This window comes from Dasypus novemcinctus, chromosome 15, assembly GCF_030445035.2.
Source record: "Dasypus novemcinctus isolate mDasNov1 chromosome 15, mDasNov1.1.hap2, whole genome shotgun sequence".
Lineage (NCBI taxonomy): Eukaryota > Metazoa > Chordata > Mammalia > Cingulata > Dasypodidae > Dasypus > Dasypus novemcinctus.
Genome location: NC_080687.1, coordinates 27669816 through 27730763, shown reverse-complemented (window position 1 = coordinate 27730763; position 60948 = coordinate 27669816). Strand labels below are relative to the sequence as shown.

Below are 60948 nucleotides of genomic sequence, written 5' to 3'. Positions count from 1 at the left end.
AATATAGTACAAAGTGCCATTCATGTCACATTTAATGGCCTGGGGCCCGGATTCTACTCTGTCTGATTTTAATATCAGGACCACAGCTTTCTTTCTGTCTGCATTTACCTAGTGTACTTTGCCCATCTTTTAATTTTCATCTGAACAGAATCACTTTTATGGGTTATGTCTCTTGTGTATAGCTTAGAGTTGTATTTTGCTTTATGAGGAAAGCCGGTAATCTTTTTTTAAAAAAAATAGGTGAAATAGTCCTATTTTCACTTAATAATCAACAAATATGTTTAGTATTGGCTCTGTTACATTATCTTAGTTACATTTCTGTTTTTAGGGTTTTTTAAAAAACTCTTTCACTAACTGGTTGATTTCCTTTGCTTATTTTTACAGAGTATATTTGGGAAGGTATATATTTTTGTTTTATTACCTACTTTTATAATTATAATAGCACATGTGCTCTTAATTCTTTAGATTTTAGATAGCAATGATGGCATTAAAATTTTCTCCTTTCTTTCTTCTATCACTTGATTTTAATAATGATATAGTTCTCTAAATTTATATATGAGCAGTTTAATATGCTTATACTTCTATTACTTAATGTGTCAGCTTTATTTTATTTATTTAATTATTTTGGTACCCAAATAGTTTAATATACTTATATATACATTTTACACCGGAACTTAAGTCCCAGTTATTCCATCTAAGTGTCTTGCTGAAACAAAACTAAAATGGTTTTTCAGGAATTTTTAAATATATAGATATATATCAATGGAAGAATTCCATTCACTTTATTTCAAATATTTTTTGGAGATTTATTCTGGGCCAGGCATTTGGGAAAACAAAGGTACCCTGCTTTCATGGAACTTACAATCTAGGAGGGAATCTAAGAAAGACAGAAGAAAAAGTATTTTACTTTCCTTTGCTGACTCTTACATTTTTACAAGTTGATTCTAGAAGACCACTTCTAGTGAGAAAAGTCAGTTTCCAACTTTAATTTGAAGAATTATCTACTTTCATGCATAAATGAAAAATGTAGTCATCCTGAGTTATATATCCAAGACTTATAGAAACCAAGATTTCCAGCCTGAGAAAGATGACTTAAATTCAGTTTCAGTCTCTTGAAATTTAATTTCTCTGGTATCAAATGACCAGCTTCTATTTAGGAGTCATGTTGAGCTATATCATGTGATTTTTAGAGGGGGTCGTAGCAGATGTTATGGAGGTTTTTACAGTGCCACTTCTGGTCTGGCCCATAGGCTTTCCCTCCTCAGTGGATTTCATCTTCAACCAGCCCACCAAAACGGAGAGAGAAAGTCTATTATTAAAAATATTGTATTTTCGTTTATCCACCTCCCCTGCCCCCCTTTGCTTGGGCTCACTGTCTGCTCTCTGTGTCTTCTCGCCTTTTCTTTAGGAGGCATCGGGAACCAAATTCAGAACCTCCCTGGTGTGTGGGAACCAAATCGCAGATCTCTCATGTGGAAGAGAGTTGCTCAGTCACCTAAGCCATCTTAACTCCCTGGTTTGTTGTGTCTCTCATTGCCCTTCCTCTTTGTGTCTCTTCTGTTATGTCATCTTCTTAAGTCAGCTCACCTTACCTGCCCGCTGTGCCAGCTCGCCTTCTCCAGGAGGCACCGGGAGCTGAACCCAGTACCTTCCGTGTGGTAGGCAGAAGCTCAATTTCTTGAGTCACATTCCTTCCTGATGTGTCAGCTTTAAACCATACCTTCTATTTCAAGCAATCAGTGGATTTACTCTATGTTCCATCATCTTCTCTTCCCAGTGTTTGTTAGCTGTATCATTTCTACATCATCAGGGCATATAACATTTACGTTCTTTCTTAACTTTAATCACCACACTTATAGGTTCAGTACTTTTGTTGTGATTTCCTCAGTTAGCTCTTGGTTGACTGAAGCCTCAAGAACAACTCATGGGAATAGTATAATTTCAAAACTTTCTATTTGTAGTCTTTATATTTTGAAGGATAGTATGATTGGATATAAAACCCTTGGGTCTCAGGGCTTTTTGTTGTTGTTGTTGTTGTTTAATCTTAGAATTACTGTTTCATTGTCTTCTGCTGTTGAATATTTCTGTTGAAAAAACAGAAGTCAGGCTGATCTTTTTGCCTACTTGTCAAACGAGTTTTTCTTCATCTTGAAGGAATCTTTAAGGTGTTTTAGGGCTTTCTCCTCCTTAGATTTTTTTGTGTGTGTGTGTAGGCAAGGGAGTAAAGAGTTGATTAAGAAACAAAAAGAGATAGTACACAACCCCAGACACAGGTGTGGGTGTGCTCCAGTGTGAGACGCACACGTGGGACTCCAGGGTAAGCCTTTTAAAGACCTTTCCTTTTGCCCTTTCCTAATGTTGGGGAGGGGCTTTTTATGTGCTGATACCAAATAATCTCTAAGATACAAACTTAAGTAAAAACGCAAGGGGAAAAAGAAGGGAGAAATAGAAATATTTTTCTTTTTTGTATAAAACATTTGAGGGAGAAATTTCAAGAAATGGTAACATTGTCTCTAGGTGGAGGAATTAAGTCTTTGGGAGACACTAGTAAAAGGGAGACTTTTCATTGTATTTTCATCACATGCTTTTGGTAACTTTCGAATTTCGAATGATATGAATATATTACTCTTTAAATGAATTAAATTAAGACACTAAAACTTAGGTTCAGCTGGAAAAATATACATGCCAAAATACTCACGGCAAATTTATTTATTTGTTTTTTTATTGAAGAAGTTGCGAGCATACAAAACAATCGTGTATAATGTGCAGAATTCCCATACATCACCCCTCCACCAACACCTTACATTGTTGTGGAACATTTGCTACAGATTATGAAAAAACATGATCAGATTATTACCATTAACTATGGTCCATAGCATACACTTGGTATATTTTTTTCCATATACTTCCTATTATTAACACCATATATTAGCAATTGGACATTTCTTATAGTTCATGAGAGAAGACTCCCATATTTGTATTGTTAATCACAGTCCATCTTGCCCACATGGTTCACTGTGTTGTACAGTCCCATGCCTTGTACAATTCATCCAAAGTGAACACTTAGTTGTTCTCACTTTCATCAGAGTTGTATAGTCATAGCCAGAGTAAACCTCTGAACATTTTCCTTAGTCAAAAAGAAAAAATCCCTTTTCCCCTATTATTGACACTTAGAATTGTTATAGTACTTTCTTTGACATTGATGCAAGAATATTACAACATTGTTGTTAACTGTAGTCCAAAAGTTACATTATATATCACCATATGCTTATCACGTTGTAATAGTGACATACATTTGTTCTGGTTCATAGAAGAACATTCTTGTATTTGTATTATTAACCACAATCCTCATCCATTTCCGGGTTCACTACGTTATTCAGTCCCTAGAATATTCTCTAGCTTTCTTTCAATTGACATTTACATCCCTAGACTACCCCTTTCAGCCACAGTCCCATTTATAAACCAGTGTGTTAGCTATTCTCACTATGATGTGTTACCATCAACTCTATTCATTTCCACACTCATGACAAGTTTTTAAAGTATGGAATAAAAATAATGTTAGCAAGATGTCCCTTGTTTTATCAGATGTTATGTTGCTGCATTCATTTCTAGGATTAGAATAGCGTGGATTTAGCCCAAGGTGAGAGAGTAGATGAATGCATCTGAATTGACATGGATGAACTGCCTTTGCTTCAAACAAAGCTCAACACCACAGGTGGTCCCAACAACGCCCCACCCCCACCCCCGGCCCTGTTTGGACAACTGCTGGGAGTTTTCGCTCTGTTCTCTCTCAAAGTACTCTACTCAGCGGAGAGACAGCCATGAGACTTGCTGCCCTTTGGCAACAGTTCTTGTCAATGTTGCCAGAGACCTTCAACTCAGAAAATCCAGTGACCAAATTCTGGTGCTGATCATACCCCACCCTTCAGCAGCGTTGATAGACTATGTCTTTCCTTTCTTCTTAAAACTCTTCTCTGTTTCAGGGCACCACACCCTCTCCCACCTTACTGGTCCTTCCTCTACTCTCAGGCTCCTCCTTCCCTCCCTCTCAGCCTCCCCATCTGCACTCCCTTCTAGGGGATCCTCCAGGCCCCTGGCTCTCTATACCACCCAAATGCCAGAAGTCAGTAAGTGAGGTGGGAAACACTGGGATTGCTGGATGTTCCAGTATCATGTTTAGGTTGAAATTCTCACTATATATCCAAGTGGAGATGATGGATATACAAGGAAGGATCTTAGGGGAAAGATCAGAACTGGAAGAATCATTGGCATTTGCGTGGAATTGAACGTACATATTCAAAAATAAGAAAATTATGGAATAATAACAGTCATTCAAAGGAATAGAATGCAGTCAATATGAATATCTATACAGATACACATTACTTCTACGGAAAGATCTGCTTGGTTCAATTTTTTAAAAAAGCATGTGTGTCTGCTTATGTCTGAGTATTCGTAAGAGTGTATCTATGGTTTAAAAATACATGGTTTTCCGTCTCCGGCCGCCGCAGGGAGAGGAGCTGCCGCTGTGTCCTCGCACCTGCAATGCATGGTGGTGTGAAACTGCTGCAGTTTCCTATCAAGAGGAACAAGAGGCGTACAGCAGCGAGCGCGATAACCTCAAGGCCCGCAACCCTTTCCATTACAACCGGCTGATTCACCCAAGACCAAGAGCGTGGAGCCGGCGGCCCACCGCAAAGGGGTCGTGGTGGTCCTAAAGCACCTCTTACCTGCAGACCACCACCAGCAAGAACGTCAGGGCCACCCTCAGCGGCGACCGGAACATCAATCGCAAGAACAAGTACCCGCGGCCCGGCGCCACCGGCCCCGAGATCGCGAAGAGGAAGAGGGCCCGCCCCCATAAAGGTGTCGCCGCCTCTTCTGGGGGGGAGGGAAAGTATGTATATATATATGGAGAGCGGATATGACTCAAGTTGTTGAGTGCCTGCATCCCACACGGGAGGGTCCAGATTGAATCCCTGGCCTCTGGGACCTAAAAAAATATATATATGGAATTTTGTATACCAACACTTTTAGTAGTGATTATAAGAAATAACTTAAAAAATAGACATGTTACTTCTCAGCAAAAAATAATGTTATTAATAGTGATAATATAGAAAAATAGGAATGACTAAAAATTAATTTAAAAAATGTTAAGGCAAAAAAGGTGAATAGGATATTTAAAGGATGAATAAAAATATGAAAGTTTACTGTAAGTGCATAAAACACAAAAGCATCAATTGAGAATTGGAAGCATTCGTTTGCTTTTTATCTACCAAAGTAAGACATGAATACATTCTTGGTGGAAATACTCAAACAATATGGGTAAAGTATAGTCCCCTTAATCCTATTCTTTCCCAGAAATAACATCTATTATGTTTATTGTATATTCTTCTAGACTTTTCCCCTAATTTATCAAATATGTGTATTGTTTAATTTTTAAAAATACTTTTTAAAAAATGTAACCATATGTTTTGGACTTTTTGTCTGTCAATACATATAGATTAACTCATTTTTGAAAAATGATATATAATCCAGAATATATGTACAGGGCTTTCATTCAACTGTTTTCCTTTTATAACTTATTTATTCACCCAACTAATTTTTATGAGCCAGGCACTGTGAGAGATCCTTGAGATAGAACAACAGCAAGATAGACAAGGTCCCTGCCCTTGGCAGTTTTTCTTCTTGTGGAGTTTTCATTTTGGGACTAAGGTTGGAGGATCTCAAAATCTTGTTTTGAGTTCAATATCTTTCAAAGAAATTAGTTTTTTTTCTCTTCAGCCTCCTATAGGCTATCTCTGCCACACCCCTTTTCACAGCAATCCTGCCTTTTTAAAAAAGCCTTTGAATTTCCTAACAGCAGCACCAGTAAAACCCATGCCATTGACTCATCAAGGCATTCTTTCTAACAGTGCGGAATGGACTCGGGCCACAAGCGTGTCTAAGGAGGGAATAGAGGAGGTGGTGGTGATCAGGGAGAAAAAGGCACAAAGTATTAGAATAAGAGTGGTAACATCAGCAGCCTTAGCAAGTTGAAAAGTCTTCTTTTGTAAGCCTGGTGCATGATAGGTAACATTGCTTTAAAGATTTACCTGTGTGATGCCTGAGGCCTGGTGCAAAACCAGGTGCTATGCAGTAATTTAAGCCCATGGTCTTATTTGTTTTGATGAGTAGAGACTCCAGTGTATTTTGAAATAGACGACTTTTCCATTGCTTAATTTGTTTCATAAACGTTGGTTCCACTTAACAACCAACAGGACTGAAATGCAAAGTAGTCAGTGCTTACAGTCAATTTATGTCTGTGGGGAAAGTTGTTATTATTTTTATCTAAACAGGGTTTATATCATGCTAGGCTCGTCTACTGCTGAAAATCCAAGATAATTTGCTTTTAAATGTAATGCTTCTTGGTCTCAGAAGCTTGGTGTTATGTGGGCTGGTGTGGGTATGGAAGTGCCCATGTGCACTTATCTTTTGTTTTTGTTAACATGTCTCTAGAACCTTAAAAAAATTTTTTTTTTATTGGCGCAGTTGTAGGTTTACAGAAAAATCATGTAGGAAGTACAGGGCTCCTATATGCCTCTCCTCCACTCTCACACTCGGTTTCCCTAGTATTACCATTTTGCATTAGTGAAATACTTTTTTACAATTGATTATCCAATATTATTATAATTATATAATTAACTATAGCCCATAGGTTATATTAGGGGTCACTTGTGTTGTACAGTTCTATGGTTTTGTTTTTTTATTTTTTATTTTGTTAGCAAAATACAACATAAAATTTTCCATTTTAACCATTTTCAAGTGTGCAATACAATGGTGCTAACTACCTTCACAGTGTTGTTCTACCATCACCACCATTCATTAGCAACACTTTTCCACCAACCCAAACAGAAACTCTGTACCAACTAAGCATTAATTGCCCATTCCCCACCCAGGCCCAGCCCCTAGTCACCTGTATTCTAATTTCTGAGTTTATAAATTTGCATATTCTAATTATTTCATATCCATGAGTTCATACAATATTTGTCCATTTGTGCCTGGCTTATTTCACTTAACATGATATCATCAACTGCACATATCAAACTTCATTCTTTTTTGTGACTAAATAGTATTCCATTGTTGTATATATCTCATTTTGTTTATCCATTGATCTACTGATGGACACCTGGGTTGCTAACAGCCTTTAACTATTTTGAACAATGCCACTATGAACAAAGGTGTGCAAATATATGTTTAAGTGCCTGCTTTCAGTTCATTGGGTATATAGCCAAGAAGTAGATTTGCTGGGTCATATGGAGATTCTATACTTAACTATCTGAGGAACTGCCCAAATTTTTCTACAGCAGCTACACCATTTTACATTCCCCCAACAATCCATAATCGTTTCTGTTTCTCTACATCCTTGCCAACACTTATTTATTTTCTGTTGTTTTTTTTAGTTTAATTTAATTTTTAAAAAAATAATTGGCATTTAGTGGATATGAAGTAGAATTTCACTGTGATTTTGATTTGCATTTCCCTAATGGCTCAGCGATATGAATATCCTTTCATGTGCATGGTAGCCATTTATATATCTTCTTTTGAAAAATACCTATTCAGATCCTTTGTCCATTTTTTAAACTGGGCCATTAAACTTTTTATTGTTGAGTTGTAGGAGAAATTTATATATTCTGGACATTAAACCCACATCAGATATATGGATTCTAAATAGATTCTCCCATTCTGTAGGTTGCCATTTAACTATCTTGATAATGCCCTTGGAGGCATCAGTGTTTTTAATTTTGATGTAGTCCAATTTATTTGTTTTCCCTTTAGCTGCTTGTGTTTTTGGGGTAAAGTCTAAGAATTCATTGCCTAGTAAAAGGTCCTGAAGATGTGTCCCTATGTTTTCTTCTAGGGGATTTATAGTTTTGGTTCTAATATTTATGTCTTTGATCTAGTTTGAATTCATCTTTGTATGTGGTGTAAAGTAGGGCTTTGGTATTACAGTGATATTGGTCCCATCAAACCAGTTTTGTAGTGTTCCCCTCTGTTCAATTTCTGGAAGAGTTTGAGCAGAATTGGTATTAATTCTTCTCAAAATGTTTGGTAGAATTTACCTGTGAAACCATCTGGTCCTGAGCTTTTCTTCTTTGGGGGATTTTTTTTTTTTTTTAAGAGGAACAGGTGAACAATTTTGATTATGAGAAGAAGAAATAGGGGTTAGAAGATAATAGCTTTTCAGACACAAAGTACTGTCATGTATTAGAATTAGAGTTGTTACAAAAGGAAGAAGGAAGGATGTTTTGCTTGTCCAAATAAAAACCTAAGACCTCTTCATAAAGCAGTTTTGAGTCATGTCAGCTGATAACAACATATTCAAAATGCGTGAAAACACACATCATGTAATTACGACTACATAGGTCATTTTTATTTAATTGAAATATTCATATTTTCAGAGAGATAATGAAAATTAGAATTTGCCCACAGGAAAAAGACCAGGACAATGAAATTCTTGCAGACTACCTCAGATGAAAGAGTTGAAGAATTCAGTTAAATATTTACTGAACAAACACGAATGAAAACGGGGTATTTTAACCTGAAGATAAAATAAACAAGTCCAAATGTTCAGAGGGCTGTCATACACACAGAAGGAAAGATTGGTTGTTCAATGTTTCTCTAAAAGGCAGAACTTGAACTGAGGGATAAATACAAACAACCAACAGACTGCAGTGAGAGTTGTACCAAGTGTATCACTTATGTTAATAGCTGCTCTTCCAATATCATGCATTCCATATTTTTCCTTTCTTCTGAAAAGAGATATTATAACTTAACCTTCTCCAAGAATGTAGCTGAGCATGAGGGTTTCGTCCTCGCTCAGGCCCAAGAGTCGGGGGGGCTTGCTCCTGCCAGGCAGCCGGCGGGGGGTGCTCCAAGATGGAGCACCGGTTCTCCAGGCGTGGGGGACGCGCGGTTGAGGAAAAACCACGGAGACCGCTTGAGCGCAAGAACAGGTCTGCTTTATTGCGGAAGTACACTTGGTTATATAGGCAGGGAAGGGGGTGGAGTATGAAGGGGAGAGCAGGGCGGAGGGGTGGCTGCGGATTGGCTAAAACTGGGGGGGCAGACCTCTGGTAATACGCTGTAAGCAGTTACTGGGGAAGAGGGCAGATTGTAGGTTGGTAATATGGGCGGGACTGGCGGGAAGGGTGGCGGGGGCTGGAAGGGGAGGAGGGGCGGAGAAAGGCGGCAACAATTGTTCCTTTTGTTTTAAAAAGAAATTGAAGCAACAAGTTTTGGTGCGCACGGTGGGTGTGAATGGCTCGGCGTGCGCAGCAACAAAAGACAAGGATTAGGAGGAAGAGTAGGAGGAAAAGGAGGTTATAGGGACGGGCACGGGGATAAGATGAGGGGTGGGGGGAGACCAGGAGGACCTGCCGGTCGTGAGCGGACAACATAGCATCTGGCCAGGATGCATGTGCCTGCCATTAGGGTCGGCGCACGCCGACGCCTGGCGCGCGCCGAGCCTTGCCAGTGAAACGGGCCTGTGATGCCCCTGTACCCCTCGCCCGAGGGGGAGGAGTAGTTGGGGACAAGTAAGGAGAGGAAGACAAGAAGCTATAGGCGTGCAGTCTGGAGTAGGTGGCTTTTGGTGAGGTTGGGGTGAGAGGAGTTTAGAGAAGCGTACGAAGCTCTGATCAGATTAATGAGGGGGCTGGGGTACAGAGTAGGGGGTAAGCGAGGCTTGGGGTTGTGGGAGCTGAGGGAGGCAGTGGCGAGGGGGGTGCCGGGCGAAGGAGCGGGCGAGGTGGAGCGGGGCAGGGAAGGGGGCTGTGCCTTCGGAGGATTGAAAATCTGATTTGGGCCCACTGGGGTGGAACGTGTGGGAATTGGCTCCTTTTTTATAGTGATAATGGCACCGTAATCGTAGCCTACTGCATACAGGCGGGCTCCCCACATGCGGCCTCGTAACCAGAGGTCGGAGTTGGGGTCTTTGACTGTGAGTGTGATGGTGTTCCATCGAGTAGCATTACGCTGGAGAGTGAGGTATGGGTCTTTGTTAGGGGCGCTGGACCATCCGTGGGCGATGGTTTTGCACCCCCAGGAAGGACAGTAATAGTGCGCTGGGTCATGGCATCCTCTGGCGGAGGATGGGCACATGTAGAAACCTGTGGCAGTGGGGTTGTGTCCCCCCCCACTCATAAGACGGAAGGTTCGTGCGTCCAGTGAGGTTGGCGACATCAGTAGTGAAAGAGGGGGCGGAGGCGGTTACGTTCGAGGCGAGGAGCCTTTTTTGTTGCCAGAGGGAGAGGGTCCAATTGAAGGGCTGATGACTCGGGTTGGCAGCAGCTGGGAGAGCGAGGGAAGCCAGGACGAAGAGAACGGCTGCGAGGCTGTGTAGAGGCATCATCTGACGGTGCGGCATCTTGATGATGGCTGGTGCTGGTTCCAGGTGAACGGGGCGACCTCTGGGCCGTATCCATTGTCAATGTTATCTCTCACCGAAGGCATAGGGTGCTGATCATTCGGTGGAACTAGTGGGTCAGTGGCGGGCCGAATGCAACGCCCAGGAACCCAGAGCGGCTGCGGCTCAGACTCTGGAAAGACGCAAGCAAAGCCCCTCCCCTGTGCTAGGAGGGGAGCTGGATCTTGCCAACGATTTGTGGCAGGGTCTTTCCAATGGACGAGGGGAACTTGCGAGGGCTGCCACATGGGTCCCCAGTGTTTATGGGTGGGGGAGAGTCCATGGTTATCGAAGGTTAGGAGATTGTGATGAATGAGGCAGGCAGTCACGACGTCGGTGGGGGCCTTGTGGGGAGAGGAGGCCCTTTCTTTTTGAATGAGTAGCTTGAGCTGTTGGTGAGTACGCTCGATGATTCCTTGCCCCCGTGGATTGTATGGAATGCCAAAATGATGCGTGATGTGATACATTTGCACAAAGCTGGCAAAAGAGGCACTGCGATACGCTGGTCCGTTGTCTGTTTTGAGATCCCATGGAATTCCCATGAACAAAATAGCTTGGCGAAGCGCCTGGATGCAGTGTTTAGCACTTTCTCCCGCAAGAGGGACTGCATAGCACAGATGCGAAAAGGTGTCAATTGCCACATGAAGATATTTGAGGCGGCCGAATGCACTGACATGAGTGACATCTAATTGCCACCTTGAGTTCGGGCGGAGGCCGCGGGGGTTAACACCTTGAGGCTGCAAAGGTCCAAGTGGCAGCAAGGGCGCGCAAGTTCGGCACGCGCGCACAAGGTGCTTGCAAGTCTCAATGGGTATGTCTGGAAAGAGCTTTCGGATGGACCGCGCAGAGAAATGAAATTGGGAATGTAAGAGCTTAGCTTGATTGACAAAGTCCCCAAGCCGCAGCCCGTGGGCAGGGCTTTCATGGAGGAGGACTGGGTTTACCTGGCGGCTTGACACAGAAGCATCAGCAAGGTCATTCCCTAGAGCCAGCGGTCCTGGTAGGCCAGAATGGCTTCTGATATGAGCAATGAACCAGGGCTGCTGCCTCACCTCAAGCAGTCGCTGTACGAAGGCGAGCACCTGATCGATGTTTGAGTCACCTGGTAGGAAAGTAGCAAGCGGGAGGCTGCGACACACCTGAAGAGTGTATAGGCTGTCAGTAAAGATGTTGAGAGGCTGGTCTGGGTGGAGATTGAGGACTGCAGCGACAGCTAGAAGCTCGCCCACTTGAACAGAAAGGTCATTTGCGAACAGCAGTTGCCGTGGCTCAGGATTCCCAGGAGTGTATATGATGGCAGCAAACGCCGTTTTTGAGGCATCTGTGAAGGCAGTGATGGCTGAAGGGATCGGGTTCCGTGCGGGCAATGGACGGAACGGGTTGGAAAAGGCCAATTGAGACATTCCCTGCAGCAATCGGTGATGAGGATAGTGGTTGTCAAAGGAGCCGCGAAAGAGCTCTACCAGGCTCTGCATTTGGGCATTGTTCATGATGAGGGAGGTAACTTCTTTGGCATCTAAAGGCCAGACAATGGTGTGTGGCGGGATACCATACGTCTGTATGGAGAGAAGTACTAAGTCAGTGGCCAGCGCGATCCAGGCCCTTATGAAAGGGCAGGTTTTTGGGAGCTTGCTTTTTGACGTATGAAGAAAGAGGAGGGGGCCATCTTGCCATAAGAGACCTGTGGGAGTGACCGGCGTTGGCAGAACTAAAGCCAAAATTGGAAGGTCAGGGGAGAACCGCTCCAGGCAGCACTGCTGCAGAGCGGCGCTGACCTGTTGGACGGCTTCTCGGCAGCGGGGGTGATGGTGATGCTGCGAGTGGCTGCAGTTGGTGGGCTATCCTTGGTCTGCAAGAGCTCGAAGAGGGGCTGCATTTGCGCTGTTGTGATGGGAAGCGCCGAGCGAAGCCAGTTGATTTGCCCGCAAAGTTGCTGGAGCTCGGTTAGCGTCATCCTATCAGAAAGGTGGATTTTTGGGCTTGCGGGTTGGATGAACCGATGAAAATGAAAGCCTAGGAATTGAAAAGGAGGCTGGAGGTTTATTTTGTCAGGCTGCACGGTAAGCCCGAGGCTGGAGAAGTTTGTTATTATCGCCGAGAGCAGATCATTGAGGAGCGCACTGGAGCTCGCTGCTAAAAGGAGATCGTCCATGTAGTGGAGAATGTATGTGTGCCCCGGATTGAACTTGGAGCGCAGCGGCTCAACAGCATGGTTGACATACAGTTGGCACATAGTCGGGCTGTTGCGCATGCCTTGAGGCAATACTCGCCACTGAAATCGCTGAGCTGCGCCTTGGTTGTTGATGCGCGGAACTGTGAACGCGAATCGTGGACAGTCCCAGGGGTGAAGAGGAATAGAGAAAAAGCAGTCCTTGATGTCAATGGTTGCCGCATGAAAATGCTGGGGGACTGCGGTGGGATGCGGGCATCCTGGCTGAGGTGATCCCATAGGCTTAATATGTTTGTTGATCTCACGGAGGTCGTGGAGAAGGTGGTATTTGCTGGTGTTCTTTTTGCTAATGACAAAGACTGGTGAATTGTAGGGACTAGTGGATGACTCTATATGCCCTGCTTGTAGCTGCTCTTCAACGAGGGCAGAGAGAGCTTGCAGCTTGTGAGCTGGCAAGGGCCACTGCTCGACCCAGATGGGCTCCTCTGTGTCCCATTCCAGAGGGATAGGGTCAGGTTTTGAGATGGGAGCAGTGGCCCCTAGAAGGGGGGGGGGGGCAGTGCAGCTGAGAAGGCTTCTGTGGTGATTCGGGCCTTTAGCTGGCTGAGGACATCTCTCCCCCATAAGATGGTTTGGACAGACGAAAGGACGAGTGGGCGAATTTGGCCTTCGTGGCCTTCTCGGTCGCTCCAATGCAGAGGTTGGGATGTTTTCCAGGAGGTAGCAGCTCCCGTGGCGCCGATGACTTGAGGGCCGGTCTCTAGGGGCCAGTGATTGAACGCAGCGACTTCGAAGGGAACACAGGAGACTTCAGCGCCAGAATCTAGAAGTCCATCGAGCCATTGCCCATTGATTTTGAGCTCCAGTGAAGGTTTCTGGCGGCGTGTGATGGGCATTGTCCACATTATGGCTTGGGAATTTTCCTGAGGGCCTCTTGGGGGTGGGGCTGAGGCCTGCCCCGCTGGGAGTTTAAAGGCTGCTGGGAACTTTGGGTGGAGCGGCAGTCGTGGGCCCAGTGATATCCTTTCCCACAACGCGGACATGGTGTAGAAGGGCCCCTTGGCCGTCACATCGACGGGTCTGAGCGAGACGCTGGGCCTGGTTGGGAGCACTCGCGGACGAAGTGGCTGGGCTGGCCGCACCGAAAGCAGACAGAAGTGGGGCTGGATGAAACAGCCATGGCAGAGGCAAAGGCAGCAGTGAGTGTTTTGACTTGTGGGTCGACGTCACGGCAAGCAAGGACCCATTCGTGCAGAGCTTTGTCGCGTATGGGAAGGACTACGGCCCGGAACGGCACAAGGCACCCATCAATGACTAACTCTTTGGCTAACGCAAATTGGGCATCCTCGCTGGAAATTTTCCGTTGACAAGCTTCCAGGATGCGGGCGACAAATGCTGGGAAGGTCTCATTGGAGTCCTGAAGCAGCTGCGCGAGCTTGGTGGGCTGCTTGGTGGAAACTAGAGAGAATGACCACTGGACGAGGACTTTTACCCGGTGCCAAAACCCTGGGTCAATTTCGAGATAAGAACGAGGGTTTGCATAATTGTTGGTGCCCGTGTATGCATCGGAGTGATCGAGGACGCCGGCTTGGGCATTCTCCACGATTTGCCCGTCAACAGCCGCTTGGTAATGAGCGCGCCATTCAATAAATTGACCCGGCGTCAGGATGGCACGGGCTAGTGCAATCCAGTCATATGGGAGAATGAGTTGGGTCCCCAACTCGTAGTAGTTGCTACGAGTAGTTGCTGCGCATAAGGGCTGCCAATTCCGTCTTCCTTTACAGCTTTGCGGAGGGTCCTGACCTCTTCCGCTGTAAAGGGTAGCCAAGTTTGGGGTCGCTGCGGCGTGGGCTGCAGATTTAGTGGATATAGCTAGGGGGTTTGAGAAGACGTGGCACCGGGGACTGATGGAGCAGCCAAGGCAGGTGAAGGGCTATTGCCGTATGGCGGCGGCAAGGGATAAGCGGAACACGGGTGAGAAAATGGCGGCCTAGCGGCTTCCGGCCGACAACAAAATGGCGGCGGGACCCTTTCGGGCACCGGCCAAGATGGCGGAGCAGCCACATCCGGCAGCTGACAAAATGGCACGAGGGGCGCTTCCGGTTTAGCGGAAGATGGCGACCATGCAGTTTCCGTGCCCGAACCGGATGCTGACTGGGCAGGAAGAGGCAGGTAGAGGCGGGAGGAGGAGGACACCGGCGGAGAAGAAGCCAGATGGGCGCCATCTTGGGCAGAAGACAAAGGCGCTGGCGGAGAAGAAGGCGGAAGTCCGCCATCTTGGGGAGCGGCAGGAGTGGTTTCTGTCTGCTGCGGGGAGCTCGGGCGGGGAGGTTCGCGCTCGAGAGCAGCAGCAAGTTGGTCAGACAGAGAGTCAGTGTCGGCGGGCTCATCGGGATCACAGTCTAGAGGCCGTTTGGGAGAAGCTTCATAAACGGCCTCGGTCGGAGCGCCGAGGAGACAAGCGCGAATGGCAACGAGAACGGGTAAGAGGCCTGCTGGGAAGGTGCGTTTCTTGTGCTCCATGGCAGAGGTGACTCGATCTATGAGTCGCGAGTATGTGTCCGGGCTCCAGAGTTGGCAGGTGGCGAGCCACGGATTAAAAGGGAGCAAGAGATCCCAGTACTTTTGGAGCTGCCGCAAGGTATCATGGACTCCACTGGCATCGAGCAGGGCAGCGAGGGCTCTGACTTGCGGCGCCTGACGCAATGACAAAGAGGCGCCCATGACGGGATAGGGATGGGACGACGGCGAGGGGTCCCTTGGGGCTCGTCCGGGCGAGGGGTCCCTACCTGGAGAGGAGGACGATCACAGCAGCAGCAGCAGCAGAGAGGGGCCGGGGGAGGAGCTGCCACTTTGGGCGCCAGTTGTAGCTGAGCGTGAGGGTTTCGTCCTCGCTCAGGCCCAAGAGTTGGGGGGGCTTGCTCCTGCCAGGCAGCCGGCGGGGGGTGCTCCAAGATGGAGCACCGGTTCTCCAGGCGTGGGGGACGCGCGGTTGAGGAAAAACCACGGAGACCGCTTGAGCGCAAGAACAGGTCTGCTTTATTGCGGAAGTACACTTGGTTATATAGGCAGGGAAGGGGGTGGAGTATGAAGGGGAGAGCAGGGCGGAGGGGTGGCTGCGGATTGGCTAAAACTGGGGGGGCAGACCTCTGGTAATACGCCGTAAGCAGTTACTGGGGAAGAGGGCAGATTGTAGGTTGGTAATATGGGCGGGACTGGCGGGAAGGGTGGCGGGGGCTGGAAGGGGAGGAGGGGCGGAGAAAGGCGGCAACAATGAACATCTTAAATAAGTTGCATTTTCATGGCAAGCCCTCCACTGCCAGCAATGGATGCATGCATAGCATCAGAAAATGTCTAAAGTTAACAAACTGGTTTTTAAAGAAACGGTCTTTTGTTCTTCAGCTGTATTTTAGTATTCCACATTGGTAAGTCTCAGGAGATGGGAAGAAAAAGAGAGCATATTCTCCAAAGAGGGTGAGTCTGACTCCCCAGCAACTGTGATATTGCCTTCTGGGAAGAGCCCTCCTCAAACCCCAAATGAATCACATGACTATCAACCAACGGTACCGATGGGAGTGTGTTCTCTATGGCGGGCAAGGAGAGCAGGGAAAACAGCTGATAACCACTGCTCCATGGTAAACAGGAGAGCTATGTTTATGAGTCACTAGGAAAAGCAACCTCGCCATGTAATACTGATAGGCTCCATCCAAACTGGTGAATATCACAAAATGTGAACTGTTTCAACTTCTATTCAGCACAACGTTTAAGGACAAAATATATATAATATACTCTATATTATATATGTATTTTATCACATACTCCATAAGGAATGCCGAGGTACTTAATCCATTCAATAAATTGAAAATAAAAATTTTACATTTCTCTCTTTGTTGGTATACAGGATTCGGAAGGTGGATCTTGAACTCTGAATGACAAATCAGTTTTTGAGGAAAGCCACATAATCGGTCAATCTGGCTAACTGCTGTTCATTAGGGATTGGTGGGACTTCGGCAGGCTCTAATAAGGGAATAAACCTATTAAAAGAAACATCCAAGGCTCCTGCAACCGGCTTTTTGGACATAACCACTCTCGTGGTGGAGTCAGTTTGCCATCCTTGTTCTAAAATTCCTTTCACAGCCTCTTCTACAGGAAGCCCAACAAAGGCTGCAAAGTCGTCCGCGATTATGAAGGTATATGCTTGAGAAACCAGGGTGAAGGCTCGTCTCCTTGTTGCATCTCTTAGTGCTTCCATGATTGGCTGAACCGTCTTGGACCACTGGTGGGCGTTGATAGTCGTGTAGATCCAGGGAAATCTCTGCCAGATTCTCTGTCCTACTGACCAAATTCCCCCAAGTTCAGAATTGGCAGATTTTATAGCAGGTGGTATTCTTTTCCAAAGATATCTTGCATTATTCATGTCATAATGAAGCAAATATAGAGCTAAAAGCTGACCATACACAGGGAGTGTGGCAATTCCTCCAGGAGCCTCAAGCTCCTGATTCTCGCACGGATCCAGCAACTTTTTGAAACTGAAGGCACTTTCCACCACTACCGCCACTGGCATCTTCCCTGCCGGTCCAGCCGCTGAACCTTCCCGAGAGCCAGACCCCAGACTGTCCCTAAGGGCGTCGCGCCCGCGATGTTTGGGAGATTTTTGATGACTGATTCCATCTCTTTACTTGTAATTACTCTATTGAGATCTATTTCTTCTAAAGTTGGTGTGGATTGTTCATGTATTTCTGAAAAATTCATCTTTTTTATCTAGGTTGTGTAATTTGTTGGCATACAGATGTTCATAGTACCTGTTTACTCTTATGATCCTTTTTTTTTAAGGCACCAGGGACCTGGGGATTGAACCTGGGATCTTGTATGTGGGAAAAGCCAACGCTCAACCACTGTGCTATATCTGCTTTCCTGAGTTGGTTTTTTTGTTTGTTTTGCTTGTTGTTTGTTTTAGCTTTTTCCATGTGGAAGGTGGGTGCTCAACCGCTCGAGCCACATTGGTCAAGGTCTCCTGATCTTTTTCTGTTTTTGTGGGGTCAGTAATAATGTCTTGCCTCTTATTTCTGATTTTATTTATTTGCATCTTCTTTCCTTTTTTCCTTTGTCAGTCTAGCTAAGGGTTTGTCAATTTTATTGATATTTTCAAAGAATCAAATTTTTGTTTAGTTAATTCTATTGTTTTTTATTCTCAATTTCTTTTATTCTCTAATCTTTATTTCTTTTCTTCTCTTGCTTTGAGATTAGTTTGCTGTTCTTATTCTACTTCCTCCAGTTTCTTCTTTTTTAATGTAAGCATTTATGGCTATACATTTCCCTCTCAGCACTGCTTTCACTGCAAGTCATAAATTTGATATGTTTTGTTTTTGTTTTCATTTGTCTCAAGATATTTACTGGTTTCCTTTGCAATTTCTTCTTTGACCACTGATTGTTTAAGTGTGTGTTATTTAACTTCCATATATATGTGGATTTTCCAGTTCTCTACCTGTTTTGATTTCCAGTTTCGTTCCATTATGATTAGAGAAGATACCTTGTATAACTGCATTCTTTTTAAATTTCTTGAGACTTGGTTTATGACCCAGCATGTGTTCTATCCTGGAGAATGATCCATGTGCACTTGAGAAGAATGTCTATCCTGCTGTTTTGAGGTTCAATGTTCTTTATATATCTATTAGTTTTGTTTATTTATCATATCATCCAAGTTGTCTGCTTTCTTATTGATCTTCTGTTTAGATATTCTATCTTTTGATTAGTATGCTGTATTGAAGTCTCAACTTATTATTGTGGAGTCTCAAATTATTATTGTCAGTTTTGCCAGTGTTTGCCTCATGCATTTGAGGCACCCTGGTTAGATGATTAATACTTATGACTGTTATTTTTTCTTGGTGGATTGCCCCTTTTACTAATACATAGTATCCTTCCTTGCCTCTTATAACAGTTTTGGTTTGAAGTCTATTTTCTCGGATATTAGTATAGCTACTCCAGCTTTTTTTGGTTTACTATTTGCATGAAATATCTTTTTCCAACCTTTTACTTTCAACCTATATGTGTCTTTGTGTCTAAGGTGAGTCTCTTGTAAACAATATATAGTTAGGTCATACCTTTTAATCCATGTTGTTGGTTTTGTTGTTTCTTTTCTCTTTTTGCTTGATGGGTCTATCTGAAGTTTACCACTTCTATTGGTCTTTTTAAAGAAACATGTTTGATGTCATTGATTTTTTAAAAATGTTTTCTGCTTTATAATTTTTTAGTTTTCCTTCATTATTTCATTTCTCCCAATTTTCTTGCACTTATTTTGTTATTACTTTTCTATGTTTTTAAGATGGCTGCTAAACTTATTAATTTTCATTCTTCATTCCTTTTTAATGTGAGCATTCAAGGATATACATTTCCCTCCATGTGAAAGCTGTGCCTCACATGTTTAAATATAATGTGTTTAATTTTAAAATATTTTCTAGTTTTCCTTCATATTACATGTTATTTAGAAGTATTTCTAATGTCCAAAACACAGTTATTGTAGATATCCAATTATATAGGGTTTTATTGTTATATTTTTGCATTTGATTTCTAGCATATTTTCAAAATGATCAGAGGATATTATCTGTGTGATTTCAGACCTTTGAAATTTGAGGAGACTTTCTTTATGGCAAGTACACATCATTGGTATAGATGTTCCATGATTACTTGAAAAGACAGTTTATTGTATAGTTGTTGGCTGCAGTGTTCTATAGGTTTGCTTTGTATATTGTGTTGTATATTGGTTAAGTTTGTATATTGTGTTGTTTAAATCTTCTATATTTTACCTACTTTTATTTTTGGCCTGCATTTTCTATCAATTAGTCAGTGTGATGTGTCAAAAAAGTTCCTAGTATTATCATAAAATTATGTTTCTTTTGCATATATGCTTTATATATTGGAGTTATGTAATTAGCTCTATGCAAATATATAATTATCTTTTTGTTTTGAATGGAAACTTTTGAATTCTTTAATTCTTATTCTTTTTCTTTTTTTTTGAAAGTGCGTGTCACATAACAGTTACAGCTGCATGTTCATTGGAAGGTGTTAGCAGTTTGATATTATTAATGAATTCCAAAAAGAAATATTGGATTAAATTTGTAAATGGGTCTTTTCCTCTGGGCATATGAGATTATATTGAATTCAGAGATTTACTTGATTAAATAGAGGAGTAGTGCATTGAGTACCCACCCCTTGGTGGGTGGAGACAGAGCCATTCGCCTAATAGTCTACAGCTGATTTTATGGTGAGAGGCAAAGCCTAGAGAGCCTCATAGTCTACAACTGACCTTGTGGTGAAAGCCCAGAGGAATCCAGGAAACCTGACCGCTCGCAGACGTCAGCAGACATCTTTTTCCAACACGTGAAAACAGACTTTGGTGAGGGAAGTAACTTATGCTTTATGGCCTGGTATCTGTAAGTTCTTATCCCAAAAAGATACCTTTTATAAAAACCAACCAATTTCTGGTATTTTTCATCAGAAGGCTGACTAATACAGAAGGAAAGTTTAACGAATGCTTATGTGTTTTAATTTCTGCAGTGTTCAGGAGAAGGATAAAAGTATTAATTTTAAACTTTACTGATTTAAATGTGCGTATTATCATTTTTTGGATAATTACCAAGATAATTCAGAGTATGTAGCTTACAAATTATTAGTGGAAGGGTATGGGATAAAAATCAGCCAATCATACACTTTTGATGATGTATGCTTTATTAATAATAATCAATAAAAATGATAAAACATTTTAGAAATCCAATTATATGCTTAAATTAGAAAAGTCTAAAATTAATCAATACCTTTATCCTATACCTGGAAAATATACAATCATTCTTTAAACTCTCAACTCCAACTGTTACTACTATTATTGTCTACATAGTGCATTGTCAGTATTTCTATCCACTATATTACCACTGTTTTTCTCTTCATTTTTTCTTTCATCTCAGACTTTCCATCTGGGATCACTTTTTCTGTCTTTAGACTTTCCTACACTGAGTGTCTGACAGTGGCAAATTCACAGTTTTTGTCTGAAAACGTTTTTATTTTGCTTTTTCTCTTGAAAGATATTTTCACTGGTCTACAAATTTAGACTTACTTTTCGACAGTATTATTTTTCTGTCTTCTGTCCCCCATTTTTGCTATTGAGAAATCATCTGAAAATCTAAATTCCACTCCAAAAAAGGTATTCTGATTTTATTTCTGGTTCTTCTTTTTTTAAATCTAGCTTCTCTTTGTCGGTGTTATTATTCTGTTTTGCTATGCGTCTAGGTATAAAAAAATCCAGGTTTTTATTTATCCTGGATTGCACGTATTGAGTACAGAGATATACAAATTGCTCTTGCTAGGAATTATCAATATCTCTTCAAATATTGCTCATTCTTCACTTTTTCTCTCGTCACTACTTCTGAAACCAAGTAAAAATACATTGTTTCGCCTCACCCGCCCGCGCCGCCCCTGCTCGCAGACTGGCCGCCGAGGCTGCAGCTGCGCATCGCGGCGTGGCGCCCGGGGCAGCCATTGCGTGGCTGACGCACTGACGGCGGGACGCGGAGCCGACGCCCTGGAGTGAAGGCTGCTGAGAAACGGGTCAGGGGCAGGGTCCCACGCTCTGGCGGCGACGCTGGAGAGGATGAAGGCGTGGCGAAGAGCGGGCCTTTCCAAGCTGGTTTGGCTGCGTTGGAGATGTGGCGCTCTGACGCCACGATGAGAACTCACGGTGTTTCTCCTACGGCTGGTTTGCTTTGCGTCAGCTACGTCTTCGACGAGAACCCGGAAGTCATGATTCCTGTCACCAATACCAACTTCTGCAGGGCGGAGGTGGTGGAGCTGCAGTCCATCCCCGCCAGCACGCAGGAGCGCATCGCTGCCTCGCTGCCTTGCTCCCCGAGGCCATGCACACCTCGCTGTCCAGCCCCTTACAGTAACTCCCTCCTTGAGATCCCAAGGAGTACAGTGCCCTCTGGAATGAAGTCTATGGAAACAACTTGGGTGCGTTGGTAATATTCTGTGTGCTGTATCCTAAGAGTATTGAAGCCCGAGACATGGCCAATGACATGGAAAGGATGCAGCGCTAAAGATGCTCCTTGGGATGAAGTCCCGATTGCTCGCTGCCTGGTTGGTTTTGCCACTCTCTTTGACTTTTTATACAACTACTTGGGCATGATGCAACAAGAGAAGTTTCTTGAAGTGATTGCCCATACCTTGGGTTATTTGTATGAAACATCATAGAGGCGAGATTGGGGTTTCAGTATACCAGCCCAATCATTAGCCCACCAACTGCATGGCTTTGCTCACAAGAAGCCAAGTTCTGATGAATCACGGGTATCTTTGAGAGGCCTACTTGTGGACAAAACAAATTCTGAGTTTGGCTTAGGGAGTGCCACATTTGAGCAACATGGAGGCTCTCAGGAGGTAACTCTTAGGCACCCTGCAGCTCTAGGCCTAGTTGAAATTTCAAGCATACAGGCTCATAAGCATAATTATCAGTATCAGGGGCCCATCACTGGACCCCTGAGCCTCAGCAGAATTGCAACAATTACTCTCCGGTTTGTTGGACTTAACCAGGTCAGCTAACAGGAAGGTGAAGATGGTCAACCACCATATCAGGGAGCCGACAGAGTCTATAGCTGCAAGTGGGACTATTCCATCCATCAGCCATGTGGGATATCAGCCCACTCTAGATTTAGAGGTGGAGTGGACATCACCACCCCAGGGTCCTCAGGGTGTAGGAATAAAATATGGATTAAAGTGGACTTATTGGTATTCTACTGTAGAATTATTGTGACTCTAACAATGGAAGAAATTACATCATTGATCTGGAGACTGGCTGTGGGGGTTGCTGAAGGCAGGGAGAGGGAAAAAGAGGTGTGATACTGGGGCATTTTTGGGACTTGGAGTTGTTCTCAGTGATATTGCAGGGACAGATGCAGGACATTATATATCCTGCCATAACCCACTGAATGGACTGGGAGAGTGTCAACTACAACGTAAACTAGAATCCATGCTGTGTAGCAATTCTCCAAAATTCTCATCAAATGCAATGAATGTACCACACTAATGAAAGAAGTTGTTGATTTGGGAGGAGTGGGGTGTGTGGGGAATGGGGCATATGGGGACCTCTTATATTTTTTAATGTAACATTGTGTGATTTTTGTATCTTTAAAAAAGTTCTGAGCATCATGGTCTTGCTCTGAGGTAACAGAGCTCGGCTTCCTTAGTGAAGGAGTTGCGTATGGCAGCTACACCACCAGATCACTCTTGATGTATATGTTTCTTGTTCACAGGTGCTTTGACATCAACCACTTTGGCCATCTGTGGCTTAAACAACACTTTGTATTTATGAGAACCATCCTGCCAGGATTTCTGTGGCTATTGCCAACTCAAATTACAACTGTTTTTTATCATCCAGAAAGCCAATTAGTGTTCCTGGATAAATTTGTCATGTAAAATGGCAGCGGTAGCTGGCTGGTTGACAAAATCAGAAGAAACAACATGACAGAAGGTCCAGGGACATCATCCAAAGGGCAGTGCTGCTAAACTCTTCACATGGATTTTCTCTGATTTTGGCACCCCTCTATTGCATTATTTTCAAGACTGAGGTGTCATGACTTATGGAAGTGCACTACCTGCAGAAATCAACAGATATTACGTTTGCTTCAAGTGAGGAAAACTTGGCAGGCTTGCAATATATCCACAGAACAAAATATAGAGACTAGATCAAAGGCTGGAGAAGTTTTAATGCAGGGCATGAACATCCCAATCAAAACTCATTTACTTTTTTTTTGGTTGTTTGTTTTTTGCGGTACTGGGATCAGAGATTGAACCTGTATTCTACCACTGAGCCATATCAGCTCCCATGAGTTGTTATTTTCACCTGTTTAATTGTTGTTTGTTTAGTTGTTGTTAGGAGGCACCGGGAACCAAACCCAGGTCCTCCCAGGTGGGAAATGGGCACTCAACTGCCTGAGTCACATGTACCCCCTACTTTTGCTCCCAGTGGTGTGCCTTTCATTACTGAGGCTCTCTACAAGCATACCTTCTTCAACAATATTTTGATGTTTACCCCACCTGTGTCAAAGAGCTGCTTTTCTCCCCAGGAGGGTCAGGTCACAGAGGAGTGCTCATCAAAATGGTCTAAATTCAAGCATGACTGGGCAGCTAGCTGTCAAGGGAGAGTGGTTGCAGCATTGGAGAAGAATGGGGTGTTGTTGTTTTTTTTTTAATCAGAGGAGAAGGTGTGGGAGCTTATAATCCTCAACTCTATCTCAGGAACTTCAGAGGAATCTGATCCTCCTGTATCCACAGCTTCTCCTCTTTGAGAACCAAGTACGCCTGGAAAAAAAGAGCCCCCTAGAGGTATCAACAAGCTTCCTTTACAATGAGATGTTCCTTTTGAGGAGACGATGGTAGATGGGGTCCATGGAACTTTCATCAGGCAGTGAGATGTTCTCTATAAAATGTACTGGATGGATAATACTGGCTACAGTGAGAAGGCAACCTTTGCTTCAGTGACGTAACCTCGGTGCTATCCCTACAAAGGAACAGACTATGTGAATGTCACAACGCACTTCCGAAGTCCCATCACCAGAGCAGCTTACCTGTTCAAAGGGCCATCTGTGAATGTTCAGGGCTTCAGTATCCACAGAGATTCTTAGTAACTGAATGTGTTCATAGCCACCAGCGAACATGCCTATATAACCTACCTTAGGACAGGTGAGACCATGGGACCATCTGCCTTTGCACAGGTCATTGCAGATCATCAGAAAATTCTATTTGACCAGAGTTCAGCTCTCAGGAGTACCACTGTCCCTGAGGTGAAGGATTATACTGCAATATGGAACAGAACTTGCAGCATTTTAAACCAGTGTTCCAGCTGCTTGAGAAGCAGATCCTGTCCTGAGTCCAGAACACAGCTTTAGGGAGACTGCTGAGTGCCTGCTGAGATATTCAGGTAAGAGACAGACTGAGGAGTCCATTGACTGGGTTTTTGCCATATCACAGCAGCAGCAGCAGCACCAAAGCAATTCAAAGAAGAACCAGAGGGCAGGCAAATGGTATAAATTTGTAGATGCCGTCCCAGATATTTTTGCACAGATCGAAGTCAAAAAGAAAAAGATTTAACAGACAGCTCAGATATTGGCAGAGAAAGAACTGCCCATAGATGAAGATGAAGAAATGGAAGACCTTTTAGATTTTGGAGACACAACATATGAGGAATACAAAAATGGTGACTGGATGAAAGGACAGTTTGGACAGGCACAGATGATAACTACTGGCAGCAGAGCCCTGTCCCTGTCTGCTTCGTACACCAGTCTGTTCCTGATTCTGAACATTGCTATTTTCTTTGTCATGTTGGCGATGCAATTGGCTTATTTCCAGAGGGCTATGAGCCTACACAGCCCTTATGCAGTCCTTCTAATAGATAAATATCTATTGTGGTTGTACTCTTCATTCTCCCAGTCATAGTGTTAGCACTGATGTTCTAAGTTTCTTATCATTTGTGATCACAAGAGTCTTTGCAAAAATTGTTTTTTTCATTGCCTTAGTTTGTTATTGGATTTTCTCCCTTAGATTCATTTCAACAAATTGAGGGGAAGAGATTTTCAGATAAGGAAGCGGGGTTATGGTGAAGTCAGATTTGAAGCAGGCAAGGAATTAAAGAATTAAAGAGTAACTAGATTGTTCCATGAACACTTCTGTTTCTGGAAGTGTTTTGCTTTGCTAATTTAACATTCCATGTAATAGAAGAAACAAAAAGTCTGGTGTTAAATAATATTTTTTTCTAAAGAGAAAAAATATTTACATGGAATTGGGTTTGATTAATATTAATTGAATGTTATTTAGCAATTCCCAGATACTATTTTATAGAAAAGACTGAAACACACAGTCTGAGAGATACAATTATTTTTAATGGCATATTCATGTTGAAAAATCAGTGTTGCTAAGTGCTGGTTATAGTGTAATCAGCTTCCTTGGAGAAGTAGTGCTTTAGTTAAAGTGAATAGCAGAATCGGCTTATTGGCTTGCTATTCAGATAACATAGTAAAAATGATGACAGAAGAGCACTGAAAACTTAAAATGCATTTTCAATAGAAAACATTTATCTAGGAATGAATATTTCCTTGATGACAATGGTCTCAGCACACCTATTGTTGATCGCTTTTATCCATTCATTAGTTGTTCAGTAAGTAAAACTACTAAAGAGAACTTAATTTTGTACTTTCTTTACATAGAAAACTGTTGTAGACCCATTGACTAAACCATTCACAATAAGGTGGATTTCAATACCAAAGAAGATGACAAAACTAAAATTTGGGTATGATTTTTATGTTTTTCAATTAAAAAACTTTCTTCAAGTTTATTTTGCTTCATAAACTGATCCTAATTGTGAGGAAGAAATGATCTTCCAACAAACAGTGTGGGAAAATTTGATTTTCACATGCAGAAGAATGACATTGGACCCCTACCTCACACCATAGCAGAAATTAACTCAAAATGGATTAATAACCTAAACATAGAAGCTAAAACTGTAAACCTCTTAAGAGAAAAAAGGGTAAAACCCTCATAATCTTGGATTTGGCAATTGATTCTTAGATATGATAACAAAAGCAAAAGCAACAACAGAAAAAATAGATAAGTTGGACTTCATTAAAATTAAAAACTTTTGTGAATCAAGAGACATTATCAAGAAAATGAAAAGACAATCTACAGAGTGGGAGGAAGTAGTTGCAAATCATCTGTCTAATAAGGGTTTAATATCCAGAACATATAAAAAATGTTTACAACTCAATAGCAAAAGACAAAAAACAAAAAATGGACAAAGAACTTAAATAGACATTTCTCAAAAGAAGATATTCAAATGGTCAATAAACACATGAAAAGATGCTTAACACCATTAGCATCAGGGAAATGCAAATCAAAACCACAATGAGATACCATTTCATACCCATTAGAGTGGCTGCTATTAAAAAAAAAAGAAAAAAACTAAAACAGAAAATTTCAAGTGTTGAAGAGGATGTGGAGAAATAGGAACAATCATTCATTGTTGGTGGGAATGTGAAATGGTGCAGCCACTATGGAAGACAGTTTTGACTGTTCCTCAGAAAGTTAAGTGTAGAATTACCAAATGACTTAGCAATCTCACTCCTAGGTATACACCCAAAAGAATCGAAAGCAGGAGCTTGAACAGATATTTACACACTGATATTCATAGCATCATTATTCACAAATTGCCAAGGATGGAAGCAACCCAAATGTCCATCAACCAGTAAATGGATAAACAAAATGTGATATCTACATACAATGGAATATTATTTAGCTATAAAAAGGAGTGTGATTCTGATACATGCGACAGCTAGGATGAACCTTGAAGACATCATGTTGAATGAAATAAGCCAGACTCAAAAGGAAAACTATTGTATGGTTCCACTGATATGAAATAATCAGGATACACAAACTCACAGAACCCAAATCTAGAATATAGTTTACTGGGGACTGGATTGGTTGTAGGAAATTGTGAGTTATTGCTTTAATTGTACATGATTTCTATTTGGGTTGATCGTAAAGTTTTGGTAATGGATGGTGGTGATGGTGGCACAACATTATGAACATAATAGACTGAAATGTATACCTGAATGTGGTTAAAAGGGGAAATGTTAAGTTGTATGTATGGTAACAATAAATATTTTTAAAAATTCTGTTAAACTGCAATGCATAGTGATCCCTAAATTAAGTCACAGATTATAGTTAAGAGTATAATTTTTAAAATGCACTTTCATTAATTGCAGCAAGTGTTTCATACCAATGCAAGTTGTTAATAGTAGGGTGGTATATGGGAATCCTGTATTTTATGCATGATTATTTTGCAAAACCACAACTTCTCTAATAATGAAAAAAAGGCAAATTTTCTGTTATATATATGTTACCAGAATAAAATTTCAAAACCAGAACAAACCCAAATGACCATATATTAATCTTCTCAATGTATTCTCCATTTCTATTCTCTTCTCTTTCATATTTTATAACTTTGTGTTTCTCTGTACTGCATTCTGGACAATTTTAACCTATTTCCCATCTTATTCATTCAGTTTCCAGTTCTGTCTAACCTTATTAAATTATCCTTTTGATTTTTTTATATTATTCATTTGTTTGATTTTTGGACTATAGGACAACTTTATTTAAAACTATAATTACAGGGGAAGTGGACTTGGCCCAATGGATAGGGTGCCTGCCTACCACATAGGAGGTCCGCAGTTCAAACCCCGGGCCTCCTTGAGCCGTGTGGAGCTGGCCCATGCGCAGTGCTGATGCGCGCAAGGAGTGCTGTGCCATGCAGGGGTGTCCCCCGCGTAGGGGAACCCCACGTGCAAGAAAGCGCCCCGTAAGGAGAGCCAGTCAGTGCAAAAGAAAGTGCAGCCTGCCCAAGAATGGCACCGCACACATGGAGACCTGACACAGCAAGATGACTCAAAGAGAAACACAGATTCCCGGTGCTGCTGATAAGGATAGATGCAGTCACAGAAGAACACACAGCGAATGGACACAGAGAGCAGACAACTGGGGGGGAGAGGGGAAATGGAGAGAAATAAAAAATAAATAAATAAATAAACTATAATTATGAAGGTAAAACTTGCTTTTAAATATATATAATTTAGGAGATTCAATTGATTTTTAAAATTTACATTTTTTCCAACTTGAAAGTATTTTCCAGTGAACAAATACATGCTCATTACCTAAAATCTACCACTGAAATTTTAAAAGCTTGTTTTAGCACCTCTTTCTCTTTCCTATCTATCTATCTATCTAGTTGTAATTTGGAAATCTGTGTACCCCAGGAAATCATATTCTTAAAGCTAATCCATTCCTGTGGATGTAAACCTGTTGTAAGTAGGACATTTTGATGACATTACTTCAGTTAAGACATGGTCCAGGTGTGACTTAATCTTCTTACTGGAGCCTTTTATAAATAAGAGAGAGAGAGCAAGAACAAATGAACAATTTTCTCAGCCTCAAAACTGTAATCAAATAAATTCCCATTGTTAAGACAACCCATTTCATGGTATTTGCTTTCAGCAGCCTAGAAAATTAAAACTCTATCCTAAAAGTTAAAAAAAATTCAGGTGTTATGTTGATCTTTCTATATATTTTCTATTTGGTTATTTTTCAAATCTGCTTGGTTATCCTTTGTAGTTTCCAGTTCCCTGTGGACATTTTCAGTCTTGCCTTTTTATTTCTTTAATGGAAATGTATTTATTTTATAATCCAGTTTCTGAATTCTTGTGGTTTGTTAAATGCTAATAAAATCACTGGTACTGTGTTTTTCAATTATGTGACTTGCTTCTTGGTACGCTTAATGGTGCTTGACCAGGAGCTACTCATTTTCATTAAAATATTATTTTTGAGAATTAGTTGGAGCCTACCAGAGATGAGGTGTATTTGTTTCTGTCTGGTGCCTGGGTGCACCACTGGATACAGAGGGTTCCTATATATTTAGGGACTTTATCCCCCTTGATCTGCTCAAAACTAAAGCAATGTTTGCTGTGCTTTCTGATAGGCATTTAGATTTTGGACTTATCAATTCTGAAATGCTTTGGGGAGGTTGTTTTTCTTCCATTTTAGCCATATTTCTCTCTCAGTTATTTTCATAGGAAGTTGGTCCCAGAAACCTATCTTGCTCACCCCCACCAATCCTGAACTTTGTCATTTTCTTGGACTCCTGTTTCCTCCTTATATTTTTCAGGGACTCTTTTACTTTAAGTATGCTGAAATTGCTATTTCATATTGTGTCCAATAATAACCATATCTGAAGTCTTCTATTATTTTCTACTCTTTCTTCTTTTTGTTGAATGCTTCTCACTTATGCTATTTTGTTTCATTGTGTGTTTTGTTGTTTTTAACTGTTAGCTGCTCATAATTTTGAACTTAATTTGTGGTAACTTTATGTAAGTCCTGTAGGTAAACTTATCAAATTTGATGAGTCTCACTTTCCTCAGTGTAAAATGAAGACTGTAATAAATAAATAATATTAATACTAACCCATAGAGTTCTTGAAAGGAATAAATGAACAAAATGCATGAAAGCCCTAATATAATGCCCGTTACATGGTAGGCTTTTGAAAGTTAACTTTATTGTTAGGACTATCTCTAGCAAGTCAATAACTATCACCATATTTTTAGGGTAAAATCCTACTAGAAGCTCCCTTATAATTAGGGAAGGATTTTAAAGAACTTAAATTTTATTCTAAGTGCAAGTGAATACCATAAAACAGATATGAGCAGAGAAGTGATACAATGTTTTAAACGTTTACCCTGATTGACAAAAATGGGAGGGAAGGATGGAAATGTGAAGAACATTTAGTAGCTTATGTGTTCTCCAGGTCAGTGATGATGTTGGTTAATCCTAGACTGCTAGGCATCGGAAAAGCCAAGAAGTTCATGGATTTGCCAACTTTTGCTTACCATTTTTCACAGTGCTTAGCATGTAATAAACCACCAAAAAAATTTGTTCCAAGGTTGAAAATCAGGATTCATTTGACTGTATATTTTATTTTTTAAAAATTATTGAGCTCCAGAAAATACAAAGCTGTGAATGTGTCTTTATATGTAGGCTGGGGTGGGGTAGGGGTGTTAGGGTGGGGGCTCAGATTTTCCAGGGTCTGTATTGGTTACTAGAAACACCAGTGTACAAATCCACATACTGTGGATTAACAAATAGACTTGCTAGTGTGAAAGGAATTAGAAAATTATTAGGCATATTAGGAAAATTATGTCCAATTTCAAACAGGTTTGTTTTCTAAAATAAATATTCTAGTCCTGTCAGAATTTAACAGAGAAACCTAGCAGAGACTATGGGTTCAGGGAAGGCATGTGATATTCTGAGCTGAGAAATAAAAGATGTATAGACATTAATTGAGCCTAGGGAAAGAGTAAGAGTATTTCAGAGGGAAGAGCATGTGCATATCTGGGAAAGGTGAGCGAGAAGACCTGTGTGGCTGATATGCAGTGAGTGAGAGGGGAGAGAAGAGAGGTGGGCAGGGAGCAAATTGCTCGAGGTCTTAACCTAAAAGCAGTGGGATTTAGGATAATGGCAACGTGATCAGATTTGTGTGTTGAAATAAACCTCTCTGGTTTTGACAGAGAAATAATTGGAAGAGGGACAGACAAGATGCAAGGAGACTAATTAAAGAGATATTATAGTGTCCAGGCAAGAAATGTTACCTTGGGCTAAGATGGTAGTAGTTGAGGTGAAGAGAAAGGAATAAAATGAAAAATGATTTAGGAGATGGGGAGAGGATATGGTTCAAGTGGTTGAGCACCTGCTTCCCAACTGGGAGATCCTGGGTGCCTCCTCCAAAACAGCAACAACAAAAATTAGCAAACAACAAGCAAACAAATGAAAAAACCAACCCAGGGGAGCTGATGTGGCTCAGGGGTTGAGTGCTGGTTTTCCACATACAAGGTCCGGGGTTCAGTCTTCTACCCTGTACCTCAAAGAGAAAAAAATTAAGAGACAAAAATTCATCAGAAATTTGTGCTTTGGAATTTCTAGCTACTCCAAGAATGAAAAAGAAATATATGATATACTGTGGGAAAGAAAGAATAAAATAAGATTTTATTTGCAGATTGTATAGCTAGGAAATCTCAAATCATCAACTAAAAACAATTTAAATGAACACAATCACTCCGGAATCCTACATATCCCTACTCCATTCACTTTTTCACTGCCTTGATGACCACTGCTCCTCTTCTTCTCTCTTCCAACCTCCAATGGCTCTTCCATCTTCCTACTCTCCTGCCACTCTCAGCTCAAGAAAGGAGCATAAACCCTAGTGGTAAGCCAGTCAGTTCATTGTATTAACCTGATGACAACAGTTGGTTTAGGGATGGTTACATGACCCAGTCAGAGGAAATGACATATCATGGAGTTTTGCTTGATATCTTGGAAGACACTCTGGGCCCCAGAGCCAACTTGAATGACAAGTGATGTAAATTTTGGTCCTTTGGCTGTTTTGCAACTTGTAGAGCCTGAAGTTGAGTGGAATGCATAGTTGACTTTGAGTTCCCTTTAAGTGATACTCTCCATGCAATAAATCCTGCTAGATTTGAACTTTATACTCAGGTCCAGGTGAACCTAGCAACATGGTGCAGGAAGAACTTGTATTTGGAATCTGTGATCCTAATAGTTTCATATAATATTTTCATTGCACTTGCTTGATCCCTGAACCAGTGTGTGTTCCAAAGACTATATCCTATACTCCCAAGGGAAGGAAGAAAAAAGCTGGATCAACACAGGTATGCAAAATTACTTTATATGTCCTAATTATTTTGCTTATTGTCAGTCTTCTCCCAATGTGATCTTCAGAAGGACAAAAAGTTTTTGTTTTGCTTACTCTTGCATTCCCATTGCCAAGAACAGTGCCACTGAGAAAGGAGATAAAGGTGAGTCTTGGCTACTTGAGTTTTCTATTATTTGCCTCCTAAATGGTACTAATATATGTCTACTTCCTTTTTGGTTTTTTTTTTTTTTTTACTTTTTATTATAGAAAATTTCAAATATATACCAAATAGAGAAAATAATATAAATGAACCTCATTGTACCGTTACCCAGCTTCACAATATTTATGGCCACTCCAATTTCATCTATACCTATACCTACCTTTCCTCTCTAACCCAACTATATGATATTAAAACAAATCCCAGATATTGCATTATATTACTCATTAAGACTTCTATATACTCCTTTTAGCAACTCTTCTTTAGTTTTTGGGACACCACTTCTTTGTATTACTCTTTTCTCCTTAGTCTCTGTCTAATCTTATAAGGAGCTGTGGAGTTAAGGTAGTCCTTTGGAGTTGTCTAACCTTGATGTAGGGGGTCTGGTCTTTATTACGCCTCTTTACCCATTAATCAGTCATTAATTGAGGGCTGCTCCCCAGGGAGGAGGCATGAATTTTAGGCAAAACAATCTTGGCTGTGGATAATTCCAAGAGAGGAACTCAAATAAGAGCAGTCAACAACCAAAACTTGAACAGCTGAGGAAGTGAATGTTTAGTCCCAAATTGGATCTTAGTGGCTCACCACAGCATCTGCTATCCCTTGCACTACTTATATCCATTGCTTCACAGAGTAAGTTTTGGGCTCAGATCCACAAGATTTTGGGATGGTCTCTTTTCCTAGGATGTTACAAAAGGAAGGTTAATGGGATGAACGACAGACTGTGTCTGCAGCTATACCTGTGCTGGTATAGGTGGCTTACCTGGTAAAATGACCTGGACCTTCATTTCTGAGAGGTCTAAGCCCCTGGTTACAGTGCACTTCACAGATGGTGGCTGCTGCATTTGTTTGTTTATCTTCAAAACTGGGCATGAGAAGACCAAGAGACAGCCCAGACACCCAGTGGATCATCTGGGTATCAAACATATTCTTATTTGTCCTTGTATAAAAGCAAATTTACCTCTTTTTGATGATCATGGGTATAGCAATTTGATATAGTTATGAATTCCAAAAATAGACATTGGGTTATGTTTGTAAACTGGTTGTACCTGGGTGTGATTAAATTATGATTAGGACTTTGATTGGGCCACATCAGTAGGGTGTTGAGTCCCCACCCCTTGGTGGGTAGGGACTCACAGATAAAAGGCATGACAAAGGACAGAGTTGGGGGCGGTTTAATGTTGGAGTTTTGATATTGGAGTTTGACGCTGAAGTCTTAAGCTGGAGCCCCAGGAAGTAAGCATGCAGAGGAAAAAGAAGTAAGCCCTGGGAAGAGAGGAACCCTGAGCCCAGAGAGAAGCAAGACCCAGGAAGAGAGGAACCCAGGAAACCTGAACTCTCACAGATGTCAGCAGCCATCTTGCTCCAACACAGGCAAAAGACTTTAGTGAGGGAAGTAACACAATCAATGACCTGGTAACTGTAAGCTCCTACCCCAAATAAATTCCCTTTATAAAAACCAACTGATTTCTGGTATTTTGCATCAGCACCCCTTTGGCTGACTAATACAAGGAGTAATTTCCCTGCCAGGATGATCACTCTTTTCCTTTCTTGATGAACTTATGGCATGAGGATTTTAAACTGACCAGGCAGCCACCATAGCTTAAAATTTGATGCACCCCTTACTATGACCCTTGCTACAAGTATTCTTCCTCACAAAACCAGGCCCTGTACACCTCCAGAGTCCAGGATTGCAGGGACAGGGAGTGCAAATTATGGAAGGGGCTCAATTTGGAATGTTGGTAAGTGGGGTCACTCCTATTTCTACCTCTTAGTACTTTGACCTATGTATTTATCTATTGAAGCCACATAAAAATTATGGCTGCTGATTTAGAGTGTATACTGCTTCCTAGAGAATGCTCCCCATCACAGTATATTATCTACCTTCTGGAATCTACAAAATACCATTCTAACAGGCTTTCAGATTCTGGGTATGTGGTAGAACTGGCAGGTGCCATGGTCACGTGCCCATGCCACATTTCTTTTGATGTAAAGTAGTTTCCTTGGTATGAGAGAATGTAATGTAAGAATTTAATGTCTGTGGATCAAACGCATATTAATTTTTTGACATTGGGACACAAAACATATTAGTTCCAGTCACGACATGTTACTGCCCCTTCCAGTGTACCGAGGTTCTAATATAGTCAACTGGCCACCAATAAGGCTACTTGGTCTCCTTGAGGGTGATACAATATTAAGAGCTCAGAGTTGGTCTCTGTTGCTGGCAGGAGAAGCTATATCAGTATTGATAAGTGGGAATTCATACTTTGAACCCAAGTGTAATCTCTATTTCTGCCACTATGACTACCATGGTTATATAGCAATTATTCAAGAACTGGAATAATCAATCACAGAGATTGTTACTGCCTGTTCTGTGGTGTATGTACTATCATGGGCAATTATATACTATATAGAAAGATCTTCACACTTTGTGCCCACTTCAATATCTCTATCACATTCTTCTCCTCTAGACATACATATCACTAGTCTTTCAATCTTTCTCTTTCCAAATCCCTGGCCAGCCAACCAAGCATTCACCATTGCCCATGAATCCACATATACTCTGTTTTTTAACATTTTTTTTTACATTTATTCCCTCCACCCATTTGTTGTTGTTTGTGCTTGCTGTCTGCTTTCTGTGTCCATTCACTGTATGTTCTTCCATGTCCGCTTGTCTTTTTTCCTTCTTGTCTTTCTCTTTAGGAAGCACCAGGAACTGATCCCAGAACCTCCAATGTGGGAGATAAGCACTCAATTGCTTGAGCCACCTCATCTCCCTGGTCTGCTGTGTCTCTCGCTGTCTCTCCTCTGAATCTCCCTTTGTTGCATCATCTTGCTATACCAGCTCTCTGTGGTGCAGGCCACCAGTTCTCTGGTGCGAGCCAGCTTGCCTTCACCAGGAGGCTCCAGGAATTGAACCTGGGCCTCCCATATGGTCAATGGGAGCCCAATCACTTGAGCCACATCTGTTTCCCCACATATATTCTTATTTTGGCCTACATTTCCCTCCAAACAAAATGGATTAGCAGGTGTAGCATCTAAAACTTTGTCCACTGGAAGAATTTCCCTTTACTGCTATATTTTAGGGCCACAGCCATGTGTACCTTAGTTCAGCAGCATTCTAATTTTAGCTCACATTGCTGCACCAAACTAACCATTCATAAACCAACCTGGGCCTTTTTCCTTCACTGTCAGATGGTCATAAGTGATCGCCCTCCATGCAGTCATAAAGGAGATCTTTCCAAGGCTTACGATGGACTTGCCACTTCTTGCTCATCCAGTCTAATTAACATGGTATCATTGATATAATGGGCCAATGTGATAATTTGTGGAATGTCTAGATGGTACAGGTTCCTCCTTACTATGAATGAGGGCAAGGAGATTTGTTGTCTATTGTAAGAAAACATGAATTGTTTCTGACCTTCCTTAATTTGCTCTGGTAAAGATACCATATTTGGTACAATATTTGCAATTGAAATTACTGCTTGGTTGAGTTTGTGGCATTTCACTATCATCCTTAAGTATTTCTCCAGCTTGTATAGGGTCCTAACTGGTGTATTAAATGGTATATGATGGGGTCCACCACTCCTATATCCTTTAGGATTCTAAGGATTGTACCAATCTCTGCCATCCCCACAGTTGTGCTATTGTTTTCTATTAGCTATCTGGGCCAGGGAGCAGTTGAAGAGCTTTTCACTTGTCATTCTGCAATATGATAACTCTTTACCACAAAGGCTAAGGAACCAATATGGGAGTTCTGCTAACTTGCAAGTATATCCACTTTAATTATGTATTTGGGAAACAAGGAAATGACTGTTGGGTGGATCCATGGACCCAGTGTACCACTGTGATCCAGACCTGGGCCAGAATTCCATTTATTATTGGTTCTTAAATACCACTGATCCAATAAGAGGACTGTAATGAGACTTTGGGTCCCCAGCAATTAATGTCCACTCAGACTCTGTGCCAATATTTTTCAAATTGTTTGGGTAATCCACTTTTCCAATTTTCGGTTGCCTAAATAATTGGCCAAAGACCTTTGGTAAGAGACTATGGGAATCATTACTATATTCATTTGTCCCAGGGACTCCTGTGGACTTAACTTCCCTTTCAATTAGTGGGTTCTAGGTCAGAAAACTGGCTCAGGGATTGAGATTTGCTTTATCTTCTTTTCTACTATCTGTCACAATTGTTCTGGCATTTTTTTGTGTGGACCATCATTTCTCCAAAGTTCCAAGAGCCATTTTAGTGGTGTGGTAATACCATTTTCTAGAGACTTTTCCAGAGTGTTAAATCATCTATCACAGTAGAGTGCTCCCATGTAAATGAACTCTCCTTTATCCAACTTTATGTTTTGCCCCCTATTTTAGTCTACTAGGCTGCCAAAAGCAATATACCAGAAATGGGTTGGCTTTCATAATTAGGATATATTGGCTTACAAGCTTACAATTCTGAGGCCATGAAAATGTCCAGATCAAGGCATCATTAGGTGATACTTTCTCCCTGAAGACAGGCTACTGGCAATCCTGGACTCCTTTGTCACATGGCAAGGTACATGGTGGCATCCACTGGTTTCTCCCTTCTCTTCTGGGTTTTGTTACTTTCATCCTCTGGCTTCCATGGCTTTTTCTCTCTCTCTTTGTCTGAACTTCATTCTTTTATAAAGGACTCCAGTAAGAGGATCAAGATCCACCCTGGGCTATGTCTTACTGAGGTAACTAATCAAAAGACCCTTAACTGAAGTACATTAATCAAAAGGCCCTACTTGCATAGGTTTATATCCACAGGAATGGATAAGCTTTAAGAACATGATTTTCTGGGGTCCATATGGCATCAAACCATCAGAGCTCCCTTGATTCATCATCCTCAGGAGGCAGTACCATAAACAATCTTCTGACTTCAGTCAGTATATGTTGGCTAGGTCTTGCAGTTACTTTGGGATATAGTCCCTTTGTTTCCTCAGCAGCCCAGCTCTTCCCCAACATATTTTGTTTTGACCTAACTCTAGCTGTTGGTCTGATGGGAATTGAGAGGTAGTAGTAGATCCATAGAGGACCCTGTGTTTTCTTGCATTGATATCCTATCTCAGTTCATCACCAGTGAAAATTTTAACAATTGCATGTTGATAGAATGCCAGAGATTAGGGGAACTTTACCTACCCTAAGGATAGGGTCTTCATTTCTAGCTGGCAGGTGGATGACCCCATTTCAGTGTTTATTTCTTGGATCACTCCTGGCATCAACTGTCTTAGACCAGGTCCTCTGGGAAACAGACTCAGAGATGATTTGTATGGAAGAAGTTTATTGGGGAGTTTCTTGACATCTATACCTATAAGGAGTAAAGGAAGTAATGCTGGGCCAAGGGAGAAGTTGAATTTTGTTGCAGTTACAACAGAGGCATCACAGTCCCACTGTGAGTTCTGAACTGAAATGGATGGACAGTCCATGACAGTTGTTCTGCCATGAGGCAAGGAGCCAGGCATTGGATTTCCCTGGGGAGATCCCATGAACTTGGGCAAGGTGGCTCTTTCTAGCTGAGGGCAACTCCAAGAGAGGGACCCAGCTGAGATCCCTGAGCAACCAATATGCCTAGTCACTGGGGAAATGATGCCTCAATCCTAAGAGTGGGACCTGGGAGGGGCACCACAGCAGCCACTGGGTTCTCTTTGGTAAATTCCTCTTAATCTGTCTTTCCCTTATTAAACATTGATTCGTCCCCATGTTTACATTCTCAGGCTTTCTCTTCTTGACATAGGAATTCTGGGGGGTTGGGGTGGTGGAGGAGCGCATGCACTCCCTGGAATTACTCTCCCTCTCTTTTGATCTCCATGATCTCCCTCCCACTGGTTTGTATTTTGCACCTCATCTTTTTGAACTGTCTACTTGTTCTCATCGCCTACTTGACTTTCTGATTAGCCCTCTAAATGCTACTTCTATATTTGTGCCTTTACTGCCTCCTTTGCTCCCCAATTTAAAGAATGTGGGAAGAGGACGATTGGCCCAAGCTTTTGCCCTTCAGCCGCCCAGCGTGAAAAAAGTGCAGCCTGCCCAGGAATGGCACTGCACACATGGAGAGCTGATGCAGCAAGATGATGCAACCAAAAAAAATAGACACAGATTCCCGGTGCCGCTGACACTAGCGGACACAGAACACAAAGCAAATGGACAGAAAGAGCAGACAATAGGGGTGGTGGGGGGGGAAATTAAAAAAAAAAAAAAAATCTCCTAGCACTGATCTCAAAACCTGTCTCAGAGTGGAAATGGGATACATTACTGAGACAGTTTGCTAATTTTTGTTCCTGTATTCAATTTTGCTTTCTCCTTCCACCTCCGTCCCTTACCTCAGCTCATCATTTACACTGCTGCTGGAGCAAGCTTTCTAAAATGCAAATCTTGATTCATTCAAAAAATGTTTATTGAACACTTAAAATATCCCACCTAGGTTATATCTAGGTATACAGTGGTGAACAATACAGATAAAGTCCCTGCTGTCTTGGAGCTTCCATTTTAGTGGAGACAGACAATTAGAATTTAAAATTAATTAATTATTAATTAACTATTATCTAGCCATAAATTCTATGCCAAGCATTAAAATGTTGTGATAGGGTAATGGTGTGGCCACTTTAAATTACTATCAGTTGCTCGATTAAACCTTTCCCACTGTTTTCGGGATAAAATTCAGACTCTAGTTTGGCACAGAAGGCCAAATGATGTTATGCATGTTTATTTTGTAAGTTCACAACTTTCACTATATACTTACTGTTTATGTATGTTCATGTATGAATGCTATACTTCAATAAAATTTTTAAAAAAAGGCTTTCAAGGAGATAAATTCTGGATAAGACTAGAATTCTTTCTGGTCCCCTGGAATTTGGTAATTTGTGCAGTAGGCTTTTTTCTTGTGGGGGTAGGCCTTCTGCCCCAGTAGTCTTCTTCCGGGTTCTCCTTCCTTCCCTTAACTTCCCAAGGATCTCTACATGCTGGAAAATGACTTAGGAGTCAAAGAAACAAAAGCACAGCTGACCTCATCTGGTTTATTCTTAACACTGACTCAAACTGAATACAATTAATCTGTTTCAGTAGGGACTTTTTGCCACTATTTTGGGGAAATGTGGGATGGGACATGACTTTTGAGAGATGAGGTCTTTTTAAAATTTTTAAATAAATTCTTTAAAAAAAAACCAACTGAGTTTTAATGCTCATTTCTATCATAGGAAGCCCTGGTGAACTCTCCTAGCCCAGTTCTCCCCGCCCCCATACTATCACCCTGAAGTTATGGAAGGAGATTTTGTTTAGGAAACAAAACAAAAAACGAAGCAAAGCATGTCATCTGAAGGTTAGTTGTGAAGGATGATAATTCCTCAAAAATCCCCGTTCTTATCAGGAACCTGTAACTTGCACAGCTTGACTGCACTCATAGCTGGTGAACACAGAGAAAAGAGGGAGCAGAAATTCCCTTTCTCTCAGAAGACGGAAGTTCCTCTCATGCTTTCTTTGTCAGTCCCTTACCAGGCTGCCGTTGTTTGTTTATCAGGGCATCTAACCATTAATCTGAAGAAATTCATGGCTGGTTCCCTAAATATCCTGATGTCCAGCAAAAGTGCCTCTCCCTTACTCACCCTTATTCCCTCAACTCTTTTTTTTCTTCACTCGAGGGCATTTTCTGTGATCTTTTTCTCCCCTTCTCTTTCTCCCTTCTTTATACTTTGCAGACCCAGGCCTCTAATCTTAGCTTGGTCTCCCCCTAGCGGTAGGTAAAGCAAATCACCTATTGGAGTGTGGGTCGTGAGAGCTCTGTCTTCACATCACCTGATGTAGACTGGAAAGATGTTAAAATGGAGAGAAGACACTTTATCACTCAAATAGGCTAAATATATTTTTTTAACCTCAACAGATAGTCCAGTCAAAAATCTTAAGATATTTGTCCTTTATGATTTGATTACATCATAAATATGAAAAACTATAACCATATAAATCAGCCTTCATAATTTGTCTATCAAGACTTTTAAGTTTTTTTCTCATATATATAAAAGCATCATTGATGAAAATGAAAACACCTTTGGCTGAATTGAGACGTAAACGAAGCTGGTCACATTCACTGCCCTTTTGAGTGAAATCAAAATGCTTTACTTGAAAAACAAAAACAATCAACTTTGTATAATATTAGAGTTATGCCTCTATTTCTGAGGCTAACGATCACTTAAGAAGAGTGGGTTGATATGAAGAGGGCTGGGAAGAGCCTTTTGTGCCTAAGAGTTTTACCCTGTATCATGTGGCCTGAATTACCTAAAGTCAAATATTCCACATTGATAGGCAGATACCATCAGAGTCAATTAATTCATTAGCTCTCTCTCCTTTCGGCTGTTAAGCCTCTCAAAGTCTAACTCTGAGATGGTGGAAAAATAGGACTATGTGGAGCTTGGATCAATTTTCATAATGATGGGAAGCTAAGGAATAGAATGAGAAGTAGGAGACAGAGAAAAGGAGGCATTCTAGGGGGGGGGGTCAGAAGAGTGTGACTAGGGAGCTTGCAGCTTTAACTCCAGCTGTCCTAGGGCATAAGGCTACATATTAAAAATTTGTAAAAAATTTATATTTCATAAGCCCTTACAAAATCGCCCTCCTACCCGCCCCCCCCTCACCCCCACCCCGCAGTGATACAGGCCTGGGGCAGAAAGACCTTCATTCCTGATTTTGCATGTGAACTCATTCATTGCTCCCAACAATATTAAGAGGTAGGTGCTGTTCTGCTACTCATTGTATGCATAAACCGAGGCACAGAGGTAAAGCAACTCGCTTAGCTTAGACTCACTGCAAAGGAAAGTGAGGGAGACAAATTCCACCCTGGCAATCTGGCCAGTGCTGGCCTGCGTGCGCACACGCTGCAGAGCTTCTCTTCCAGCTGGGGGGCATGTGGCTGGAGGTGGGCAGCGGCAGCTTTTCTGCTGGCCTGACGGAGAACCAGACAACTCAAGCACATCGCAACGCTGGCGCTTCTGATCGACCATGATCATTTAGGCAACGCTGATTGATCCTCAGCGTAATTGAGTCTGAAAGAGGACAGTCTTGTACTGAAGCTTCATTTAGCACGCAGAAGCATATATAATCTTGCAGGATCCTAAACTTACTCCTATACCAATGAGTTGTTGTCCTGCCTCTCATGAATCCAGGTAGCCTCGATTGCTCTGGGTTTTCGTGGTAGAGATGAGGATACTCTTTACTCCTCTAATCGAAACCAATTTCATGAATTACTTTTTTTGTAGAACAAAGACAATAAGATTTCTTTTAAGAAAGCCTTTTCATGTGGTTTTACTGTTTTAAAAAATAATCACTTTAAAACGTTCACAGAAGCAGGGCAGGCAGAACTCATTCTATGTGGCTTTGGCTATACATGCCAATATACAGGTCATTGTCCTTGGATGGGGAGGGGCAAAGAAAGATGGTGAAGGATGCAACTCCACGACTGAAGCCCAAATTCACTTTGCACACGCAGGCAATATGCTGAATTAAAAGAACAATGACAGAAAGATCAAACTTACTCTTGTTTCAAATTTAGACTTGTTATAGTAACTTTTTATGCTTTTAAAAAACCCTATGATTTTATCTGGTATGTTCACATAAACCTATGTGGTTAAAACTGTTACCAAGAATTAGGAGATCTAATTCCAGATAAACCAGTGAAAGCTGGGTAGTTTTAACCACCAACATCTGCAACAGCTAAATAAGACCCATACTGCTTCTGTTTTGCAATGTTTCCTACTGTATTTTTGAAAATGTGCTCAATTGTCACTAAGTAAAAAGTAAATATTGGGTTGTTTCCCAGGGATGGCTGTGCTCTGAAAAAAAATAATTCCAACTCCTGTGTTCTTTAAAAACAACTTAAGTAAACATATTAAATAAGATTCCAAACCACTCACGTCTTACTGCTGGTCAATCCAAAATTCCACCCACTTGGAATGGATAAGGAGATGGGTGAGATCCTTGGAAAGATTGTAAGTCTAGACTAAGGGTCAGTTTTGTATTTTCACATAGAAAAAAGCTTTTTGCTCACAGAGCCAGATGGCAGGCAGAATTGCTCTACTTAATGCTGGAAGCTGTTCATGAAAGAACGTGCACTGGATAGACTGACAGAGATTAATGCTTTGGAAAGGACTTCCATAGAAAATAGAAACTTGATTTACAATTGAGGAGGGTATGCATTCCCTAAGTAACTGATCTTCACCAATGACTTTAAGAAAGGTGTGAAATGAAAATTTAATCGGACATCATGAAATAAGTTACATCCTCCCGTATACTTACATGTTTGGGTATATGATTGATGTCAAGTCATTTAGCAGGACTGTTATAACAAATGCCAATCTGTAATAAACTTCTTGTATACAATTTGAGTGCCAATTTGCTTTTCACTCAAGGATTAGATTTTTGCCTAAAGTGTAACAAGGATTAGTTAAGGTTTGTACTGCAAAGGAAAAATTAAGAGAGCTGGTATATCATCTTCACGAAAAACCCAGAACAATAAGATTAGGATTTTTCATTACGTATACACTTAAAGAAGTTCATGCATATGGCACATACAGCATTTCTCTTTCCAAAAGTAATTAGGGGATTCAGGTAAAACCGTTATTTGCAAACATATTGTACTATAAAAGGGATCCGTGTACTGAAACACACTGGAGTGGTAAATCAATGGCTATGCTATGTTCGGTACATTTATATTCCATACTCTTTTACCATTCTTATTTTGTACTCCGATTTTCAGTGGTTTATGAAATAATATCCTCTGGATTTCATTCCCGATGTAAAGTTGGCATGGAATTTCTCAATGCAATTATTTTTGTACACATTTTAAAATAAATCATTTTGGCCTTTTTGAAAATTTTACAGGAGGTGAAAAAAAATAGGAAATTGCAGGTTTCAGATGGTTTACTGCATTCTGGTTACATACTAACAGCTTCATTAAAAACAAATTTGGAATACAATGTGAACTTTGTGAGATGTTTAAAACAGTTGTGCTGGCTTTCTTAGAGCTTTTAGCAAGAAAAGTTATTTTATTTTATATTATACTTTATTTTATTTTGCTAAAAGTCTTGCAATATATTGACATTCTATTTCCAAATGCATGAATGCAAGAATTAAAAGGGCCTGAAAGTAGTACTGCTTCAGTGAGTCCTACTCTTCAGTGTGGGGACTCGGGACACTCTCAAGATAAGATCACATATGTGCTATGGTACCGGAATCTGTTCCAGGGTTTATTTCAAGCTCCTGAACAAGAATCCTTTAACTTAGGGGACAGGCTAGAGGTCGACTTGGAGGAGCATTCTTCTAGAGCACTCAATTATTATAGAGCTTTTTGCTCACCCATTAGAGGAGAATATGAGAGAGAAAGCAAAGTTGATCATCTCTCCTCTGAATTGGGGAAATTATTGTTCTGTAGATTGGACTAATTTTAGAAGGATGGAAAGGAACCTTAAATGCCACCTAACGCAGGTAGGCTTTTGTGTTTTGACTCTCCTCTCTAAAATCCCCTTTCAGTCAAGGCACAAATATCTCCAGTCATGGAAAAATCAGTCTTCAAAAAAAAATCAGTCTCCAAAGGCAGTGCCTTCCTTCTATGAACAAGCCCAAAGTTACAGAGTTCTTCCTGCCATCAAGCTGAAATCTGTCTTCCTGTAATTTCCAGCCATTGTTCCTAGCTATAAGCCTCAGACCCAGAAAGAATAGAACTACTTTCCTTTCTATAACGGAAATTCAGTTCTCAGAAGGGAGGCAATGTGGTGAGGTGGGTTTTGTAGGCAGACATGGTCAGATCCTTTCTGTAAAATAGAGATGACCAAACTTAACTTACAGGGTTGTGAAGAATTGAGAAATGGTCTATAAGGCACCTAGCACAGTTCCTGGCATGTAGGAGAGAACTGATAACAGATTTTCATTATTACTTTGAAGATGTCTCATCATTTCTCCTAGAGCTTTCTTTTCTTTGAACTAATGAGCCAACATTTCCCCATATCTATATATGTTTGTGTGTGTGTGTTTTCCCCATATTTTATAGTTTTGGGCCTCTACCTCTTCCCAGTCAATTCTAATCTTGTCCAATATATTTCCATCCTTTATACGTGGTGTCGACTGGAGAGCACAAAATAGAAACCCTCCATGGGAGCTAGGTCACTCATAATTGAAATTTTAATGGTGTCCTCATATGGTGCTCCATTCAGAGATTAAGTTGCCCATTGAATGAGTGGCAGGCATCTCATGCAATAAGAAAAATCAAGAATTTTGAATTTAAAATTCACACTCTTTAATATTTTACTATTAAATTACAGAGTGCTGTTTCTGTGTCAGTCTTTGACCAGATAAATTCATATTTATCTTATTCCTCACATATACTCTGTGATGTAGATATTGTTTATTTTACTGTTGAGGAAATAGAATTTCAGACAATGTAAGTAACCCATTTAAAGTAAGTGGAGTATTCCAGATTGAATTTTGGTCATCTTTTTCTAACCAGGGCCCTTCCCTGTACCACACACAGAATCCATCGTTTTATCTGATGGGGTGAAAGCTCTAGATCTCTTTTCATCCTCACAGTCCAATATTTCAATTCCTGTCTTCCTCTTTTCTCTGACCTGACAGGAAAAGAAAGTGGCAGGGATGAAGGCGAAACCTTTGTTGCCTCCTTAGCTCAATACAAAGCCAAGTGGTACTGGTTTGTTTAAGGCAATCCTACCAGTGAGTGAGGTGATATCAATCTCTTGAAAACAAATGAAAAAAATTGCATTAGATGCTTTGAGGCAATTCTGACATGAACCCAATTCAATTGGCACAAAAACAATGAGGTAAAAATGGTTTGCTGGCAGTGGGAAGTCAATGTACCTGGTGCTCTTAAAACTTTACAAACCTTAACTAGAGAACTGAAAACTCCCTGAGGGAAGCAAGGAGGGTTTCCTTTCGTCTTCTCTCCACTGTGTCTCTTAAACCAGCCTGCCTTTCACATTGAGGGGCAAGCGATGCAAGGCAAAATGCAAGACCATATTTAAGCAGAGCTCACAGTTATCCCAGAATACATAGACTCACTTCTATCTCCAGAATGCCTCTCACATGTGTGGCAGATTAGATCCTTCCTTTTTCCACAAGACCCCAAACTTCTGCTTTGCATCCCACTATTTCCATCTGTTTCTCTTGAGTATTTCTCCAGCAAAGCATGTGCCTCCCCAATCCCAAAAAATTATTTTGTAAGTCAAAACCTGAATTTCTAGTCTTTGGTTAAGACTATCATAATTATCATATCTGTGGACATTGCTCTAAATGGAGATTTTCAAGTCATTTGAGGAACATTAAAATTTAAAAATACAATAGAATTTCAGTCAAGGGCTGAACGTTTAATAATATATGAAAGGCACGTGGCTATAAAGGAAAATTTAAGCCGGTAGCCAATGAGCCATATAAAATAGACTCTAAAATAATAAGACTTAAATGTTACCCTAGGAAGCCTAGGATAGAGGTTGTTTGGCTCATAATAAAATTCCTCTTTTCTCATGTTCTTTTTTTTCCAGGTCATATGAAAACAAGTATAATAATATATTTTGCCTATAGGTGCCAAGTATACTGTTCACTTCCAGACACTTTTCTTTATTGTGTTTAGGAACAAAAGCCCAGCTATAGCATGAGGAAGAGAGTGTGGGTTGGAGATAGAAAAAGAGGAAAGAGCTGGATGCAGATGTAAGTTGTACAGGAACTTACAATGTTCTATAGTTTCGCAAAACCATTGGAATAGCCATCCTTTGCTCTAATATGAGCCCATGTTGTCTAGCCCTTTCAGTCATGCAGCTCTATTCTTAGAAAAGTCCTTAAATCCGTTAGTGACCCAATAGAATATTGCTGGCATCTCAAATTAGGATAACTCCTTGTAAAGGGACAATTTATAAAGGTATGAGCAGGCTTTCGGGAATCCCCTCCAAGTAGTGCAATAACTCAGTGCCAAGAACAATAAAGGGACAGGGGAAGGAGTGGGAACTGAAACCTGGGGGAATCAAGTAGCAAGAGCTACCTTGAAAGGATCAGTGAACTTCGGATGGCCTGGGGACACAGCAGGTCCCAGGTGACCCCACAGGGAGAGAGCTGGAAGGGCAAATGCTCAAAACTCTCCTCCCAGTCTCCTAACAGAACTTCTCATTGGCCAAACCTACCTCGGAGCCAGAGGCCAAAGGAGTTAAATCCAAACAGGTCAGCTTCCCATAGCAGAGAGTAGGGTGAAGAAGGTTGGGGTGGGATGGGGGTGGATTTAGAAGGACAAACAGAAGATAGGTGCATAGCCCTGTGCACCCCAGCTCTGAGCTGATTGGTATTCTGTTTAGCAATATAAACTGTAGGCTTTACTAAGGTTGTGTTCTACAGAATTATAGACAATATTCATTTTCCCCTTGAATGGTGATTTAAAGTGCTCTTTGCCTAAAAATCATTGTTTGTTCTGGGGGTGGGGGGTGGGAGAGAAGAGGCACGAGAGAGAGTGTGTGTGAGAGAGAGTGTGTTCTTGCTTAAGTCTTTGGATGGCAAATTGGAAAACTGAACTATGGATGAGGCATTTAAACAAGATAGGAAGAAAAACAATGAAATTGGACTCAGAACAGAGTTTCTGGAATTGGGCTGGTGGATTTCCACACATGCTCTTATTTAAAAATGAATAAGCCAGACTTTGGGCTTTGTCTGTGAATTACTGTGATTGTTTGGTTCAGACTTTCTGAGTTAGACCCGGGAGGGTGAAAAATGGGATACACCCTAAGGGAAATAGCTGTGGCTACTCTCAGTGAGGGGAGTCTTGGACTGGAGGAGGGAACCCTCTCTGAAGCTCAGAGGGAGGTAAATCTGGATTTAGAGGTTTGGAGTAACCTAGAGATTTCCATTGTTGGAGGTAGATTTGGTTTCCACGAGGTGGAAATTTGCTGGAAACTAGGTAGGGAGGTTGGAGACTAGTTGGGACCTGTGGGCTCTGAGTGCACCAGCTTCTAGAAGGAACTGTGACACTTTGTGCTGTCTTTCAGCTAGACTTCTGCCTTCAATACATTCCTGTTAAAAGTCAGAGTTACTGTTATTTGTGCTGGGGGGACTTGGTAGGAGCAGTATTCTCTCTTCAAGATGTTGTCAAGTATCGGGGCCTTTTATCTCTGGGAGACACTATTTTTAGGAGAGCAAAGCAACAGTATGTCAGCAAGAAGAAGCTGAAATAGAGAAACCACACAGAGGCAGTATCCAGGTGGACAGGGAGGCCCTGGGGGCCATGTCATCATTACTTAGGTATTAGGAAGTGAGATCTCATTTCATAGTACAAGCTACTGGATCAGCTATGTGGAAAATACATACAATGCCTTGTTGCTCCTATTAATTACTTCCTCTACTTAATGGATACCCTTCACAGATGGTTAACTCAGCTTAGTCTAGAAAACACATTGGTAGACAAATTCTGTAATAAATGGGACGAACCAGACTGGAGACCTAGAAAGTTAAGCCTAAAAATCCAGGAAGATTTACAGGCTCAGGTGGCATCTGGCATGGACTTGGGGCTACAGTCTGGTCCTTTGGTGTGAGTCTGAACCACTGTGGCACTGCCCTAGGATAGGACTGGCTTCATAGTCTTACCAGGGTAGAGATTAAACTTACTCTGAAAAGAAAGGTGAGAGTGACTGCCAAGGTCTGTGGCCTTCCTTAAGTTATTTCATCTATCTATAATTTAGTGTCTTCATCTGAAAACAGGCAATAGTAACCACCTCATAAGGTGGTTGTGAGGGTGAAAGGAGTTGTTACATGTAAAGCACTTACAAAAGTGCTACATGTAAAGCACTTACAAAAGCACTTACAAAAACTTATTAAGTTTTCAATTGAAGTCATTCATTCACTCATTCATTTATTCATCCAAGAAATATTTATTGAGTTATGTACCAGGAACTCTTTCAGGCTCTGTTTAAATTTCCTGGCTGCTAAAAGAAATACAAGGCGTTGGGTTGACTTAAACAATGGGAATTTATTGGCTCATGGTTTTGTGGTTAGGAGAAGTTCAAAATCAAAGTGTCATCAAGAAGACTGTGGTGTTCTGGGGCTGGCTGCCAGTGATCCTTGACCCTTGGCTTTTCTGTCACATGGCAATACACATGGTGGCCCATCCTGGATTCTCTGAGTTCTGTTGACTTCAGCTATTTCCTATGACTTTCTCTCCATGTGTCTGCATTTCATTCTGCCTATAAAGAACTCCAGTAAGAGGTATAAAACCCTTCCTGATTCCGTTGGGCCACACCTTAACCAAAGTAACCACATCAAGACATCCTATTTACAATATGTTTATACCCACAGGAATGGATTAAGTTTAAAATCATATTTTTCTGGGGTACATAGCTCCAAGCCATCACAGGTTTTAAGGATACAGTTATGAATAAGACAGGTGAAAATATTTGCCTGCATGGAGTTTATTACTAGAGACATAGAACCCTAGAGATTTTTATAAATTAATCCTGCTAGTTAAATCAAACCCTTTTCATATGTTGGAAAGATGTGCAGGCTATGGGTTATAAGCCGTATGTGGGCCTTACCGACTTTGCTGATGTTACACATTTATCATTCCCAGATGAGACTGGAAGAAGAAATGTGTTCCTATTGAAATTGTTCATTCTTTCTGAATTGCTAATGCTTCCTTGAGGATTAATGGGTTCAACACTGCTGAACTGGGGAATGGAAGCTTAACTGAGTGGCTGACCTATTTTGCTACTGTACTGGAAAGAAAAGCCCGGCTTATAACGAAATTGAGTTTGGGGAGTTAAGCAAGAAGAACTTCCAATTTTTGAACTTTGCAATAGCCAAGGGTGAAAGTTGAGAGCTAGTTCAAATATGGAAGTTTTCTAGAAGTTTAAACAACATTTTTGTCTTTGAGAGGAGGGGCCTTCCTGCAAGGACCTAAAACCCCAAAGCACCTTAAACACACAAAGAAACTCACCACAGTTCTATGCCACAGGGCTATAATTCACTCCAACATATGCTTTTTGACATAATGTTCAGAGTTAAATGTTTATAAATCCTGCACTTTGTTTGTAGGGCTGGATCTGAGAGGAGTTCAGATATCCCTTATTTGGATTAACTGATGCCAGGAAAATTGGGGGAAAAGACTTGCAAAAAGAAAAGAAAGAAAACCATCATATTTTTCTCATCTTTTAATTATGGAACTTGGCATGGTGGAATGTCCGCTTTTTCTGTTTGTCATACAAAGTTTATTGATTAATTCAACAAACACATTTTGAGAGTCCACTTTGTGCCATATATTATAGTTGGTGCTGGAGATAACACAGGGAACACAACAATAACGGTTCCAAAAAAGATGTGGTACTGGGCCTCCTGGAGCTTACAATTTAGACAGGTATTAATAAGATAGATTGCAATGATAAATGCAAAATTAACCACTGCGGTGTTTCTAAGAAGAAGTGTGTGGCTTTATAGGAACATATAATAGGAGAAATTGCTTGATCAGAGAAGTTGGGGAGTGCTTTCTCAAAAGGCTTAACTTGAACTGAGCTCTGAAGGAAGGGTAAAGGTTAACTGGATGAAGAGGAAGCAATGAGAAGAAGGGGGTTCCAGGAAGAGGGACTAGCATGTGCAAAGGCTGGTGGTACGTACAACAAAACCAAAAGATGCTGGCGTGGTTGGAGCACACAAGAGAGACAGATGGAGAGAGCCAGTGTGGTTTGTGATAAGGCTGGAGGGGAAGATGATGCCAGACAATGCCATGCTTTATGGCCAATGTTAGGGATTTTTAACATTATCCTAACTGAAAACTACTGAAATGATTTAAGGGGTGGTATAAGAAATGTGGTGAGGTTTCCTGGGGGTACCACTTGTGAAAGATGAAAACATTGCCCAAGGATAACTTTAGAGTGCAATGCAGATCTGTTATCTCTGAAAGGAAAGGAGGAAGCAAGGAGGATTAGGCAGGGAGAGACTGTACCGTCGTAGATTGAACAAAGTATCAGGCAAAAGAGTGTGGAGTCCTGGAGCAAAGATTTCCCATTGTGGGAACCCCACGTTGAGCAGAAATGGGAAAAATGTAGTATCCTTGTTATGTTTGGTCATTGGCTAGAAGCTACTCAGAAGAGTGTGACCTTGCTCAAAAGCTGAGGTGGAACCTGAAGGCATTGCTGCTGCAGATTGCTGTCTGCCAACTGCTCTCCTCAAAGCTTCATCATCCAGGTCTTTCTTCAAGGAGAACTCAGCAATACATCTCTGCAGCCACCACTTGGGACAAAGGCGAACCAGTGGGTTCAACTGAGCAGAGACTTTCACGCGGCTACCAAAAAAAAAAAATCCTACCTTGTTAAAACATCACAACATGGTTCTGTGAAGTACAAGAAATAGCCTTTCTCACTGAGAGAATACAGCACACAGAAAACTTTTCCTCAAAAATCTATAAAATAATCATCTGATCCAGCAGAAAATTTCAGGACTATAGGTAATAGATGTTACATAGGAATTGATAGCATGAGAATAATTGGATGCTGTCTGTTTATTTATATTTCATATTTTAGTTGTTTTCTAAGAAATAAAAACCTTTGTGTATTTTAATTATAGTAGAGAGAAATGAAATTGAAAATATCATCAATAAAAAATTGAAAAATGCAATTTTGTCTATTTATTACATAAGTTAATAAAATGAAGAATAAAATTACTAATAAAACAACACAATACATATTATACATTTTGTATTATGGTGTTTAAATTAGATGACCTAGTTTATCCTCCAAGAGAAAGCCTGGCTGCATAAAAAAATCACATTATAGGTATTTCCATTTCATTGGTAAATAATAATTTAAGAAGGTGATTAGAAAAATTAATGCAAACTTTAAAATATTTTATTGTGCATTTTTCTGGGCTTTTTATGAACTCATGACACTTAAATCACACACTAAGATGTACTGGTATTTTCTCATATTATTCTAAAATAGAAACTTAGGATGAAAATTTCTCATGGTTTTGCCCTTCCCATGCTCGCTCAGATACTCGCACCTTACTCTCCCCAATCTCCTGAGCCAGATACCCAGGATGTTGACATCTCAGTCTCCTTTCCCTTCTATTCAACTGGTCACCAGACACTTCTTTTTGAAGTTGTTCGGACCCGGCCTCACCTCTCCTTCTCCACTGATACTGCCTTGGCACAGGTCCCTATCACTTACTCAGTAGTCTCTTAACTAGCCTCCCTACATCCAGAATTACTGCTGTATCTTCCAGTGGTTTCCAAACATCATCCTCAGACCTGCAGCATCAGTTGGGAACCTGTTAGAAACACAAATTCTTGAACCACACCCTGGACCTATTGAACAGGGTGGGCCCAGCAAACTGTTTTAATAAACATTCCAGATGATTCTGATGAACTAAGCTGTGAGTTGTTCTTCAAAGACCAAATCTGATTTTGTCTCTTCTCTCTTTAAAACACTTAAATGGCTCTCATTACTCACAAGATAGCTCTCATATTTAGCATGGAATAGTTCCAAGACCTTCATTATCTTGCCCTGACTTCCATTTACAGCTCAGGTTCCATTACTACACTATTTTACCCATAATATGTTCTCCAGTTAGTAGAAACCAATAGTTTTCCTTTACACATTTTTTTTTTTTCAAGCTTCTATGGCTCTTTCCTCTGCCTTCATAGGCTGATCATACCATTCGCTACACTTTCTTCTTCCACTTTCAGCCTGGGAAATTCTCTCATCATTTCAAATTTCAGCTAATTTGTCAATGGTTCTGTTCAGTTTTCCCTAAACCTCTTGATTGGGTTTGTGGCTCTCCCTTCCACTGTGCCATGTGCACATTCCCTACCTGTGATGTTCACACATCTGCTTCCCTCTGGACTGTGAGGACTCAGAGAGCAATGAAAGAAACAACTCTATTTCTGTGCCCTCGTTTTCTGGCTCTGGGTCTAATGATTACTTGATTCTTAGGAAATGTTTGTTGAACCAATTGAACCGAACTGAGTGGTGCCCTCCGACTTTCCAATTGCCCTGACATTTGTACTGTCACTGACTATTTCTGCACAATGGACAAGTCACTCACACTCTCCCTAAATTGAAAATGACAATATCTGGCTTGTCAATCTCACAGGAGTTTTGAGGATCAAATGAGAAGTCCAGAAAACTCAGCTGAATGATATCCCTTTGGATGTGGACAGTGACTTGAGTCTAAATTTTCTCTGCCTTTCTGGATCCTACAATTTGAACAACTTGCTACTTGTCTTGGGTAAACTTGAAGGCCATTGGTTCCCCAGCACTGGGTCTCCTCAGACCTGCTGTCCTCCTCCACCAAGAGCAGTTTCTGGGAAATTCCTAATTCACATTGATGGTAAAAAGGGAGGGTAGAATGATAAGAAAACACTGTGAGAAATCGAGGCTTGGGGTGCCGGGGAGGGGATGTATCCAATTGCAGGCACTACATCCACTTAAGGCCAGCACAGGGAATAAGTAGATTGTGCTGTGGAGGAAAGTAGAGGTAGTAATGTCTAATAATAGGGCTTAGCTGTCATCGAGACCTTACAGGGACTTGGCTGTGTGTGAACTCTCTCATTTAATCCCTCATCTGCCCAGTGATGTAGGAACTATATATTTTTCTCAACATAAGTGGAAACAGAGGCTCTCAGAGGTTGAGAGACATGCCCAAAGTCATACAACTTAGAAGAGTCAGAACCAGGATTTGAATTCCAACACTCTGTTCTCATATTCATTATACAATTTGCCTGATCTGACGGTTCTGCAATAGCATTAAATGGCAATGAAATCAAAACAGAACATAGAAGTGGAAGGGTATTTCAGAGATGGTGCTTCTGGTAGGAGAAGATACCATTCACTTTCTCTTCATTCATTTTTCATAAATGAGAGCCAGTAAGGTATAGGGGTTCAAAGCATGAACTATGGGATCAGAATGGCTGACCGTGAATCCTCCAGATTTGGCATTTACTTGCCAGTGTGACTGTGAACAAGTAATTCAATTTCCCAGTACATTAGTTTCCTCATCTGTAAATGGGGCTAACAGTACCTCACAAATTTGTTTCAAAGATTAAATGAGTTGGTGTATGTAAAGCATGTAGAACAGTGCCTGGTACAAAGGAGGACTATCTAATTGTGGGCTTTTGTTACTGATTGTCTGCAATGTGCTAGCTATAAATAACTGGGAAATACACAGAAAGACCCGATGGAGCACTTTTGTTCACTGTGATGATGCTATGGTAGAATGGATGACAGCCAATTTCTCCTCTTTCATATAAGTGGGAAGCATGGCAGGTCCTCCAGGAAGGGACTGTTTCCTGATCCTTGGGTCAAGCTGGGAAAGGAAAGGAAAGGGAGAAGAGAGTAACATTTATTGAGGGCTTACCATGTATCTCTGTCTTCACATGGCCTTCTCCTCTGTGTGTCAGATCTTCTCCCCTTCTGTCTCTTATAGTATGTATGTAGGGCCCACCTGGGTGATCCAGGATGATCGTATCATAAGAGCCTTAAGTACATTTGCAGCGACCCTTTTTCCAATTGAGGTCACATTCACAGGTTCTGGGACATGGACATCTCCTTTTATGGGCCAACATTCAACCCACTACAGCAGGTATTTTACACAAAGTTTCTAAGTTAGTCTTTATTACCAACTCTATTATATCTCCCTTCCATGGATAAAGAAATTTAAAAAGAGAGGCTGACTACCTTACCTTAAGTTAGAGGCAGAGCCAGGATGAAAATATTGGTATTTATGACCTAGGCATCCATACACTGCTCTCTACCCTGGCATTGAGTTAAACTATTTAAAACTTTTGAGAAAATGGCATCTCACTTTAGGACATGGGCTCCCCAATGTGAGAGTTACATATGAGAATGAAGAAGAGACTCAAGCTTGTGTGATTTTTTTCATAAGATACCAGCTGTACAAGGAATATAATCGTCTTTGAAATGGACAGTTTTATGTTTTTATGTTTACATGTGTACTCACAATGAGGACATTCACTTCTCATATTTAACTTACAGCTGGTAGGAAAAATCTTTGAACTATTCTCAAGATTCGTGCCAAATATATATATATATGTATTTGGTTATTTTTTAAAATTTCTGTTCTTCTCGTGCCAAATATTTTAAGATTCAAAGGCAGACAAAAATTGTCATTTTCCTCGGCAGATATTTCCCACTTGCATTATTGCCTCGTTTATTCATCCTTGCCTCAGAACAAAGATGTTTCAACAAAATTGGGTTCTGTTTTTTACTGGAAAGCTTTCATTTCCCATCATCCGTATTAAAAAACAAAATGAAAACAGTGTATACAGTCTTTGGTTTAATTCCCTTGATTGTTCTTCTCTTGTACAAATATGTTTTAATCAGAATGTCAAAATTCTACTCTTTTTGCCTTAGCTGGGGTATTCTGAAAAGAAAACAAAACCCTGGATTTTCAATCAGGAGTTTGAGATAGAGTTCTGACACATATTAGCTGTGTAACTTGGGCAAATAAGTTCAACTCTTCAAGTCTCTGTTTTCTCATCTGTTAAATGAAGTTAATTATATCTATCTCACAGGTTTCTTATGAGAATGAAATAAGACACCACATTTAGATTAGCATGGATTGTATGCACTTCATCAATATACATACTTCTTCCTCCGCGTTCTTCCTTTTTTTCTTCATTTGGTTAGGGTTTTCTTCTGTTCTATCTCTTTTATTGAGTTTTCATTGTTGGCAAAGGAACTTTTTCCCAAGCTGTTTTGCATTGTAGAACAATCCTTGTTATTTAGCCTGGGTTTCTTTATTTTTTAGAAATATCAGCCCTTTTCTTTTGACTCTCTGCCTTCTAAATTTTCTGTGCTGGCATCGTTATAGTTTAACTAACTCTCAAATGTGTTTCTGGGATAAAGTTTGTAAGTAAACAGCAGGCAATTTAAATCACTGAGTATCTGTTTCACTGGAGGAAGGGGAACGGGGCAAAGGAGAGTTAGAAGGAACAGTGAATGCCTTTCAGTCTCTTTTTCCAACATTTTGATTCAAACTCTTCTGTTCCTGTTCTGGTTTAAAATGTTCTTACAAGTGAGCATTAGGATGATCCAATTTTACCCTTTTGGAAAATGCTTAGCTTATCTTTATCCCACTTTGGATGGAAAGAGCTGAGAAAGGAAAGTGAACTTTTTTCCTTTCTAGGCAAGACAACTTTAGATTCCTCCATAGGGGACCAAGGCCACGGTGGAAGTGCTCTGTGCTGGTAGGAGTGGGGTATGACGGTGGAAGTGCTCTGTGCTGGTAGGAGTGGGGTATGACGGGAGACTGTTAAGCCCTGACACTTTTGGAAGGAGAAGTGACTTCCAGATATGAATTGCCTGAAAGTAGGGACGCCTGTCTCTTCTTAGGATTCTCTAAAATTCTATCCTTAAGTGAAACTGGACTTTCAGAGAGGTGTATGACTGCTCCAGAATTGCTTTGGACATGCTCAGGATTACTTTGGACACTTATCGAATTGTGTTTACTGGTCCTAAGACTAACCAGCATAGAAGGAGCCATACACGGTAAGACAATGTGACTACAGAAGCGTGTTGGAGGTAGAAGACCTGGATTTAGTACCACATCTGCAGCCCAGTAGCTGGGTGGTTTGGTTTCTCTGGTTTCCTGTCTCTAAAAGGTGGTGATGATGTGTCTCCTACTTTCTTGAGGTATTTGTTATGTGGGTCAAGTCACAGTACTTTGCATGGTATTTAAATCTTCATAAGTTAGCTCCAAACTACCTTTAGAATGTCACCTTTGATTTTATCCTTTTATTTAGGATCTGGACACACAGGTCTACTTGCCTGTCTCCAAATACACCATGTGACTGATGTCTTCAAGCCTCTGCTTGCAGACTTCCTTAAGCAATCACTGCCCTTGCAGTCTTCCCTTCTAGTGATGTTTTCTTCAATCTCCTCCACGCTTGCCCTGGTCTGAAGTAATTGCTTCTTCAGCAGCAATGCCACATTTCCTAGTGGGAACTAAAATATGCACATTTTGATTCAGCCTCAAATCCAAGACACATATCTGTTTCCTTTGTAGGACTGTAAATTCCTTGAAGGTTGGAATGATGTCCCGTCCACCCCCCCCCCACTCCTGCCATTGCTTAATAAAGACCTGATGGCTTAAAATCAGATCAGATGAAATAGTGTACATATTAAATAGATTAGAAACATAAAGCAGAAGAAAAATGTATTATGATTGCTAGACAATATGACATGAGAGGTCACCGAAGGGCCACCTGACTAAAATTACCTGTTACCAGACTGCCACAGTGCCCCTGAATTCTGCTATTAGGTGCACCCCTCAAAATCATCTGGAGATTTATTTTTTAAAGGGATGAGCTGCATTTTTCCTGGAATGGAGAGCATATTACAATCATTCAGTGTCTCCTAGCTAGGAGCCGATCTCAGGGAAGTGAGGTAAGGAAGGTGAAGTTTGAAATCATAAATAGAGAAATATCCAAAATAAAGGGATCTCCTTGGCCTTCAGTGGCATCCTGCTTAGGCAGGCACCCATTCCGGGTGCCTTATCAGTTGTAAATGATTTTTGGATATCATCCGTTTGTGCCCATTTATGACATTATGTCAATTCCACGAAGGGGTGGGGATTGAGCTTAGTGTGTGCCATTCTCTTTTTTCATCTTCAGCTCCTTCTCAGGGCTCCCTGTGGAGCCGCTTTGTTACTATAACAATTTTGGTTCTGATGGTGTGATTGCTAATCAAAAGCTTTTATGTATGCTGAAAATTTAGTATGCAGTCAAGGCCTACTGGGAAAACCATATGGGGCTGGAATCCTCCTAAACGGGATCTGTGCAAGCACCCTCCTTCTGGTTCAGAGCTGACCAGCCCTTTACGGGAGCTACAGTGGGTAGTCAGAAAGAGGCCAAGAGCAGGCTTTCTTTCATCACAAGCAGGAGGAGAAAACGTCCTTATTCCCTTCTTAGGATAATTCAAGGCTTTGTATTGATTTAGTGATTGGAGCACAGTTCAGAATTTATCTTTACATATAAATGAAATTCACTTCCTATAATTCTCTGTGGCCTAGGGATATTGTGACTGCCCTCTTCCAATCTTTTCTTTCTTAAGCCTGATATTTTACTTCCCTGTGTCTGTTTACTGAGCAGGAAACCAAATTCATCATGCTGTCCAGTTTTCTCCATCTTTCTCTCTTCCCCAGCTTCCCTAATAAAAGACTTTTTATTTTAACTTTTAAAGAAGGTAGCACATCTAGGTTGTTTGAAAATTAGATTTTTGTATGAAGTCAGTTCTAGCCATTTTCTTTTTAAATCGTTGCATGCTATTTCTTAGTTGAAAATATTCTATTTCTTCAAAAACTGTGCAAACTAAGAATAGATATGCTGTCTGATCCTAATGCTTTGCTTACTCAGAAACCAGCAGTATAAAAATGCTATTACTATTGACATAGGCATAAATTTTATTTCGTTCACTTTGATTCCTTTAATGCATGGTGCATGGCCTTTGGTAGATCATCGCAGAGTTAATTAAGTTTTGGGCTTTTAGCCTAAATCATGTCTCCTGCTTGTTAGGTGTTGCTAAAATCACTTTTTTCTCATTTTATGTCTCTATAGTAATTTTAGACCACATAAAAACAACCACCAAAGTAAATATCACTATAAATAATAACCAGATTTAAAAATTACATTTTAAGTTAAAGAAACAAAAAACTATATGAATTATGTATTTTTTATAGTGTCAACCTCTTTCTGACAAGTTTAGTGGGGATAGTCATCAAGCAAAATAAATATACATATGAAAAGATTGGAGAAAATAAAGCATAAGGCCATATTCACTTGAAAACGCAGAGAGAATTTAAAATGACAATGTGAATTACTCAATTTAGAGCATGGCAAGATATTACAAACCTAATCCTGTTAAGATTAACATGAGGACCTTGAGGATATCAGTTTAGGGATGGCAGACAGTATCTTTTCAAACTATATTCCTGTGGCATTATTTGATGTTTTCTTGGAACTGATGTCACTTGTGGCTCCTTTTTCTCTCTCTTTGGTCTCCCATCCACCAAGTAACACCCTGTGGCAGACATTATTTTGTCTTGCTTAACTCCTGCTTCAGCTCCTTCTGCTTTGCCTTTTCCTACAACCTAGGCAGGAAAACTAAAGATTGCAAGCCCTTATCCCCTTGCTCCAAGGCTTCCACAGGTTCTCTTTGTCCTGCCAAGAAGTTGTCCTTCCATGAGAGTGGAAGGTGAATGTGAATCACGGAGCCATGGCTGTGAGTGGAGAGAGTAAGTCTTCCGAATACCATGGTGACTGTGATTATCCTGGATTATCCAGGTGGGCCCAATCTAATCACATGAGTCCTTCAAATCTGAGAACCTTTTCCCACTGGATTAGAGAGATGACAAAGGAGAAGAAGAGCTTCCAGGCTTGAGAGGAACTCGCCCAACCCCTCTTCCCTGGCCTCTGCAAGCTGCGAAAGGCAAGAATCCGCTTTCCCTCTGGACCCTCCAAATTGGAATGCTGCCTTAATTAAACCAACTTTAGTCCAGTGAAACCTGTAAAGATTTCTGTTTCCAGAACTGTAAAATTAATGTGTCATTTAAGCCATTAAATGTGTGGTAATCTGTTACAGCAGCGATAAGAAGCTAGTGTAGCTGTATTGGAGTTTCTAGCTTACAGTTTTCAGAATTGTTGGTGCTAGGTGTCAGGTTGCGGTGGGAGAGTGTTTCTTCTTACCCAAACAGTGGAAATGTTGCACAAAACTAATTCAACTCTCTTTATTTCACACTGATAAGTGTTCTTTCTATTAACACTCTACTCTCAGTTACTCATGATTGAGGAAGGACTGAGAGGAAAATGGGTCTGCCTCTCTTTTCCTTTCTGTGTCATTATTACAGGGAAGTAACACAAGTAAGACGGGTTTGGTAGGGTTCCTTGGTCATTGGTGACTTCCTTCTGCATTAAAAGCAAATTCTAGTTCAAAGGGATAGTGTGGCCGAGTCCCCACTTACTCAGTTGGAGAACTATGCACTTATCTAGTACTCACTTTGAGTTCTGCTGAACTCCCAAGCATAGGACATCCACTGGGATTCTGTGCACAAAAGAGTTTGGGAATGCTGTATGCAAATAAGGCAACCAGAATTGGAGAACACGTAGTTGGGGATTGAATCATGTCCCCCACAAAATACATGTTCGAGTCCTAACCCCCAGTCCTGTGGGAGTACACCCATTTGTAAATCAAATATTTGAATATGTCAAGGTGAGTCAGGGTGTGGATATGAACTCATTTGTATATAGAGCCACTGAAGTTCCTATTTGGATTAGGCCAAATTGAATCAGATGTGAGATAATATGTTTTCCAAATTCTCTTCTATTAAGTGGCCTTAATCCATAAGACTGAAGTCTTAATAAGCAAAGGAAATGCAGACACAGTTAGTATAAACCAGAGGGAGACAAAAGAAGACAGATTGCCATGTGATGGAGGATTGTTGGAAAGCCATCACAAGAACGCTATGGATTTTGGAGAATACATGGCCTGTCACCAACATCTTGAATTTGGACTTACAGCCTCCAAAACTGTGAGACCATAAATTCCAGTTGTTTAAGCCAGCCAGTCCATGGCTTTTGTCACAGAATCCCTGGCAAACCAAGACAATGTATTTCTCCCCTATCTCCTCTGCTCATGTGCATTGTATGGGGCATCACTTACAAAACACAAGTTCAAAGATAAAATTATTAATACTTTCAAGAGGGTGAGAGCAGAGCATTAAACTAAGTGGGGGGCCCTTCTAGGTATAGGACTCTGTGTAACTGCACAGGTTGCATGGCCCTCCTGGTTATTTTCCTGCTAGGTTCTCTGCAATTGTGCAGCATCCAAGCCTGGCTCCTTGCCTTCTCAGAGTTTTGAGAGTTACTTAATGCCTTTTTATAAATTCTTACTGTTTAAAATAACTAGAGTGGATTCTGCTATTTGCCACTAAGAATCATGTTATTCTGTTATGTTTGAGAAACTTACTGTAGCAAGATTTGAAGGATAGTTCAGATGCCCACTGCTTCTAAGTATAATATATCTGTACAAAACATGGGAGATGCTCAACAAATATTGTGAACTGTGAATAAATGAGTGAGTGTGGTTGAAAATCTTGAACTTTTAGCAGGAATTTTTGTAACAATACAATAAACAAAGTAGTCACTTTAATGCTTTGGGAAACAAGCTGGCAAAAAATATTTGCAATAAACATTTCAAATGAATAGTTAATACATTTGTAATACAAAGAAATTAGGGAAATCACTTAAAAAATCAAGAGCCTAATAAATGAGCAGAGGAGGTGAACAATTTTTTAAAAAGGAAATATAAGCACTGGTAAACATATAAAAATGTTCAACTGTTACAGAAATAAAATATGAAAATTTTACCAGTTAAACACTGTGAGTTTTCTTTCCCATTTATTCAACTAAGTGCAATTTCCCTTGTCAAATTTTGTACTTCTACATTTAATTAAGAACATTCTATCTTTCCATCAAGTTTTATTCAATAATGTATGTTACCATGTACAGTTTTTAAATTGTCTTCAGTTTAACTCTTTGTTGACTATGTCTACTTATAATTTTTGTTATGAATTGGATAATGGACCCTTTTATATATTTCTCCAAAAGTTTTTATTTAAATATGAAAAAGACATAAAGAAACAAGAAGAAATGCCATCACACCATGAAGATCCTCTTGTTGACATTTTAAAAGTGTAATACATGCACTTAGTTGGAAAATTCAAATACACAGTTATAAAATGTAAAAATCTCACTTTCCAAACTTCCTCTCTTCATCTCTTCAAAGA

General features: G+C 40.9%; 4 pseudogenes; 3 read left to right on the top strand and 1 right to left on the bottom strand.

Moving 5' to 3' along the window:
* Positions 1-16249: 16249 nt before the first annotated feature.
* LOC101412761 (COP9 signalosome complex subunit 8 pseudogene) lies at positions 16250-17246 on the bottom strand (annotated as a pseudogene).
* Positions 17247-19197: 1951 nt separating this feature from the next.
* Positions 19198-22041, top strand: LOC139436508 (dermatan-sulfate epimerase pseudogene; annotated as a pseudogene).
* Positions 22042-22212: 171 nt separating this feature from the next.
* On the top strand, positions 22213-23568 carry LOC139436507 (dermatan-sulfate epimerase pseudogene; annotated as a pseudogene).
* On the top strand, positions 23495-25167 carry LOC111758630 (dermatan-sulfate epimerase-like; annotated as a pseudogene).
* Positions 25168-60948: the final 35781 nt, after the last annotated feature.